Source organism: Helianthus annuus, chromosome 17, assembly GCF_002127325.2.
Source record: "Helianthus annuus cultivar XRQ/B chromosome 17, HanXRQr2.0-SUNRISE, whole genome shotgun sequence".
Taxonomy (NCBI): Eukaryota; Viridiplantae; Streptophyta; class Magnoliopsida; order Asterales; family Asteraceae; genus Helianthus; species Helianthus annuus.
In genome coordinates, this window is record NC_035449.2 from 118,333,770 (window position 1) to 118,405,858 (window position 72,089).

Sequence of the window (72,089 nt, forward strand, 5' to 3'; positions counted from 1 at the left end):
CAGGTTCTTATGTGTTGGACAAAAGTTTTGCGTGTTGGTGATGAAATTGAAAAGGCTTAATCTGTGATACAGTTTAACTAATCTCTTGAAAAATAATAATTTATTTACAAATTCTTATGGTTTCTCGAGATGTTTGTTTTATAGTATACAGATTGAAGCAATTTGTTGCTGAGAAGTTGCTGTAACGTGTGAAGATGAGAGTTTGATTGGATGCATGGTAGAACCTCCTTTCTATATTGCAGACAAGATTGAAGAGTGTGAAGATTGCTGTGCAAATGCTAAACTGGAGTTTACTCAAACGCTAACGTGTTGAAGATTTGGTGATTGGATGCATCAACTTAGGGGGAGTCTGTTGCTGACAGAAGCTGTTGAAGCTGAAGCTATCCAAAGACCAAAGACAGAGCAATATTGCTTGAAGATTGCAAGAAGACCGAAGACAAAGTTTTGACTCAAGACAAAGTTTTTATGAAGCTATTGTCAAGGGGGAGTTTGTTGGTGCATGTTTATGACAACAGCTTGGATTTGGTCTTTGGATATCTTGTAATTAGTTAAACGATAAACGGTTAGCGGGTTTAGCTTTGTAATAGTTAGTTGTAATGTTTGGGCTAACTAAACCCAAAGAATTGGGTGATGGGGGGCGAATTGGGCCTGTCCAATTCGCAGCCCATGATGTTTGACCTAGCTCAGTTGTGAACCTTGTGTTATATAAACAAGGTTAGACATTAGGGTTTAGGTTAATCAGCCAAAACAATATTTGAGAAAGTAATTTCGTGAGAGCTAGCACTTGGACGAAATTAGGGTTGGTTAGGGTTTGATTGATTGTAATTCTCGTAATCGATAATCAATAGAAACCCAGTTTGAAAGTGAATTGCTGTTTCTGTTTCTACACGTTTTCTGCTAATTATGATCAAGAGGATTCTGCACTCTTGATTGGAAAGACGATTCTGTGAAGATCCATATACATCAAGGGGACCTACAGAAAAATATAAGTTTTTGAGAAACTTATTCCCTAAAAATGTATCTAAAAATATTTACCAAGGTTTCCCTAAATTTTGTGTTAAGAAATGATGATTTCTTCAAGATTAAAATTGATATTACGTATGTATATTTTTGAAGAAAATGTATACATTTATTGATCACCAAATTTTGTGCTAAGTGTATGTAGTATGTATTATACGTGATAGTGTATTAGGACGTGAAAATACACTAAGTACTCCCAAGGAGTAGAAATACAAAAATACGCATACAACATGCTTAGAAAAATACAAGAAAATATATTTATGAAAATATATTACTTGATCGAATAAATAACTTGGACAAGTTATGAGCATGAAATGAAGTTTTGACAAAACACATAATTCGGGTGAAAAATACAAGATACTTATATTTATTGTTGAGATAATAATATAAGTAAGACACATAGTTAAAAATATAAATTATTTTTAACACATGAACAAATACATAAAAGGTGGTGACTTGTACTTGTGCGATACAAGTCTAGTGACTAACGTTAATAAAAACACGTTTAGGTCACGACGCTAGATAAGCAAAAACCGATGAAGTTTACGGCGCAAGGAACGCAAAGTTGTGAGTTCATGCTCCCCCTTTTCTTTTAACTGTTTCAGTTTTATAACTTCGGGGGTGAAATACATGTTACAAATGTCACAATATTTATAAATGGTATGATGGATACAAGAATTGAGGAATGATACGAGAAATGATACAGGAACGATACGAGAAATCATGTCACGAATAGGGTACCATAAGCACCACTAATCGTGTACATACTAAGACCGCAGAACAAAAGGTTAGATCTAATGGGTTTTCGGGCAGCCACACTCTTAGTGAAAACTTGTACCGAGTAGTGCTTTTGTGTCTCAGTCGTGAATCGACAACTAGAAAAATGCCTATGGTTTGGATGCTTCCTATGTCGTGTCACATGTTAATGGCCTTGCAACCCATTAACAACTTGATACATACAGAAATACTTGATTTATACAAGATACATACCATGTTTTTCATACAAAGTATACAAACATTCAATACAAGAACTGCATGAATTCACACCAACATTATGTTGACGTTTTTCCAAAACTCACATGTATTTCAGGTAACTAAAGTGGATGGGCGCGCGGTCTTACTCACGCTCCTGGATGTTGTTTATGTTTATCCTTAAATAAAGTTGTAAACTTTCAGACAATATTGTGACAACCCTCACCAAATCAGGTATCCGTGCAAATTAATTACTATTTAATTACTGTGCTTGCTTACATTATGAATAAACTGCTACTTGAATACTGGTACATACACATACTCTTGCATCACATCTTATACTGTCACTCTATTATTTACAAACAAACCTTAGTGACAACCTTGATGCACAAAAGCACAGTAGCACAATGAACGAATAACCTATTAAACATGCTGATATAACCAGCATCAGACAGTTACTGTCTTTGAGGCCAGTATGAGCCGGGAATAGTTTACTACACTAGTAGTGGGTGTAGGGAGGTGAGGATTGTAGAACTGCGTCACTAGTTGATAATTATAGTGACCGGATGTGCCTAAAACGTACCTTGTGTACAAAATTCTGCACTTTAAATAAAAATTCAACATTTATTTAACTAATGAAGTGCCAAAACATGAGAAAAATATTACTAGACACTTTCCAAAGTGTCGGGAATTTATAGTGTCACTAAAAATAATATTAACGGCACTTTATATACTTATTTAGCGCTTTAACAGAGTAATATCCAACCATACAACCGGACTTTACCCGGGACCTAAAAATATTGTCTATGACACTATTTTTCTTTTTCTGAGCTAGTTAGGGTACCCGAATACCTTAACACCCGTTACAAGACACTACACACTACTACCACACTACTACTCTAATTTAATCTCCTAACTAACTTAACTAGATCACTTAATTAGTTGAAATCCAACTAAACCTTTCCCCTACATGAAATCGGCTCCTACATGCCCCCTCTTCTCACACTCGATTCCCCCATGTGCCACCAAATCTCCCAAGTTCCCATGCAAGTTGACTTTTGAATTGTGAGAAAGATGAGTGAACTAATATTACTTACAATCAACACCCCTAAAGAACTTACTTATTTACCAAAATACTTTCACATAACCCCCCTCATTTCATGTAATCGGCTCCTATGTGGCCCCCACTATACGATTTTCTTATCCACCATCATAAGATTCCTTAAACCTTTACCTTCCCCATGCAATTTTGTTAAGATATGTATGGATTTGTGCTTGTACTTATCCCAACATTATAACCATTGGACAAGAGAATTTTGTTTATAAAATAACCACCACTCTCTCTAACCACAAACTCAAAACAATCCTTTTTCCACTAAGTAAAGCTTCTGCCGAACAACCTTTCGCACGCCATCACACATTCATTTTCCATACATTCCATCCAAGTATTTTGCAAGGTGCAAGGAGCCATTTTAGGAGGTGTGGAGCACCCGGATTGCCAAGGACCTCCCTCGTTTGCCTTTAACCACCCATTTTTTTGTCTAGTTTCTTCCCTAGCTTCAAAGCTAGTGGTAAGCTCCTTTGATCATCTTTTATTTTATATTTATGGTGGTTAAAAATTATGCTGTGATGTAAATAAAAGAACACTAGAAGATCATAAATGCAAACTTGAACATAAAGCTAGTATGAGGTTAAAATAAGATGGAATCTTGTTAAAATAAAACTGTTTTGATGTTGTTATTATTTATTTGTTGATGGTTAGTAAGATGATGTTTATCATCATAGTAAACTTGTTAAAATAAGATTAAAAACTTATGTTAACAAGTTAGGAGGTGATTAATGTTTTATATAAAAAGATCACCTCCATGTTTCAACATAAGCTTGGTAACGAAGTGATTTTTTTTTTTTGAAAAACAAGTAAACTAAGTGAGTAGATGGTCGTATGGACCCGAGAGTTTTACAAAAATAAACACACTTTGGAGGGTGACTAAACCCACTAAAAACACCACTAAATTTCTACGCGTTTTTATGAAACGCCAAGTTTATGTTGTCATGAAAAATGCATTGTTTTTGGCACTTGACTAGTGTAACATTGTTTAGTAAATTGTCGGTTGATTTGAATGATTTTATAAAAGAAAATGATACGCTAGTAAGCGTGGCCACCTCCAGTTACAGAGGAAACTCTGGCGAAATTTTTCCAGAAAATAACACTTAGAATATTTTATGACAAGTATTATGAATAATATTTTTGACTTGTTTTCCGAACAAACTTCGCGATGATTTTTTATTACAAAATAACCAAGTGTCGGAGTTGGATCTTCGTAATCAAAACTTACTAAATATATATTTGGAATATATATTTCATAGTAAAACACTTGTGTAATTTTTATGATTATTTTGTGAATTACATAAATATTATTTTTAGGGTAAAAATAATATTACTAGAATACACTGAATATTCACGGCTCCAAAATAATACGAACGCCTTCACAATAAATATTTAAGTTACACCGGTATTATTTATACCACCCGAACCTTACAACGTAACTTACGTATTTTCGGAAAAATACTACTGAACGCGTATTTTGACAAAGGTATTATTTTGGGAAAAATTATATGTAATAAAATATAATATTTTTGGGAAAAATATTTGTATTTTGGAGAAAGAATTGAAATATATTTTAAGTGAGACTTAATAATATATTACGAAAACTCACGAACGCACATGTATTAAAGCCCCCATCCTTGGGAAGGAAAATATTTACCAAATAATTACGAAGTATACATACGAAATAGTTCTCTAACTATTTCCCAAAGACATTAAACCTTAAGCTAAGGCACGGCCGTCCGTCTAATAGAACTTAGTACGTGTAGGTCGTCGCACCGCAGTTTGACCAGGAGATTTTCTTGTCAGAGACGCACCATGGTGAGTTCATGTCCCCCTTTTTCTCTTAACTGTTTTCAGTTTTCTAAACTGCGGGGGTGAAATACATGTTACTATGATTACGAGTACTTTTTTTACATGGTATGGTTAGCGTAAGGAGGGTTACTGCTTAGATCATGTGAGTGGGTAGGTGCAACTTGAGGCCATTAATCCTCATTGTAGGACCGAGGGACAGTAGCGTTAGATCTATCTGGGTGTAGCGAGCCCAGCCCTAGGCCCAGCAGAACGGACCTTGGGGTGACTTTGTGCCCAACGCAAAATCCGCTAGGTTTGAGTCTTCCTACTGCACATCACACATATCAATGGCCTTGCAAACCATTGGTGATCTCTTTATTTCCTTATTTGCTACATACCAGGGTTTTATACTTACAAAGGTTTTACTTACTCACTTTACACATGAACTCGCTCAACATTATTGTTGATTTTTCCAACTTACATGTATTTCAGGGAACTAAAGATCTGGCACGGTATGCAACGCTGCGTTAGAGTATGGGATCATCCACGTTTAGGGATTGCGACTTTTACCTGGACGAGTCGCAAGTCTTAAACGGCGTTTATTTTAAGTTTGTGGTTGTGTCTTTCAAACAATGTTTTATGTTGTTAGGTTGTAATTTCCGTTGCATGTGTCAACGCCTTAAGACAAAGTTATGTTACTTTTGTTTTAAAACTTAAATCAATGGATGATCTGCATGGTTTTACTTTCATATAGCTTTGTTATGATTAAGCTATGGTATTAAGAAGTCACACCAAAATAAACCACGCTTCCGCAAAGCTAGGGTGTGACAGCTTGGTATCAGAGCTCTGATCATAGCGAACTAGGATTCCTTCTCGAGTCTAGACTATGATCACTAGGGCTCTCACGAAGACATTTTTACACTGCATACCACTTAAGTCCAGATCCAAAATATTTTTACAAAAGTTGAGCACATTTTATTTATTAGTTATAGGCCCAGTCTGGGAGGCCGAGGTAGTTGTCTAGTGGGACTAGGGAGTCAGTCTGGGAGGCTGGGAGGCTAGTGGGACTAGGAAGAGCAGTCTGGGAGGCTGGGAGGCTAGTGGGACTAGGAAGATCAGTCTGGGAGGCTGGGAGGCTAGTGGGACTAGGAGAACTATTTGATTGCGTAATTGGTGACTAATATGTTTATCTGACTATATGATTGATTATTTGTGCATGTATGTGTTTGTGTTACAGACGACATGGCTTCCTCTTCAGATACTGGAGTGTCGGACACTTTGGATCCTTTAGCGATCGTGTCGGACGATGAGATTATGTCAGAGAGTGAGGTGTACACGTCAGACACCACCAGCACAGATGAGGACGATTTTCAGCCGTTTGCTCTTCCCGACTTTGGAGATGACGTTCCTATTGCTAATGGCCCTATCGGTGGGGACCTACCTTTTCCTCAGGTCCCTGCTCCTTTACCGTTTGCCGCAGTTCCTCTCGAGGATCTGCCTCACGATGAGCTTTCTGACGATGACATCGACTTGTTCCTAGAGGGTCCCCCGGAGGGAGACCAGGACAGTGTGGCCCTCATGGACGCCGATGTTCCTCTGGCTGGCGATCCCGTTGTTCCTTTGGCTGGAGTTCCTGCTGTTATGCCCATTGCTGATCCTGTCATTCCTGTCGAGGCTCCCATTAAGGAGGCTCCTTTTGATCTGTTTGGTGCTCACTCCTTCGAGTCAGTAGCGTCCGCTTCACTATACGCCCAGAGCGTACAACTCCATTCCTCTGATTCCGACTCAGACATGGCGATGTCTGTTGCACCTCACGACGATGACCCAGAGCCTGCTGTGGCCCTTGAGCTAGTTGACGCTCCTGACCCCGCATTGGAGCATGACCCTATTCATGCCGATGCACCTGCGATTGCCCCTTTGGCTGATTATATACCTGTCGATGATCACCCTATTGTTGCTCCACTATTGGAGGATGAGCATACCGTTGATGCTCAGGTTGATGCCCCTCACATGGCTGATATACCCGCTGAGCCTGTTGTTGTCGCTCCTCTTCCTGACCCTGTTCCTTTGGAGCCCGACCATGCACTCTTTGCGGCTCATGTTGACCCCCGTTATGCGCACACCCGGAATGGGTGGATTGATGATGATGATGAGTACCCGCCTTTTGTGGTACCAGTTACACCCGTTCCAGCCCCTGTGTCAGTTCCTCCTGAGGTTCCTATGCATCCCGTTCATACTACCAGTGTTCACCACACCGACTTACCTGTTATGTTCCGTCAGATTACTCCGCCATCGCGCCCGGGAGAGGGTTCCTCGACTCACCCCTTCGGTCATGTGCTGACATCTGTCTCGGTCATGCCACAGTTTTCTTCTGTTGTTCCCCCTGTTCCACCATTTACTGTGCCACCTTTTACTCCAGCTAGTGAGCCTTTTCTTTGGACGTCACCATGTTGGGATTGAACCCTAACAGAGGAACAGATAATGTAAAGCCAAAACCGGATCACATCAGTGGACTATCAATAAGCAGCAGTTTACTCTTTGCTTTCCCCTTGACAGTGGTATTCTAACAGATGATGAATCTTAAGTGCTGCTCACTACAACAACTGATGAACTAAACACTGATGATACTCTAAAAGACTACTGAAGACAAACACTGTTGCTTTATCTACTGCTGTTTTCTAAGTACTGCTGAAGACTCAAGCACTGCCCACTCATAGACTGATCACCTTTGAAGAAAGCACTGAAGTTCAACATCAGTGCTCAGGCTACAACAGTGGAACGTGAAGCAGTAGTTATCTCTACTTTGCATTATACTGATTATCAGATGTTGTATATCAGTAGTTTGTATAGAACAGTGTTTATTGGTTGTTAGGTCGTCAGATGTCACTTTCATGGTGACGTCAGCCAAGATGCTTTAGTGGTTTGGACTGCCTATAAATGTAACAGTACCCTGTACTGTTACATTTGATTGACTGAGTAGATTCTTCTTCTCCAGTCTAATCCTTTCATCTTGTGCAACCAACCTTGGGGTATCTAGCTGAGGGGGAGCTTAGTTTCTGTAAACATGCTGTAATCCTTTGCTTTGTATTTTCAATCATTCAACTCAATGAAAAGCACTTGTTTATCAAACTATTTTCTTCCTTGATTGTGTTTATACAGTTTGTATCCATTTCCGCTGCATTTTACATTGTTACATATTCATTGATCTGTCAAGTTCATACAAACAAACACAATCATGAGAGCCTCGGATCCTAACAATTGGTATCAGAGCTAGGACAGTTAAATTCGATCTAACAATCAATTTGACATAACAGTTCAGCTCAAAATTCATTGATACTGTGGTTGGTTGTATTCAGTTGAAAAACATAGTAACAAGTGAATCATGATCAAAATGATTATCCAGAAACTCTGTAAAACAACCAAGATGTCATATGACACACAAACTTCACGCAACAAGTGATATCATGCACAAGTCACTCATAGTTTTCAGATCTGAAAAATATCTGTTAAATTATGGGATCGTTTGATATTTTCAAAATTGATTTCAACTGTTGTTACGAAATTTGTGATGTTTTTACATTTTACACTAAAGTATGCACCTCCGTTCAGCTAAACCTATGTTCATCTAAACACTAGTGTTCTGCTAACAAAGAAAGGGGGAATTAAAACTTTAGTCAAAATTCTTATGTGTTCAAAGGCAGGTTGAGAATCCTCAAAAGGACCAAAACAATTTTGTCAAAACACATTAAGAAAATAAGGTGTCAAAACTGTCCTAATCATAGGTGATGTGAGATCTGGTAATAAAACATGGACAAATATGGCCAGATTTTTCAAAACATTACTTCAAAATGATTCTGGATTAAGTTTCCTCTCAGTGAGTATTTCTATACTTGTGAATGGGAAGGGCAAAAAGGGAAATGAACAAACCTCAAAGTGTGGCTATCTCAAAACCTTTGAATCCAAAAGAAAAAGAGAATAAGCATAAAACACTTATGAGGTCAAAGATAGGTAAACAGTGGTAAATCATGCAACTGTGTGTGTGCATTCATCTTACAGGAATCGTTCAGGTATCTATGGCATCTCCAGTGATTGTCCTTAAAAGAAGATTTTACAATCAGTTGTCAAAGAAAATGATCTCAAACAATGGTCAAAATAACTTGAGAATGATATGATCATGAACTTATTTACGAAGCTGTCAGATCCTTTTGATATTTTTCAAAACTTCCTTTAATTTTTCTAAGGTGTTTTTCTTCTTAATAAAACCAGATATATATTACTTTTGATAAAATATATTTTGTACTTTTACTCTTTTTTGATAGTAAAAGTTCATCTCTGGTCAGGATGTAATTTCCTTATTTTCGTGTGTAATTACTATCGTTAAATTTGATCAAAAGGAAATGGCACACATATCAAGGTCATGTTAAGCTCAAGTTTGGTTTTCACAGATCAAAATTGATTGCAAATTTATTTTTAAAACTACTGAGATACTCATGTTCTAGTTCAAGTAATTAGACACAAAATGAGTAGCTTTAGTAGAAATATCTTCATCATCTGGGATGCTAAACCACTGTCTGGAATAATGGACATTTGGCAAAACCTTGAACAAAATTTCTGTAGATAACTGCTGGCAATTTAATCTTGATAATATACATCTTAAATGTATTTTGTTAAGAATAGCATCTCTGGTGCTCAACAGATGATAGATCAGATGTTGTGCTTTCATAAGTCCAAATCAATTTCTACATCTGAACAAGCAGATGCTAACATTATTTGTCAAAAGGTTTAAACACTGCTGCACTATCAGTTATTGCAGTAAAAGTCTTCATTTGATTTTCTACCACTGTTGTGCCTTATACGCTGTTGTGCCTCAACATCTGCTCTCTAAAGTCTGTCCACTGCTGATAGTCAACCACTGTTCTTCAAAAAAACACTGATGTTTAAAATCATTGTTTCATCCACTAATACATCCACTGTTTCATTTCATTACCGTTGTAACTACTGATGATTGTTCCATCAGTAGTTGTCAAAACAACTGTCCTCCATTAGTTACCATAACATCAGGGGTTGGCACATGGTCAGTCTTTAGCCGTCAGATCATTATAACCGCTCCCACATCAGCATTCACCTTTTTCCTAAATAAAACCCTGCCCTAACACCAAAACAGGGTTTTACTGTCGAATTGAATTCCAAAGTTCTCTTCTCATAGCAGTTTCCCTCTCATAACTCCAAAAACCTTCTTCGATCTTCTTCATCAAAAATGACGAAACCAAAATCGAAAACAAAATCAAAACCATCATCTTCCTCCACAACAGCAGATGCCACTCAAATGGCCGCTGAAACCACGGAGATTCTCTACAAAGCTCCATACAACTATGTGGGTATACTCACAAAACCTACCGATAACCACACTTTCGACTCCATCATTGACATCTTATCTGCGTCAAAGTACAAAACTTTGATAACAGCAGACGCTCCCATTTACCTTGATACCCAGAGAGAGTTCTGGAAAAATGCCACCCTTGAAAAACAAGGAGACATCATCACTGCCATCAACTCCTCGATACAGGGTAAGAAGGTTCAAATCTCTCCAAAATCCATTTCTGAAATCTTAAAACTCGATGATTTGAAAGGAAAAACCTCATTTACTAAAGAAGAGTTGAAAAGGGATTTCATGAATAGGGGCTATGCGGAACAACCGAATAGGGATACTCTACAAAAGGGTTATTTCCCTTCTGCACCCAAATTTTTATTTCACACACTACTAATGTGTGTTTCTAATAAAACAACGTCTTTTAATGAAATACCAACTAATATTCAATGCCTGGGATATGCAATTTTGAACAATGAAAACTTTAATTACTCCCAGGAAATTTTTGGTGATTTGGTAAAGAACGTTGATAATAAGGCATTTCTGCTCTTTCCAAGATTTCTAAGCTACTATTTTGAACAAAAATTTGTAGAGAAAGATGCAGATTTGCCCAAACAAGGTGTCTCTTTCAAAATAAACTGTTTAACAATTGAAACATTTTCAAGAATGATGGCACCAATAAAGTTAAAAGCAAAGGTGCCTGAGCAGGTTTTAAAAACTGCCACTGATCCTCAGGCAACCTCTGCTGAGCCCACTGCTCCAGGTGATCAAAGCAGCACACCCACTGTTTTGAAACCCACACCTGCCACCATTAAAAAGACCAAAAAGAAAATATCCAGAAAACCCTCCAAACCCACACCAAAGGCAACTCTGGAAGATGAGATCCCAGAGTCATTGTCAGTGACAACACAAAAGTCACAAGTAACCACTGCTGCTACTTCCTCACAGCAGTTGGTAGAAATATCTCAACCCCAGCTTAAAACTCCTCCTGCATCCTCACAAAAGAATCAGGTTGTAAGCACAGGGACCCCACAATATGAAGCTCTGGACCCACTCGGATCCATCTTCCACAGTCCTGATCCCAAGGACATGTCTCTTTCAACACCCATACCCTCACCAATCATAATGCCACAATCAATAATACCCCTGTTGCATGCAGTTGATATTGCACAGACACAAACCAGTTCCTCTCTATCACCCATTACCGAGAGTATACCTCCACAAATGACAGGGTCTGATGCTTATACCTCTGCTATCCCAGCAACAGCTGAGGAGGTTACACCCCCTGAGTTACAAATAACTCTCGGTGGTAGTTCAAGTGGAGCAGCAACTACAACTGATGGATCAACAGATCTTCAGTTGGACAGTTATTACATTAATAAGACTCCCTTGAAGGCAATTTCTTCCATGGCAACATCGGTAACCACCAGTGAGTTGATTCTAACTACTGGTACCATCAAAGGTTTATCGAGTGCTGAAGAAAGAAGTCCCTAGTAGCAAGAACAAGGGGCATCAATGGATGATTTTTGGGACTCTGTTCCAAAGTCACACATTGGTACAACCACCACTGGTGGGGATTCAGATGATCCTACAAATGTAGGTGATGATTCAAAATATCAGGAATTGACGAAAAGAGTTGACAAACTTGAAGATTCGGTTGCTTAGATTAAAGATATAGTGCAAGAGATTTTAAAAGCTCAGAAATCACAAGCTACTGCTGTTCCTGCTCAAGCACCTGCACAACATGCATTTGCTGCAAATGAGCTTTGGAATAATTTCCAACCAATGCTTGAAAAACAGCAACACATGGCTGATCAAAAGCATGCTATTCAAGTACAAATGCTGACTAACATGGTGGAATCAAGGTTTAAAGACACTCAAGCAGATATCAAGGCTCTAAAGGCCAGTATACAAAAGACTGCCCACGGTGAAAAAGTTCCATCTACCATCTTCTTCATGGATACACCCCTTGCAGATAATGCCAAAAAGGGGGAGAAAATCAAGTTGAGAAAGAAAGGAATTGAAGATGGGCTGTATATTGAACCAGAAGATACATCAGTAGTTACAAAAACAACTGATACAAAATCTTCAAATCAAACAACTGATACATCAGTAGTTACAAAAACTGCTGTCAGTAGCCAAACAGCTGCCATCTCATCAACACATACACCTCCAACACACACTGCTTCACCACACACCACCACAACTACAGCACAAAAACCATCATTACCACCACAAACAGCCAAACCATTATCACCCCTGCCAAAAAGCAGAAGACAACAGATGTTATAACATCTGTTGTAATGGCAACAGTGGTTAAAACACCAGTTGTTTCAACAACTGTTAGCCAACCACTGATCAACACTCAAACTACTGCCACAATAACCCCTGCTCAAAAGCAGAAGACATCTGCTGATACATCAGTAGGTGTGATGACAACAGCAGTTGAGACACTAGTTGTTTCAACAGTTGTTAGTCAACCATCCACCACTGCTCTATCCTTTCCTATATCACAACTGTGACAACTCGAAACTTAGAACCTTTCATTGTATCTCGATGTAACATGCTTGAACATTATGTGACTAGTTAACTTGCCAATTTAGTAAATGATATAAGTGAAATTATGTGATTATGTGTTATGCTTGTATGTATGAGTGTGATTATGTGAACCGAGACACAAGGACACGACTCGAGACCATGCGACCTCGAGTGAACAGTAACAGATGGGCCGGTTGGGCCATTTAATCACACCCGAAACCCATTAGGGTGCACCATGTAGAACTAGTATATATATTACACTCACAACCATGTTCACCATTTCTTTGGACAACACACACACTCTCCCTTTCTCTCACAAAAACCCTAAGTCTCAACATCCTTCTTCTCTCATTCTCTCGGATTCAAACCGGCAACACTAGGACCTTCGGTTCAAGCTTGGAATCGGTATTCGGAGTTCACCCTTCCTATCCTCTAGCCGGTTAGTGTCTCATTTAGTGGTATAATGACAAATACATGAGAAATGATTGTTTATCTATGATATAGATGTTTGCTTGATAGGAAGTAGTTATTTGTTGTCAAGTGATGATATTATGTGATGTTAGAAATCGGCTTAATATGGATTTAAATCCGAATGGCTTGGTCATGTTTAGGAGGTTTGTGTTCATGAAATCGGATTAGCATATGTTGATGATAAATCTTATTTAGGCATGTTGTTACATTGTTTGAATGTGATAGATGTAAGAACCGATGATGTTATCAACTTGAGTTCATGCTAGTATAAACTTTATTGATGAAGCATGTTGTAAAACAAAAACCCTAAAATGAAGAACTAGTTGAATGAATGAAGAACAACATGAACATGACTTGAATATATGAAGAACTTGTTGAATGTGCTATGAATGAGTTATGAGTATTTGAAATCTGATTGTTTGATCCATTTTAGTAAATTATTAGACAAGAAAACATGTTTAAATGGATAGTACATAATGTTGCATGAAATCAAATTTCCATTGGATACTACAACTGTGCAGAATCAGCAGTTGCTGGGGGGTCGAGACCTCTGATTCCGACTCGAGACCATGAACATGATAACTCGAGAACATAGATTGCGACACAGGTTGCGAGTCGAGAACCCCTAGTCTCGACTCGAGACCACACATGATCATCACACAAACATCATGACCCGAGACCATGCTTGCGAGTCCGGTTGCGACTCGAGACCAATACATGCATGACCCGAAACCACCTCGGTTGCGACTCGAGATCTTGTAAGCTACACTCGAGACCGCACAGTCTCGACTAGAGACCGCACAGTCTCGACTCGAGACCATATGCATGTACACACTATTTGGACTTCCACACTGCTACGGGTTTGGGTAATTGGGCCGGACTTATGGACTTCTTGTGTTACTGTTGAATGCGTGTTTTGGGCTTGCGTTCTATTATGAGTCCAACTGTTTGGGCCACACTTAGACTTTGGCTATTACATGAACGTTACCATGGAACCTGTTACGAACTGTTGTTGAACTGCCATGCTTGATATGTATGCCATGATTGTTACTTGCTAGTATACGTGTAGAACATACGTGCACTACTTGGATACGAACCTGACTTGAATGGTATCTATGTTAGGACGTAGTTGACCACTTACAACTTGATTGACTTTTCTGTGTATCTGCCGAGCAAACCAAGGTGAGTTCACACCCTCTACAAAGCATGGGATTCCCTGGGTTGGGAATGGGGTTAAGGAACGTAGATTCCTCATCCTCCTTGGGTAGGACAGCAATGGTTCAGGAATGTAATTCCTCGTCCACACGGACAGATAACTCGTACTAGACCAAAACTCTATCACGAAGTCCCTCCATTTTATATCGACTTAATCGCCGGGCCAATGGCGAGCGGGTCATTAGTTAGATAGCGCTATTTAGGTCTGACAAACCTCACACCGTGCCGCAGAGGACGGGCGTGAACTAATGGATCTGGGGCACGTCAATGATGATAGACATTGACAGTTTCAGGGCACATAAACACGACTACAGTCAGCAGTCGATATGGTAACGAGTCTAGTGTATACATGGGGTAGCCCCCACGGCCGAAATGCCAGACAACTAACACGGGGTAGCCCCCACGGCTGGAATGCCAGAGTAACTGGGAATAAACAAGTCACGTTTTCAACTATGGGGTAACCCCCACGGCAGGATGCCAGATAAAGGAAACTGTTTTCAAAACAAACTAAAACGAACACCCAACTGTGAACTCACTCAACTTGTTGTTGACTCGTTACTACATGCTTTGCAGGACCATAGGTACTTAGCTGGAGCTTGCACGGAGGAGAGTCGTTGTGGGACATGGACAGCTGCGTGCCATGTTAAACTTGGAAACAATTGAACTTATGTTTTGGTTTTAAATCTTATGCTTCCGCTTGCAACTTAAACTATGTTTTGTTTGAACACCAATTGTATTGGTTAGACTTTATAACTACTTATATGCCTGTTCAATATGATTGGTGGCTGGATCCTGGTCAGTCACGCCTCCAAGCGGTAGTACTCCGCAGGTGGATTTTGGGGGTGTGACAGATTGGTATCAGAGCCATTGGTTATAGTGAACTTGGTTTTAATAAAGGAGAAACGTTTTTGTTAAAACCAGACTATAACCTGTACAGTGCTCAACGGTCCACAACGACGCTTCACTCCACATGCAAGGCTCGACATTCTAGGTGATATGATCTATGTGTATTGCCTACTTGATAGTTACATAGTACATTGCTCATGATATGCTTGATTAGTATAACTACTGTTGCTTGAACACGTGTGTGCTTACTCCCTTCTGCCATCGCACTTTCGTGAACCACTCTCACTCATGTTTCCCTCTTGTATGAAGATCATGAGTGGATGCGTTAACATGACTCAAGCCCAGTTGACGGCTCTGATTAACGAACGAGTTGCCGCAGCACTTGCAGCTGTATACGCAGGAGGTATATCCTGCAGTCCGAACTCATTCTAGGATCTTTAGGATCCTACTCTCGTGAACCAACCTTTGTGTTAAACCCTGTCTTTCTTTCACCTACCTTAGGTCAACATGCTCAGCCACCGGTGTGCACCTTTAAGACCTTTATGGACTGCCGACCCACTACTTTTAGCGGAACTGAAGGAGCAGTAGGTCCCTCCACTGGTTTGAGAAACTAGAATCTGTCTTCGAAATGTGTGAATGCCCTGAGGCGCGCAGGGTGAAGTATGCTACCGGTACTCTCGAGGGTTTAGCCCTCACGTGGTGGAACGCTCAAGTTCCAATACTGGGGTTGGTTGCTGCCAACGCCACCCCATGGGAAACTTTCAAGGAAATGATTAGGGAGGAATATTGCAGTCGTGATGACATCCATAAGCTGGAAGACGAGTTCTACAACCTCAAGATGACGGGGTCAGAAATTGAGGCGTATACTAAGAGATCGCATGAGCTTGCCTTATTGTGTCCTACTATGGTGGACCCTCCATTTAAGCGAATTGAACTCTTTCTCAAGGGCTTGGTGCCAGAAATCCAAAGTCATGTGACTTCAGCAAACCTGGCCACTATCCAGCAGGTTGTTCAGTTGGCTCACCGTCTTACTGATCAGGCGGTGGAGCAGAACAAGTTACCAAAGCGCATAGGTGCTGCAACTACTTCTGGTACCTCTAATGACAACAAACGGAAATGGGATGGAACTTCAAGCAAGGGTTCAACTTCTGTGCAATCTCAGTCTCAGCAGAGAAAGACTGATGACTACAAGAGCCCCAGTCAGCAATCATCTGGTGGTCAAAGTCATGGTGGGTACAAGGGGAATCACCCCAAATGCAATCGCTGCAACCTACACCACAGTGGGCCATGCACCAGGGGCAATTGTCATCGGTGCAACAAGCCTGGTCACACTGCAAAGGATTGCAGGAGCTTATACCCCGCCAATCAGAATCGTCAGCAAGCTCAACAGAATCAGCGGCAACAACAGGGTAACAACAAAGGGTGCTTTCAGTGTGGAGCTGAAGGCCACTTCAAGAAAGATTGTCCCCAACTGAACCAGAACAACAACAACAACAACAATCAGGGGAATGGTAACAATGGGAACCACAACAACAACAATGGTGCCAGGGGGCGGGTGTTCGTGATTGGCCAAGGTGAAGCAAGGAATGACCCCAACGTGGTGACGGGTAAGTTCCTTCTCGACGACTTTTATGTTACAGTTTTATTTGATTCGGGTGCCGATACTAGCTATGTGTCACTAGAAGTTAGTCAAATGCTTAAGCGTGTTCCAACACCCTTGAGCAACAAGCATACTGTAGAGCTAGCTAATGGTAAGAATTTGGAGGCCTCACACGTAGTCAAAGGTTGCAAACTTGTCCTCGCTAACCAGACCTTCTCTATTGACCTTATTCCTATCGTCTTGGGTAGTTTCGACGTTGTCATTGGGATGGATTGGTTATCCCAACACCGAGCAGAGATTCTTTGCAACGAGAAGATCGTTCGTATTCCTTGTTCCGGTAGTGAACCTCTCATGATTCGTGGCGACAAGAGGAGTGCTGTTGAAAACGTCATCTCTTTCCTTAAGGCCCAGAAGTGCTTACGAAAGGGCCACACTGCCGTTTTGGCTCTTGTTACTGACACTTCGGAAAAAGAGAAGAAGCTAGAAGATTTTCCAGTTGTACGTGACTATCCTGAGGTATTCCCTGAGGAATTACCTGGACTTCCACCCCATCGCCAAGTCGAGTTTCAGATTGAACTAGCTCCTGGAGCTGCGCCTATAGCTCGTGCACCTTATCGTTTAGCTCCATCAGAGTTGGAAGAACTCTCTACGCAACTACAAGAACTCTTGGATAAGGGTTTTATTCGTCCTAGTTCATCGCCCTGGGGAGCCCCAGTGTTATTTGTGAAGAAGAAGGATGGTACCTTCAGAATGTGCATCGACTATCGTGAACTCAACAAGGTGACGGTGAAGAATCGTTATCCTCTACCACGTATTGACGACTTGTTCGACCAGTTGCAGGGGTCGAGCTACTATTCAAAGATCGATCTGAGATCGGGATATCACCAGCTGAGAGTTCGAGAAGAGGATGTCTCTAAGACAGCCTTTAGAACTCGTTATGGGCATTATGAGTTTTTGGTCATGCCGTTTGGGCTGACAAACGCACCTGCGGTTTTCATGGACTTGATGAACCGAGTGTGTAAGCCATACCTGGACAAATTCGTTATAGTCTTCATCGACGACATCCTGATCTATTCTAAGAGTCAGGAGGAACACGAACAGCATCTACGACTTATTCTGGAACTCCTTCGAACAGAACAGCTTTACGCAAAGTTCTCGAAATGCGACTTCTGGCTTCGTGAGGTCCATTTCCTAGGCCACGTGGTAAACAAGGATTGGATTCACGTTGATCCATCCAAGGTAGGCTCTATTAAGAACTGGCCTGCACCTCGTACACCAAAGGAAATTCGCCAATTCCTGGGATTGGCAGGTTACTACAGGAGATTCATTGAGGATTTTTCTAAGATCGCACAGCCTCTCACCTCGCTAACACAGAAAGGCATTGTTTATCGCTGGGGAAATGCACAGGAGTTAGCCTTTCAGCACCTAAAGGATAGACTTTGTAGTGCACCTATCCTTTCACTGCAAGAGGGCACAGACGATTTTGTGGTTTACTGCGATGCATCAATTCAAGGTCTTGGTTGTGTATTGATGCAACGAGATAAAGTCATAGCCTACGCCTCACGCCAACTCAAAGTTCACGAGAAGAACTACACTACACACGATTTAGAGCTGGGAGCTGTTGTTTTCGCACTTAAGTTATGGCGAAATTACCTGTACGGTACCAAGTGCGCCATCTACACCGACCACAGGAGCCTAGAGCACATATTCAAGCAGAAGGAACTAAATATGCGACAACGACGATGGGTCGAGCTACTGAATGACTACGAGTGCTCCATCAGGTATCATCCGGGTAAGGCCAACGTTGTGGCTGACGCCCTCAGTCGAAAGGACACTGCGCCTAAGCGTGTGCGAGCTTTACAACTCACGATCCATTCTAGTCTACCTTCCCAAATACGAGCTGCTCAGATGGAAGCACTGAGACCAGAAAACGTCAGGGCTGAAGCCCTACGCGGGTCAAGACAACGTTTAGAACAAAAGGAAGACGGTGCTTACTACGTAACAGGACGCATTTGGGTCCCACTCTATGGCAACTTGCGAGAGCTTGTGATGGATGAGGCACACAAGTCCCGCTACTCGGTACACCCTGGTTCGGATAAGATGTACCATGATGTCAAAACTACGTATTGGTGGCCTAGCATGAAGGCCCACATAGCAACTTACGTCAGCAAGTGTTTGACTTGTGCGCGAGTCAAGACAGAATACAAGAAACCCTCAGGTCTACTTCAACAACCAGAGATACCCCAGTGGAAATGGGAGCAAATTTCCATGGATTTTGTTACTGGCTTGCCTAGATCCCAGCGCGGAAACGATACTATTTGGGTGATGGTGGATCGACTCACAAAATCCGCACACTTCTTGGCGATCAAGGAAACGGATAAATTCTCTACTCTAGCGGAAATATACCTCAAGGAAGTTGTTTCGAGGCACGGGGTGCCCGCCTCTATCATCTCCGATCGAGATGCACGTTTTACTTCAGAGCTGTGGCAAGCAATGCACAAGTCCTTTGGCTCACGTTTAGATATGAGCACAGCGTATCACCCTCAGACGGACGGGCAGTCCGAGCGCACTATTCAGACATTAGAAGACATGCTTCGTGCATGTGTAATCGACTTTGGCAATAGCTGGGAAAAGCATCTGCCACTTGTGGAATTTTCGTACAATAATAGTTACCACACCAGCATTAAAGCTGCTCTGTTTGAGGCATTGTACGGGCGTAAATGCCGGTCACCTCTTTGTTGGGCAGAGGTGGGGGATAGTCAAATCACTGGTCCGGAACATGTGGTGGACACTACTGAACGGATTGCTCAAATACGACAACGCATGGCGGCAGCTCGAGACCGTCAGAAAGCCTACGCCGATAAGGGCAGGAAACCACTTGAGCTCCAGGTTGGGGAGCGGGTACTACTCAAAGTTTCACCCTGGAAGGGTGTGGTTCGTTTTGGTAATCGAGGCAAACTTAACCCACGATACGTCGGACCATTTGAAATCATCGAGAAAATAGGCAAGGTGGCCTACAGACTAATGTAGGTGATGATTCAAAATATCAGGAATTGACGAAAAGAGTCGACAAACTTGAAGATTCAGTTGCTGAGATTAAAGATATGGTGCAAGAGATTTTAAAAGCTCAGAAAGCACAAGCTACTGCTGTTCCTGCTCAAGCACCTGCACAACATGCATTTGCTGCAAATGAGCTTTGGAATAATTTCCAACCAATGCTTGAAAAACAGCAACACATGGCTGATCAAAAGCATGCTATTCAAGTACAAATGCTGACTAACATGGTGGAATCAAGGTTTAAAGACACTCAAGCAGATATCAAGGCTCTAAAGGCCAGTGTACAAAAGACTGCCCATGGTGAAAAAGTTCCATCTACCATCTTCTTCATGGATACACCCCTTGCAGATAATGCCAAAAAGGGGGAGAAAATCAAGTTGAGAAAGAAAGGAATTGAAGATGGGCTGTATATTGAACCAAAAGATACATCAGTAGTTACAAAAACAACTGATACAAAATCTTCAAATCAAACAACTGATACATCAGTAGTTACAAAAACTGCTGTCAGTAGCCAAACAGCTGCCATCTCATCAACACATACACCTCCAACACACACTGCTTCACCACACACCACCACAACTACAGCACAAAAACCATCATTACCACCACAAACAGCCAAACCATTATCACCCCTGCCAAAAAGCAGAAGACAACAGATGTTATAACATCTGTTGTAATGGCAACAGTGGTTAAAACACCAGTTGTTTCAACAACTGTTAGCCAACCACTGATCAACACTCAAACTATTGCCACAATAACCCCTGCTCAAAAGCAGAAGACATCTGCTGATACATCAGTAGGTGTGATGACAACAGCAGTTGAGACACCAGTTGTTTCAACAGTTGTTAGTCAACCATCCACCACTGCTCTATCCTTTCCTATATCACAACTGTGACAACTCGAAACTTAGAACCTTTCATTGTATCTCGATGTAACATGCTTGAACATTATGTGACTAGTTAACTTGCCAATTAAGTAAATGATATAAGTGAAATTATGTGATTATGTGTTATGCTTGTATGTATGAGTGTGATTATGTGAACCGAGACACAAGGACACGACTCGAGACCATGCGGCCTCGAGTGAACAGTAACAGATGGGCCGGTTGGGCCATTTAATCACACCCGAAACCCATTAGGGTGCACCATGTAGAACTAGTATATATATTACACTCACAACCATGTTCACCATTTCTTTGGACAACACACACACTCTCCCTTTCTCTCACAAAAACCCTAAGTCTCAACATCCTTCTTCACTCATTCTCTCGGATTCAAACCGGCAACACTAGGACCTTCGGTTCAAGCTTGGAATCGGTATTCGGAGTTCACTCTTCCTATCCTCTAGCCGGTTAGTGTCTCATTTAGTGGTATAATGACAAATACATGAGAAATGATTGTTTATCTATGATATAGATGTTTGCTTGATAGGAAGTAGTTATTTGTTGTCAAGTGATGATATTATGTGATGTTAGAAATCGGCTTAATATGGATTTAAATCCGAATGGCTTGGTCATGTTTAGGAGGTTTGTGTTCATGAAATCGGATTAGCATATGTTGATGATAAATCTTATTTAGGCATGTTGTTACATTGTTTGAATGTGATAGATGTAAGAACCGATGATGTTATCAACTTGAGTTCATGCTAGTATAAACTTTATTGATGAAGCATGTTGTAAAACAAAAACCCTAAAATGAAGAACTAGTTGAATGAATGAAGAACAACATGAACATGACTTGAATATATGAAGAACTTGTTGAATGTGCTATGAATGTGTTATGAATATTTGAAATCTGATTGTTTGATCCATTTTAGTAAATTATTAGACAAGAAAACATGTTTAAATGGATAGTACATAATGTTGCATGAAATCAAATTTCCATTGGATAGTACAACTATGCAGAATCAGCAGTTGCTGGGGGGTCGAGACCTCTGATTCCGACTCGAGACCATGAACATGATAACTCGAGAACATAGATTGCGACACAGGTTGCGAGTCGAGAACCCCTAGTCTCGACTCGAGACCACACATGATCATCACACAAACATCATGACCTGAGACCATGCTTGCGAGTCCGGTTGCGACTCGAGACCAATACATGCATGACCCGAAACCACCTCGGTTGCGACTCGAGATCTTGTAAGCTACACTCGAGACCGCACAGTCTCGACTAGAGACCGCACAGTCTCGACTCGAGACCATATGCATGTACACACTATTTGGACTTCCACACTGCTACGGGTTTGGGTAATTGGGCCGGACTTATGGACTTCTTGACTGTTGAATGCGTGTTTTGGGCTTGCGTTCTATTACGAGTCCAACTGTTTGGGCCACACTTAGACTTTGGCTGTTACATGAACGTTACCATGGAACCTGTTACGAACTGTTGTTGAACTGCCATGCTTGATATATATGCCATGATTGTTACTCGCTAGTATACGTGTAGAACATACGTGCACTACTTGGATATGAACCTGACTTGAATGGTATCTATGTTAGGACGTAGTTGACCACTTACAACTTGATTGACTTTTCTGTGTATCTGCCGAGCAAACCAAGGTGAGTTCACACTCTCTACAAAGCATGAGATTCCCTGGGTTGGGAATGGGGTTAAGGAACGTAGATTCCTCGTCCTCCTTGGGTAGGACAGCAATGGTTCAGGAATGTAATTCCTCGTCTACACGGACAGATAACTCGTACTAGACCAAAACTCTATCACGAAGTCCCTCCTTTTTATATCGACTTAATCGTCGGGCCAATGGCGAGCGGGTCATTAGTTAGATAGCGCTATTTAGGTCTGACAAACCTCACACCGTGCCGCAGAGGACGGGCGTGAACTAATGGATCTGGGGCACGTCAATGATGATAGACATTGACAGTTTCAGGGCACATAAACACGACTACAGTCAGCAGTCGATATGGTAACGAGTCTAGTGTATACATGGGGTAGCCCCCACGGCCGAAATGCCAGACAACTAACACGGGGTAGCCCCCACGGCTGGAATGCCAGAGTAACTGGGAATAAACAAGTCACGTTTTCAACTATGGGGTAACCCCCACGGCAGGATGCCAGATAAAGGAAACTGTTTTCAAAACAAACTAAAACAAACACCCAACTGTGAACTCACTCAACTTGTTGTTGACTCGTTACTACATGCTTTGCAGGACCATAGGTACTTAGCTGGAGCTTGCACGGAGGAGAGTCATTGTGGGACATGGACAGCTGCGTGCCATGTTAAACTTGGAAACAATGGAACTTATGTTTTGGTTTTAAATCTTATGCTTCCACTTGCAACTTAAACTATGTTTTGTTTGAACACCAATTGTATTGGTTAGACTTTATAACTACTTATATGCTTTTTTAATATGATTGGTGGCTGGATCCTGGTCAGTCACGCCTCCAAGCGGTAGTACTCCGCAGGTGGATTTTGGGGGTGTGACAACAACCACAGCTCTTTAGAAGAAAAAGAAAGCCAATCACTGCCAATGAAGGATACATGATCCAAATGCTGCAAAGTATCCACTGGAAATTGAAGCTCTCAAAAATGAGATGAGGCAATTCTATACAGAAGAAGATCCTTCAAAAAGAAGATTCTCCTCACTCATAGGCTACATGCCACCAGAGGATATGGATGATTACCTCAAGATCAAGGGAAGGCAAGCTAAAGTTAAAGCTAAGGTTGACAGTGAAAATGAAAGTCTAAGCGAAGAAGACATTGCTAAAAGACTGGAGTTCTATCTTTCAAAGGTAAAGCAGATAGAAGAATTTGCACAAGAGTTAAACAAAGAAAAGGCTGATCAAAAGAAGAAGTTAAGAGAACAACTTCTAGCCTTCATCATGAATGAGAAATTCTATCCTGCTAAAGAACAACAGTTTAAAGAATGGCCATTAGTAGCTTTAAAGCATGAGGTAGAAAGGATTCAAAAATTAAAGAATGATCCTTCAAAAAGAAAGAATGCTCCAAACTGGAGCAAATACAAAAAGCTCATTGCTGACCTCACTGCTGAATACAAAGGAAAGAAAAAGGAGCTGGTGGATGCTAAGATGGACACTGCTGAAGCCATATCAAAATGGTCTAGGCAGCAGACTGATGAAGCCTATAAAAGGCTGAAGAAAAGAAAGATAACTGCTACACGTGCCTCAAAGAAACAATAACATATGATGAAACTTGAACAGCAGATTGAAAACCTCAGAACCATGTTCAAATCAGCATACAACCCTACTTTTGTGTCAAATCAAAAAGAAGGTAAACAGCTGACTGAGGCAGAGGTTAAAGAAAAAGAAGCAGGGTACTTAAAAGATGCCATCATGAAAATGGGTCTGAAAGAAGATAACTTAACAAAGCTTCAGAACCTTTTTGAGAAGGTGTTAAACAAACCTGCATCACCAGACACTGCAACAGACATGTCAGAAATGGAAAGGGAAGAGCTCATTGAACAAGAAACTGCAGAAGACATAGCTGCAGCAAACAAAGTCATTGAAGAAGCCTTCAAGAGAATGTCTGAGAGCTTGCAAGTGTTTACAAGGCCATCATCTCCCAACTCATCAAAGAATAAATCTCTCCCAAGAAACCCACTAGGATTTAAAATACTAAAGTGGATGTCTGATCAAAAGACCCACGTATTCACTTTGGTCAGATCCAGTGGCGAAGTGAAGTACATATCAAGGAAAGAAGCACTAGGCCTAAGTGTTGAAGATTTGCAGGATCTCCTTGAACTTTCACTATGTAGGGATGAGGATGACCAGAGTGCAAAGGATTTTGAAGCTGAATTTAAGAATCATGCAAAGGCACTCTTGATGAGTAATAAAGGTCCTGAATAATGAAGGGTTTTGGCATTATCTGTTCCAGGGGGAGATTGTTGGGATTGAACCCTAACAGAGGAACAGATAATGTGAAGCCAAAACCGGATCACATCAGTGGACTATCAATAAGCAGCAGTTTACTCTTTGCTTTCCCCTTGACAGTGGTATTCTAACAGCTGATGAATCTTTAGTGCTGCTCACTACAACAACTGATGAACTAAACACTGATGATACTCTAAAAGACTGCTGAAGACAAACACTGTTGCTCTATCTACTGCTGTTTTCTAAGTACTGCTGAAGACTCAAGCACTGCCCACTCAAAGACTGATCACCTTTTGTTGGAATTGAACCCCATCAGACTGATTGTGACGCCATTCTTGTTGATATACAAATCTCTCCCCTTGAAAGTGATTACAACTACTGATGACCTCCTATCTGCTGATCTTGCTAAACTGCTGACCCATAACTGCTGCTCAACTAAAGATCTGATGGAAGACTAAAGTCCTGCTGATTCAATCTACTGCCTTGAGTCAAGCACTGCTGATCCGGACAAGTGTTGCTGGGTTCACAACAGTAGAAGGTTGCAGCAGCTGTTCTAAAGTCTGTTTTGTAATAGAATGTATTAGCAGTAGTTAACACAAGCAGTGTCTGTATAGATCAGAGGTTAGAGTTTGTTAGGAGGTTAGATGTCACTTTCATGGTGACGTCAGCAAAGATGCTCAGTAGTTTGCAAGTGCCTATAAATAGTTCAGTACTTTGTACTGTTCTATTAGCTCTTTGCATCATTCGTCTTCTTTGCACGAACAAACTACTGAGCTCTGGCTGAGGGGGAGTTTGCATTCTTACATCAATCATTGTAATCGTAGTTGAAATAAATTCAATCTTTCAGTTCTCTGTGTAAAGATGTTTGATAAAAGTATTACTCTCGTTTGATTGTATGCAAAGTTTGTTTTCATTATAATTTCCGCTGCACACTCATCCATTTTTCATCTTATTTTCAAACATAAAATACAATCAAAATCAAACTCAGATCCAACAATTGATATCAGAGCCTGGACAGTCAAATTTGATTTAACAATCATTTTGACGTAAATAGTTCAGCTCAAAACAGTTGATACTGATCGTTTGTTGGTCGTTGAAAAACAGAGTAAGGATTAATCACCATTAAAGTTGATTTCTCAGTACCTGTAAAACAACAAGAATGGCGTCACAATCTCATGACGATAAAAACAACATTGGTTCTCTTTTTAAACCACCTATGCTAAAAAGAAATGAGTACAACATCTGGCAGAGGAGGATGGGTCACATCCTCGCTCAACAAAGCACAGGCTGTTGGAAGTCTGTCATCTTTGGTGCTCATGTTCCTACAGTGCCAAGCGCTGAAGATGCTAAAAAACAAGTTCCAAAACCTGTTGAAAATTATACTGAAACGGATTATCAAAAATTTGAACTAGATGCTAAAGCATTTAGTATCATAGCATCAGCGCTGCCCAACGAAATATATGCTGGTTTGTTACATTGTGACAATGCCAAAGAGTTGTGGGACGCGCTTAAGGAACAGTTTGGAGGTACCGAAGAAGTCATAGAAAACAATAGGGAATCCTGAATCAACAGTATGAAACATTTTGTCATGTTAAAGGTGAATCACTGACGCAACAATTTGAGCTTTTCAGTTGTCTCATCAGTGAACTGAGGCTTGTTAAAACCACTTTTACAAACTCAACTCAAAACAGCAGGTTCCTCAGGTCACTTCCAGAAAAATGGGACACAATAGCTTTTGTCACCCGAAATTCACCTGAGTTCAAGGATCTGACCTTGACCCAACTCCATGGTCGACTCCTGACCTACGAAAGGGAGTTGAACCAGAAAAGGAAGTTACAAGAGTCAGGGAAAACCGTTGATGATTATTCATTCGGTAACACTGCTCTTCTGGGTCAAGAAGAATCTGGTGGTAGTGGTAAGGATCAGGGTTATGATCACTTCATTGACATAACTGCTGGTGCAAATTTTAACAACCCTGATCCTCACTCTACAGGTTATGCATTCACTGCAAATGAAAACCAGATGTCAGACAATTTAAGCTTTGAACTCAATGATCTACAGCATTTCGACCCCACTGATCTAGAGGAAATGGACATCCTGCACCAACTGGCCTTGCTAAGTGTTAGAACTAGCAAGTTTTATAAAAGAACAGGGCAAAAATTCCTAGGGTTGCATGGGAATCTAAGGGTTGGGTTGGATAAATCAAAAATCAAGTGTTATAAGTGTAACAGGTTAGGACATTTTGCTAGAGAGTGTAGGAGTCAAACAAATGATCCCATAATCACTCACCCTAGTTCAAATCCTAGACCTCAAAATCAAAACACTGTGCACTATGCCCAATATGCCCCAGCAGCACATGTGAACACTGCTCACTATGCTGTTGCTCCTGTGCCAGTGCATTATGTCCAAACAGCTGCTCCACAGATCCAATATGTTCAAACACCTGCTCCCCAGGCACAAGTGCAACCTGCACCACAAACCACTGCTCTAGTAGCAAAACAACCAGATCAACAAAGTTTCTTTACTCAAGAATTTGTTGACTGGTGCAGTATGCCTGAAGACCTCAGTGATGAAAATTTTGCACTCTATGCTTCTAATGTTTCTTCTCATGATGAATTTTGTTTGATGGCATTAGAGTCAATACAGGAGGGGGTTGAATCTGAAGAAGAACAGCTGGCCTCTGAAACAGTGGATGAGGTGATTGAAGAAATGGTTACTGCTGTGGCAAATGAAGTACTGTTGGAAGAAAGTTCAGGCACCCTGATTGAACCACTGACAGATCCATGGTCCGAAGAAGAAAAGACAGGTGAGATAGAAGAGATAGCTGAAGATGAGGAAAATCCTAAATGTGATTGTGCAATGATGGCTGCTGCAAAGGTATCACCTCAAGTTCTTGAAAAACTGTGTTCTGACAATTGCATTATTGCTTTTGCTAACATCAAAGAGGTGAATGAAAACCTTCGTGATAAAATCTTATCTGATGAAGTCATATTTGAAAGGTCTCTAAAAGAACTTAAAAACAAATTGGCTGAAAAAGAGAAAGAGATTTGCAGCATGAAAAAAGAGCAAAGCATAACCAAAACTCAACTCCAAACCTTGATAGAAAAATACCAAGGTTGCAAAAAGGAGTTAGAGTCCACCCATATCACATGTGAGAGATGGGTGGAATCATGCAAAGGGTATGAAGTTATGCTTGAGAAACAGATAAAAAGCAATGTGAAATTTGGGGTTGGTTATAGAAAACATGATGATGAAAACACTGCTTTTGAAAAATTTGTTTCAAATACTGATGTAACTACTGAGTTCATCCCCACAAACAAGAATGGCCATGAAGTGAAAATCACTGACAAACTTGGTAACAAAATCACACTTGACAGACCAATGGGTCCCTCTGCTTTTGAGGAGATTGAAAATCATCAATTTAAACCAAAATGGTCTGATGAGTGTGATATTCTTGAAAATTTCAAGCCAATGGACTTTACATCAACTGATGGTGTTAAAGCTCCAAAAGCTAAAGTCATTCCTCTTAAGGACATCCCAGCAGTGGTTAAAACCTCCACTGCAAAGGAGTCTGAAAAGAGGAAGAAGAAAGAAAAAATTGACAACTTGTTTTGTGAATTCTGTGAGAAAAGGAACCATCTAACAAAAGATTGTTTTCACTTAAAAGCTTAAGATATAAACAAAACAAGTGTCATAGTTTTAGCTGATAGCTGCATTGTTTGTGGTAAAACAAACCATAAAACTCAAGCATGTGTGTATCTCAAAAACTTTGATATCAAAAAGAATGAGTACCTTGCTAAAACATCCTTGAGTCCATCAGCATCACCATCGGTCAAATTCACAAAGAAACAACCACTGTTTGTGCCAGTTCAAACAGCTGTCACAAAACAGCTGAACCAAACATCTGTCAAAAGAGATGTTCAGGTTACTGATGCACCTCCTGCCAATTAGTTCAGAAAAGGCAAGGAAAAACAGTCATACCAAAGGATTCCACATGTTTATGAGGTCTACAAAAAGCCCTCTAAACCCAGAGTGAATAGGCATCCTTTTGGGTATCAGCAGGTGATTGGGCAAGACCCTCAACAGTGGTTAGCAAGAAACAGTACTAAAACTGTCCAAACCCCTGACTTAACCACTGCTCATCACACTGCATCCATACCAGACACTGCTGAATCTCCATCCAAAGCCCTGTTGGCTTTGGAGTCCTTAATGAACTAATCCTTTTACTTCATGTGCAGGGAGCTTCTGCATGCTTTGATAGTCTGTGGTATGTAGATAGTGGAGGCTCCAGGCACATGACAGGATGTAAAGCCCTCCTCAAAGACTTTAAAATCCATGGAGGGGGTGATATATCCTTTGGAAATAATAGTAAAGGGAAAGTTCTGGGGTCTGGAACATTTAAAAATGTCAATCTAATAGACAATATGAAATTCAACCTTCTGAGTGTATCTCAATTGTTGGACCAGAAATGGTAAAAAAGATTGAAGCAATAATAAAAAATGGTCAAACTAAACTTGTTGCTCAAAGAAGTGGCAATGTTTATGTTGTTGACATGTCTAAAGAATGTCCCAGAGCTGATGCCTGTCTGTTCCCAGCTGCCTCTAACAAAGAGACAGAACTGTGGCACAGAAGACTGGGGTACACAAATCTTAAGACAATAACATAAATTTCAAAAAATGGTTTGGTAAGAGGCCTACCACAAAAATTGTTTTCATGTCCTGAACATTGCATTTCCTGTTTAAAAGGAAAACAGCATAAAAGTTCTTACAAGTCCATTGAAGAGTCCAAAACAACCCAGTGTTTGCAAATGCTACACATGGATTTGTTTGGCCCAGTTCAAGTCATGAGCCTCAAAAAGAAAAGATATTGTTTGGTTATAGTTGATGACTTTTCTAGGTTTACATGGACTTTCTTTTTGCACTCTAAAGATGAAACTGCAGGCATTTTGCAAGACTTTGTGACACAGGTTGAAAAGCAATTTGACATTCCAGTGAAAAGCTTTAGGAGTGACAATGGCACAGAATTTAAAAATAAGGAGTTGGATGCCTTCTGTGTTAAGAAAGGGATTGTAAGGCAGTACAGCATCCCTAGAACACCAGAGCAAAATGGGGTGGTTGAAAGAAAGAACAGAACCTTGATTGAGGCTGCTGGAACTATGCTTGCAGATTCAGGTTTGCCATTAACTTTCTGGGCAGAGGCAGTAAACACTGCTTGCTATGTCCAGAACAGAGTTTTAATAAACCCCAGGCACAAAAAGACTGCCTATGAAATTCTGTATAAAATCAAACCACTGATCTCATACTTCAAGGTGTTTGGCTGCCCATGCTTTATTTTGAACTTAAAAGATTCCATTTCAAAATTTGCAGCCAAAATTGATTGTGGTTATTTTCTGGGATACTCAACCACTGACAAGGCCTACAAAGTGTTCAATGCACGGACCAAGGTAGTGGAGGAGACTTTGGATGTAAAGTTCAATGAACTTTCATCAATGAAAATCCCAGCAAATCCTGCTGATCTGTTTGATCTTGAAAAATTCACTTTTGAAAATACTGCTATCAAGACTAACAGTGCAGATCCATCAGAGGATACAACACCAGACTATGGGTATGAAATCATCATCCCTCAAAGGTCTACCACAAAGGGAAAAGCACCAGTTGTTCAAAACAACTGCCAAAGCTCAACCACTGCTACCTCAACAGTTGTTGACCAAAGTAGCCCATCTACCACTGCTTCCACATCCTCAAACACTGCTGACAAAAGTCCTCAAACAGTGGACAAAAGTCAGCAGTGGTCCACTTCATTACCACCTATTCCACCACCTTTTGAAGCCACTGTTGGGTCATCAAAGTCACCAGCAGTGGTTAGCTCAGATGATACACATTTGCAGCCTTCACCAACAAATGCCATCATACCATACCAAGGAGATTTAATCTTCTTGAGATCTCATCCACCTGATCAAATCATTGGCAACATCAATGAAGGGGTGCTCACAAGAAGCCAAACCCAAAATATTTCTCTTTTTGCTGGTTTTCTATCACTCCATCAGCCAGTCAAGTACCAAGAGGCACTAAAAGACAACAGCTGGGTAGAAGCCATGCAAGAGGAGCTCCAACAGTTCAAAAGACAACAAGTATGGGAGCTTGTACCACTGCCAAAAGAGGTTAGTCCCATTGGCACAAAGTGGGTCTTCAAGAACAAAACAGATGAAAGGGGCATTGTTATCAAGAACAAAGCCAGGCTTGTGGTTCAAGGTTACAGACAGGAAGAGGGGATTGATTATGATGAAACATTCACCCCTGTTGCAAGATTGGAAGCTATCAGACTGTTCCTGGCTGAATACATTGCTGCTGCAAGCTGTACAGCCCAACTCCTGTGGCTTCAAAATCAGCTGCTGGATTTTGGTATCACTGCCTTAAAGACACCACTCATGTTGGACAGCCAGGCAGCAGAAAATATCATAAAAAATCCAGTTTCCCACTCTACCACAAAGCACATCGACATCAGACATCACTTTGTGAGGGATTGCTATGAAAAAGGTTTGATTTCTCTGCATCATGTCCCAACTAAAGACCAGCTGGCAGATGTGCTCACAAAAGCACTTGATACAGCCACTTTTGAAAGTCTGGTCTCTAGGATTGGGATGCAAAACATGGAATAACAAGCAACATCTTGTTTTTCTATGAATAAAAGCAACAAAATGTTTTCAGAAAATCAAAAATCCATCCTTAAAAATAGCTAAAAATGAAAATTTCATTAAAATCCTTAAAAGTCTGCCATAACCACTGATTGTTCAAAAGTCTGCTCTACTTCAAAAAGTCTGCCCACTGCTGAAAGGCAACCTCTGTTCTCTCATTTCTTGATAACCTCTGTTGTTCAAAAGCAGTGTCTTATCCACTGATATGCTATCCACTGATAGTAAAAATCATCCACTGCCCCCTTTCCACTGCTTTCATTAGTTGCTTTCATCAAAAGTATTGTCCTTCATTTTCACCAGTGGTTGTCACGTGGGCAGTACATAGCAGTCAGACCTTTTGTAACGGCTGCCACGTCAGCATTCATTCTCTTTCCTATAAAATTCCCCACTCACCACCAAAACAGGGTTTTACTGTCGAATTGAATTCTTAAAAATTCTCTTCTCAAAGCAGTTTTTCTTCTCATCTCTCACAAATTTCTTCGATCATTCGTTTCAAAAATGACAAAATCGAAGTCATCTGCAAAACCCACATCAAAATCATCGAAAACAGCCTCTCAAAAGGCAACTTCCACTGAAATTCCATACAAAAAGTCTCACAATCTCCTAGGTCTACTCACAAAACCAGGAACCACAGATGTTTTCGACTCCATCATTAACACCATGGTAAAATCAAAGTACAAAACTTTGCTCACCGCCGATGCACCAATCTATTTGGCTACCCAAAGGGAGTTTTGGAAGAATGCAACCCTTGAAAAACAAGGAGACATTGCAACCACCATACACTCTTCTATAAAGGGTAAAAAGGTCCAAATCACGCCACAATCCATCTCCAAGGTCTTCCAACTCGATGATCAGGCAGGTAAAACTTCCTTCACTAAAAACGAGTTGCACACTGACTTCATTGAAAGAGGGTATGAAGCCACAATGATGAAGAAACTAACCTTAGAAAAAGGTTATTTTCCTTCCGCACCCAGATTTCTATTTCATACCCTCCTACTGTGTGTTTCAAACAAAACCACTTCTTTTAATGAGATCCCTATAAAGATTCAAAATCTGGGATATGCAATTCTTCAAGAAGAAAATTATAACTATTCTCGGGAAATCTTTAAAGATTTGGTTAATAATGTTGAAACCAAATCATTCTTACTGTTTCCAAGGTTTTTAAGTTACTATTTTGAAAAGAAATTCAGTAAGGATGATTTAGCTTTAATAAACCAAGGTGAAATAACTGTAATAAACTGCCTAACATCTGAAACTTTTTCACGAATGTTAGCACCTTGCAAAACACAAGCAGGGGTACCTGAGCAGAAGTTAGCAGCTACCACTGCTCCTCAGGTATCTGCTGCTGAGCCTACTGCTCTAGGTGATCAAAGCAGCAGACCAACTGTTTTGAAACCCACACCTACAAAACCCAAAAAGCTTTACAAAAAGAAAAATCAAAAACCCCCCAAACCAATCAAAACGGCAACTCTGGAGGATGAGATACCAGAGTTAATGCCTGTGACAACACAAATGTCACAAGAAACCACTGCTGCTTCTTCCTCACAGCAGTTGGTACAAATATCTCAACCCATAACCATACCTCCTCTGCTTCTTCACAAAAAGAACAGGTTGTACACAAAGGGCCACCACATTATGATGCTCTGGATACACTCGTTTCCATCATCCACAGCTCAATGCCCGGAGCAAATCCTCTTTCTACACCCACCATCACATCCTCAATTCCACCAAAAACACAACTGCTGTTGGATGCAATTGATTTGAACCAGGCATTACTCAGTCCTTCTCAATCACCTGTCAATGAGAATATACCTCAACAAATGACTGAGCCTGCTGTATCATTCATTGCTAACCCACCAACACAACCTGAGGAGGTTACACCCATTGATTTACAAGTAACTCTTTGTGGTAATCCAAGTGAAGCAGCCACTACAACTGTTGAACCCACTGGTTTACAGTTGGACAGTGGTTACATCAATAAGACTTCCTTGGAGGCAATTCCTTTTATAGCACCTCTGCCAACCACTAGTTGATTTATTTATCCTACTGGCAACATCAAAAGGTTGTCAAGTGTTGAAGGAAGAAGACCCCAGTACCAAGAAAAAGGGGCATCAGTGGTTAATGTTTGGAGTAAACTCCCTACTTCAACCACTAATAAAACCACTGTTAGTGGGAAATCAGATGATCCCATTAAATTGGGTGATGATTTAAAGTACCAAAAATTGACGGCTCGTGTTGAAAAACTTGATAACTCTGTTGCAGAGCTCAAAGATATGCTCCAACAGTTGTTACAGGTACAAAAGGTACAATCCACTGCTGTTCCACCTCAAGCACCTACTCTCCAACAGGCACCTGCTACAAATGAGCTCTGGAATCTATTTCAACCTTTCTCCATCATCAAGCATAAATAGCAGATCAGCAACATGAAAAACATGTTCAAGAGCTGAGAAATGCTATGGAGTCTAGGTTCAAAGACACTCAGGCTGATCTAAAGGCTCTCAAAACTCAGATCCTGCACAAATCTGGCACTGCTCCTCCACCTGTGTTCTTCATTGATCACCTCCCTGAAGATAATGCCAAAAAGGGGGAGAAAATTAAGGAGTGGAGAAGGAAAGGAATAACAGATGGTCTCTACGTTGCACCCGAAAATTCAAATATGACCAAACAGATTCCTTTGCCAGATGGAAGTAGGAAAATTGATGTGACCACAAATGCACTTGCAGAAGCACTTGCATGTGTGAAAAGGGATAGAGAGGCCAAAAAGAAAGCCAGGGTGGATTATCCGGATCAGGGTACTTTAGGGTCAAGAGATGATGAAAATCTTATTGATGGAAAGAAGAAGAAGCCTACAAGAAGAGTAAGGCTACCCAAATCCATTCCAGTCAGACGTTCAAAGTCTGCTCAAAAACCACCATCTAAAACAGCTGTTGTAACTTCTGTTGTATCAACTGTTGTTGGTACTTCAGTAGTTTCAACATCTGCTCCCACTTCAACACACACCATCTCAACACACACTACATCCACTGCTTTACCACCATCACCACCAAAAACAAAATCACCTCCTGCCAAAAGGCAGAAGACAACAGCTGTTATAACATCTGCTGTAAAGACAACAGTGGTTGGAACACCAGTTGTTTCAACAACTGTTAGTCTATCACAAGCCACTACCACTACAACCACCTTTCCATCCAAAACATCATCAGTCCCTCCTCAAATAAAGAGGAGAAGGCTAATTCCTAAAGATGCTATCACTGCACCATCCCATACATCTTCAAAACCTTTAACTCTTGTCAATTTACCAAAACCAGTTCCACTCTCTTTTGTTCCAATGCACAAGCCCTTACCTCCTGCAGGTGTTCAATTTCCTCTTGAACTTGAAGCTGTTAGAGAAGAAATAAAATCTTTTTATACAGAGGATGACCCTGCCAAAAGGAGTTTGCCTTCAATCAAAGGATATCCCTGGCCCAAAAATATTGATGAATATTTGAAGATAAAGGCCAAGCAAGCAGAGGATATCTCGAGAAGAAACACACAAGGGAAATCTGACAAAGAAGTATCAAGATACTACCAATATCTGCTCACACAAGTCAGTTCCCTAGAACGTTTTGCAAAGAATGTCAGTCAACAAATTTCAGAAAGAGCAGCTGAAACTTTGAAAAAAGACTACATTGAAAGCATTATGTTTCACAAGAGATACAAAGGAGAGAGACACATGTACAAAGAGTGGACTGTTCCTGAGCTTGAAGTTCAAGCAGCAAGAATTCAAGACATGATAAAAAGGAAAGTCACTCACACTCCTCCTGATTGGGCAAAGTTCAAAAAGAATGTACCTGACAAACAGTTGGAACTGAAAAGAATGAAAGAAGAACTGGTTGCTGCTGATTTTGGTACAAAAAGACAAATTGCTAGATGGAAAGAAGATGTGGTCAGGTCAACCTACAAAAGGTTGGAGGAATTAAGAAAGAAAGTGTAGGATCAGTTTTGATCTCTCGAGTGAGTCAATCAGAGCTAGTGCTTACTGAAAATGTGGCGGAAACACATTTCCAGCATGATACAAAGAAAAACGTAACAGAATGGAGTAGAAACAGAGAATTCACACTTATAATACTTTTACTTCACTTTATAACGCTTGTCGTACGGTCAGCAGTTCGACGTTGAGTTCCAGAAGACGTTGCAAGTGAAGACTACTACAGGGGTATATATAGAGTTCTTGGTCCGCTCATGTGACATGTCCACAAGAGCGGTCCAGACAATAAAGCTGGTTCACTTTTGTGGACACATGCCACAAAAGCGGACCTACAACATTACAAACATAAAATTACACTTTTACCCCCTGTACTAACACAAAATGACCTATCTGGACCCTATACATTAAACTAACATTACAAAGACGCAGGCTTTAGACATTGTGCATCAACAAACTCCCCCTTGGATGAAGCCGCAGTCTTTGTCTTGAATGTAGGTCTTCAGATAGCTTTGAATTTCTCTTCCTTTGGTTTTGGCTTTCTACTCAGAGCAACCCTGATCTTCTCATTCTGTATCTTTCTCGCCTTTTCTTCCTTTTCTTGTTGCTTCATAAATTTTCCTCTATTTTCTTCCATCTTTTGATTTTCACGTTCACGCTCACGCTTTGCTTTCTTTTTCATCTTCTCTTCTAACGACCACCACGAAGATTTCCACTTGTTTTCAGAGTTGATTCCTTTCTGAATACACAGTGATACAACACGTTGGAACTGAAGAGCTTGCTCTTTATCTGCTGGAGAGTAGCGAATCTTGTGAATGAAAAGACATTCGATGTCTTTTGCTGAACAATTAGCTAACCACATAGGGTCATAAACATGAATATCCCTCAGCTCTCCACCAGCTCTGTATGTGATTATTGCTTCAGTCGTTCTGCAACTGTACACCCAATCAATAAAGCCTTTATAAAAATCCTGTTCCATTTCTGGCATCGGAATTGTCTTCATTGTTCGTGGAGGTTTCACATTCAGAATAACTTCTACAGCTCCAGTTTCTGGATCAATTCTCTGAACACGTTTTGAACGATGAGGCTTCCACTTTCGAAATGGCTTCAATTGTTCATACTTGATGTAGCCCCACATCGCGATATCATTCTGTCTCACCTTGTACTCCAAGACCCTCACCTTTGCTAATTCATCAACGTCCCACCATGGTAATGACATTATGTCATATAAACGTGCAAAGTACTGGACGCCATATTCTCTTCGAATAGTGTAAGCGTTAACTTGCGGAAGAAAACCCCAACTAATAATATCACCAAGCGAAACATTTCGATCTCGTTGGAAGAACTTTAGCGGCCTCTTGAATTTTCTTTCATGAGAAACTTTAAACCATTTAGAACGATCAATTTCTTCAGCATTCGATTGACCTTCTTTATCAACATTAGATTGGCCTTCCTGCTCAGCTTCTTTCCTCAAACATTCAAACACATTATCATTCACCGCTTCAGTCACTTTCTGACGTAATTCATCTCTATTCTCAGCAGCAAAGAACTCCATTAATGTTGGAAGTTTCGAAGTATCCTCAGGAACCTCTTCATTATCTGAACATTCTTCAACCTCAACTCTATCGTAGATATCAGCATCTTCAACATAATCATACTTATAATCTTGGTGTTTATTGATATCAAACGATTCTAAGCCCTCTTCGAAGTCGAAGGGAATTTCAGGGTTTACATCTTTAAGCATCTCTTTATACGCATCTAGACTCATAAACAAAGGCTCATGATGCTCTACAATCTGTGTCTTACTCGACTCCCCCTTTCTCTCAGCTTCACTACTTTCTTCATTGATTGTCGTTTAACAGATTTTCAACGACTTTTTCTTTTAAGGCATCAGTCACTCTAACACCTGAACCTCCTGCAGCATCATCATCATCATCACCTTTAGAACTATGACTGCTCGCAGAATAAACAAACTCATCCTCATCATCATCTTCATCATCCTCTTCATCTTCGCCACCAATTAATTTAGGCGATGGAATTTCTTCTTCGACTATGCCAGGAACCGCAGATATAGGCTCAGGATTATCTATCACCATCGAAGGTACAATAGACATTTCAGAACTTCCTTCTATCCCTGTACCCTTATCTTTCATTTGCCTTTCTAATTCTGCTTTACGTTCTGCACGAAGGTCTTCTAACTTCAACTCTTCATATTTCTGTTCCACTAATGTATCTAACATACTTTCCACAACTCTATTCAGCATGTAGAACTTATGTTCACGTAGCGCTTTAGCAGCCATAAGTTCTTTATTCTTCAACTTATAGTATTCATTTTCACTCTCTCGACGATTCTTCTCTTCTTCTAATTCAGACACTCTAACTTTCAAAACGTCGATTTCCGTCTGACCAACTTCAATTTTCAGTGTCAACACTTTGTTTTCACCTTCCAACCTCTACACCTTACCAGCAAGAGTCTTTTCTCTATCATCAATCTTTTTGCATTCAGCCGCCAACTTTTTATTTTCTGCTATCACATCATCAATTCTCTTTTCCAATTTCAACACTTGCGAATTGTTTGCAAAGTTGAAATCAACGTCTAGCAGATTATCTTGCGGTATCGGAAGACCTCTACTTGAAGAACCAGGTTGTGCTTGGGTGAATGGAGGTGTGCCAAAGAGATCTTGCGAAGAATAATATGGTTGATGTGGAGGTGGTGTTGATTGAAAAAGAGGAGATGGTTGTCGTTGTGGAGTAGGTTGTCTGGGTGGTGTTGAATGTGATGGAGGAGTAAGTTGTCTTGGTGATTGTTGTGGTGTTGGTTGTTTGGGAGGAGATTGATGTATTGGAGATTGTGGATGTATTGGTTGACGTGGAGGTGTTGGTTGACTTTGAATGATTTTCTGAGGGCGCTTTGACACTTTAATCTTTGGCGTAGCTTTCTTTCGTTCAACAGCTTTCTTTTTACCTCTCGGAGTAGATTGTAACACTGAAACATGCTCCGGAGAAGGTACATAAGGTGCATCTTCTTTTTCTTCCCTCTTCCTCTTTCTAATCAATTTCTCCTGTTCTACCTCTTCTCTCATTCGTCTTTCACGTTCTTTTGCATCAATCACTTCATAATCAGACGAACTAGAAGAACTAGTAGTGTCTTTATCAACGTCGTCACCTTCAACATCATCTAACTCCTTCTCTTTTTCTTTTTGAACATCAGAAGTACCCGTTTCCACAACATTATCAACAAAATACGCTTCTGTTGTAAACAAATCTGTCTCAATTACAATGTTTTCAGCACTAGGCGTCTCTTGTTCATTTTCAACATTCATCTCAGGATTTTCTTCATCAGATTCATCAATTAACATTGTTTGCTTTTTCTTCTTTTGTATCTTCTTAGGTTTTAACGAAGAACCTTCACCTTCAGCTACAGGAGTTGCAAATCTACGTCTACGCCCCGACTCCTTTACATACCACTCGTTCTTGGTTGGTTTGAAACTCTGAAGTATTCTCAACTCTACAGCATACAACGTCTCTTTCATTTCCTCTTGATTTCTCCAATAATGATGATTTTCCGGATCAGGATCCACATAGTTCGCATCTCTAAGTAATCCAAAATTTTCAATCACTAGATCAGGCTCTGGATGATTAGGATGATACTTGACCAGGTTCTTCAAAGTGTTGTTAGACATGTGAGCTTGAACAAGAAGATCACCCTTAATGTTTCTATCAATTCCAGGGTATGCTCGATCAATCATCATTTGTACAAAACGCGGATACCTCCAGGTTCAAACATCCGACGTGAGATTCTCCACCATATAATGAAAAACTATGTGCGAAAAGTTGTATTTCTTATTCAACACCAACGCTGTCAACATGTTCATTTGGTAATCTCTCATCTGATCGAAACTACCCTTTGTGTGGCTCAATGAAATCAGAATACAATGAATCAAGAACTTGAAAGATTTTTGAAATTTTGACTTCAAATAGTTTCCGGTGTTCAAAGCACCTCTGTATCCCATTCTCAGCATGCAACCCTTCACTAAGCGTTCCGGAAATCTTGTGGGGTAATTGGCCTCATCAGGAAAGTTCATAACTTCTCGAACTAATGCTTCAGTCACCAGAATAGTCTCCAACTTTCCATCCACTTCCACCACTGATGATATCACCTTGCTTTCCTCATCATACTTTGCGTTTATCCAAAATCGACTAATATGTGATCTATACAACGGTCTTTGGTCAATCATTGCTTTCTTCACTGGAATACGATTCATATAATCCAAAATGCTGCTGAATTCTGACAATAAAGGACACTTCTCCACATCTAAATCAATACAACTTTTGTGTACTGGATCAAATAACACGTTTGGCAATGCCTGCACAACAACAACAGAAATCAAGACTTAGAAAAATTTCACATTTTTAACACTGACTAAAAAGCGAACCTGCATAGTACATTAAAAGTGAACCAAACACTTCACAACCCTATAGGCGAACCACTGTAGTGACTAAAAAGCGAACCTACTTAGAAAATGCACAAAAAGCGAACCATCCCTAGCCACATAAGCGAATCAACAGATTACTGCCTTAAAAGCGGACCTGATATGGTACACATGAGCGGTCCTGAAAGATCTCATAAGAGCGGACCTAATGGTTCTTATAAGCGGTCTTACAGATGACTTATGAGCGGTCATGAGCTATCTGTTCGTAAACGCGGTCCTACAAGGTGTATATAAGAGCGGTCCTAATGGTGAATGTCTGCAAAAGCGGTCCTACTACAACACTTGTAAAAACTGCTAAAAACCTAAAATTGATTACAGAAACACAATCTACACAGAATTCCGAGACTAAGGGTGTCTTTGATTTCTACAAAACATGCCTAAATCACCCTAGATCTGAAACTGAAACTATGCATTGTCGACAACACTCATCAATCGCTCAAATCTTAGCAATTAAAACATAACACTATACTCGGAATCATCAGACGACACAACTACACTATTCTATTCAACCAAATATGACAGTTAAAAGTATAAAACACGATCCGTTCATTCAAACATACCAACAGACATGTTTTTAACACGAAAGAACTAAGATTGAGAGAGGACTTACCTTGCCCATGATGTAATGAACTAGAATCTATCAAGAATCGAAGGAAAACAAGCTCGATCAGCAAGAAATCACGATGAATAAGTAGAATCGCTCGTAATCGCCTCAGAGACAACGACAGATAAGCGAACCGGGTTATGACAGAAAAAGCGGACCCCTGTTCTATTTATATGAGGTCTGGTTCGCTTATATGACATGTTCTCATGAGCGGACCAACATGTTACTTTTGACAAAAAGGCGAACTGATGGTGACATAAGAGCGAACCTGTCTCTAATATTTCAAAAATTCATTTTTAATCATTTTTCAACTTTTTCGATTTCACACGCTGACACCCAGTTGACCAAGTCCAATTTAATGACCCTGGACAGCTGTTTGACCTACCAAGTCCAAGTTAATGGCCCTGGTTGATCAGTTTTATGAAGTACTCTGTCGTTTTGTTTTAAAAACAGTTCAAATTGATGAACTTTTCAACGTTTCAAACATTTGCACATTTTATCTTTCAAACATCATACCAGATCTTTGTTTGCAATCACAGCTTACCCAACCCTCACCAGTCACTGACATGATCTGCACACGGGCTTTGATCTTCCAATCTCCAGTAACAGTTGTCGGAAAAAAAATGAGAAAAGAAAAACTTTTTGGGTTTTAAGCTGTACAAACTGAAATATATACACACAATATTTTTGTGAGCGTGTTAAGGGATCATATTAGCTGTCCACAGAACACAAGCACCGTTAAGCTTATTTCATTTTAAGCATTAAACAATTCGCATTGATTGTCGGTATATTGATCCACTTTAAATTCTCGCAAAATTTTCAACCTGTTCGAGATACATTATTGGTGTTTTAGAGACTTAAACGTTAACGTGTGTTCCTACCTCAGTATATACTCCCGTATCCGGATCCCAATATTCAGTCTTACAGGTGAATATACCACAGCTGATATCTGTTGGGGGTAAATGCGAAACCGTGAGAGCTCAGGTCAGAACTTCCGTTCAGCAGAGAGATGACGGCTCGACTTTTCGGTGGGTCCCCTTTAGAGGATCTTTTGCATTTCAACAGCAGCGACTATCAATTTTATTGTTTCATCAGCATGCTGAGGGTGAAGCTTACGTTTCAAAGCTTTTTGCGTAAAGTATTATCCGGGGACTAGGTCAGTATTTCCATACAGCAGAAGTCCCGGGATAATACCCCAGATATCACCGAGCATAAAGACCTAGTATCTCAGAATACGGGAACTTTCAAACAGGATTTCAGGGGTTACCTATATATCCTGGAGGTGTTCCCCACGAAAACGCAAGTTAAATTTAGTTTATATCCCAAACTGATCTACTAATTCTGTAAGAACCTACCAGCACATCTTTAGCGAGACTGCTTAATTGCATTTAATACATTACATATCTTTAGCGTACTGTGCCCGTCTAGCTGATGTACTATCATTTCCCCTATACTACACAACTCTTTTTGCATTTTTAATGTTTTTGGATTTTTATGATTTTATCATGTTTTTGTATTTTTCTGCGAATATCTCCCCCTAAAACTAAAACATATTTTTGTGTTTTTGTTTTTAAACGAAAAGCAGAAAAAAAATACAACTGTACAAACGAAAATTGATAACCCGATACGGTTCAAGTCAGATCGCCGCCCAGTTCGGCTTCACACTCGATTACCCTCCCAGATTGCAGATTTTTCATCCCATTTAACCTTAAAAGATAATAAAATCTCTTTTTATCAAACGGTTTTGTGTAAAAATCAGCTTTCTGATCATCGGTGCCCACGTGTTCAATCCGTATTAATTTCTTTTCGTGACAATCTCGAATAAAATGGTGACGGATTTCAATGTGTTTTGTTTTCGAATTGTGAACCGGATTTTTAGTAACATTTATGGCCGCTTCATTGTCCACAAATATCGGCGTATCCAAGAATTGCAGACCGAAGTCGCGCATCTGCTGTTGGATCCAGAGGATCTGCGAGCAACAGCTAGAGGCTGAGACGTACTCAGCCTCACACGTGGAGAGCGCGACTGCAGTTTGCTTCTTGCACTGCCAGGTAACGAGCCGAGTTCCAAAGAACTGGCACCCAGCAGTGGTGGACTTTGCGTTCTGTTTACAACTACCAAAATCTGAATCAGCGAAACCGGATAAGGTAAAATCACCCGAACGAGGATACCACAAGCCGATGCTTGGGCAACCCTTTAAATACCGTAAGATGCGTTTGACGATCGTCAGGTGTGATTGTTTCGAATTCGACTGATATCGTGCACACAGACATGTCGGGTACATGATGTCGGGACGGGAAGCTGTGAGATACATTAGAGACCCAATGATCGATCGGTATAACGTTTCATCCATCTTCACTCCCTGTTCATCCGGACAAATACCATGGTTCTGTGCGAGGGGGGTTGATGCAGGACTGCAATCTGTCATATCAAACTTGTCTAGCACATCCTTTACATACTTTGACTGGTGAATGAAGATTCCGTCGGGCATTTGTTCTACCTACAGCCCGAGGAAGAACTTCATCTCCCCCATTGAACTCATTTCGAATTTCTTCTTCATTACTCTCTCAAACTCTTTACACAAATCGTCGTTGGTGGAACCAAAAATGATATCATCAACGTAGATCTGCACGATCAGCAAGTGGCCTGCTTCTTCTTTTGTGAACAAGGTGCTATCTACTGTTCCTCTTGTGAACCCGTTGTCCAGCAAGTAGGTTGAGAGAGTCTCGTACCAGGCTCTCGGGGCCTGGTGTAGACCGTATAATGCTTTATCCAGTAAGTACACCTTGTCTTTGTTCAGTGGATCTGCAAACCCCGGTGGTTGCCCCACGTAAACTTCTTCTCGAATCTTGCCATACAGGAATGCTGATTTAACATCGAGTTGATAGACTTTGAAATCTTTCCAAGATGCAAATGCTAAAAAGATGCGAATTGCTTCAAGCCTTGCAACCGGCGCGTAAACCTCATCATAGTCTATACCCTCCTGCTGGCTGAAGCCTTGAACCACTAAACGTGCTTTGTTCCTCACCACGACTCCTCTATCATCTCTTTTACATTTAAACACCCATTTCGTCTTTATCAATTTCTGATTCTTGGGCAGATCAACAAGTCTCCAGACGCCCAATTTCTCAAACTGTTGCAGTTCCTCCTGCATAGCATTCACCCAACTATCCTCGGTCAATGCTTCTTTGTAAGTCCTGGGCTCTATCTGCGAAATAAAACATTTGAGTGAGACTTCTTTTTGCATATCAGCAATAGATGAATAAAAACATGTAAAAGCTTGGTCTATCTGATGTCTCGTTTTAACACCACTCTGTAAATCGCCGATAATTTGTTCTGAAGGTTGGTAAGACAGTGTCCGTGGCATCACAGTATCAGGCACCATAACTTCCGATTCCAGATTTGAAATGTCGAGATCAACAATTTGATCAACAGCCTCCTCTGATGTCTCATTTGGTTCCTCGTCAAAGGTAGGAGCGGGTTCCTCCTCTGAGTCGTCAGAAACGTCAAACGACGGAGCTGGTTCCTCTGGTACCTCTGGCGGTATATGAACTGTTCCACTTGGTCCAGCTTCATCATCGTGATTGCCCACGGTGGGCGTAGGAACATCTAGCGGTCTAGATTCCGACTCTTGCAACTGACTTTGCTGATACAAGTACATGAGAGCAAGTTCCTCCTCACTCGGCTCGGACGGCAGATGAAACGATTCCCAGAGTTTGTCGTAGTCGAAAAGGAATCTTTGTCCGGGAAGTTGTTGCGATGGTGTGTGCTTCTGACAATCCACATGATGGACCTGAATCACTTTCCCCAGACACGGTACAAACACCCTTTTTAGCGGGCTGGCGTAACCTACGAAAAACCTTCATTCGCTTTTGCTCCGAATTTACCATCAGCATCTATGAAAGTACACGGAGAGCCAAAAGGTTCTAAGAACTCAAGATTTGGCTTATTGCGATGTAACAGCTCGAAACAAGTCTTTTTATACTTCTTCACTGTCAGAACTCTATTCAGTGTATAGCAAGCTGCTGACACTGCTTCACTCCAGAAGAAAATTGGAAGCTTGGAATCAGCCAACATAGTACGTGCAGTCTCTATCAGGGTTCTATTCTTTCGTTCAGCCACACCATTCTGTTGTGGTGTGTATGGCGCACTGAATTCATGTAGTATCCCCTTCTCGTTGCAGAACTCGTACATTTTGTTATTCTTGAACTCTGTTCCATTATCACTCCGAATTCTTCTGATCGGCAGCTTGTACACCGTTTCCATCTTTTTGAATAAAACCATCAAAGCATCGAATGTTTCGTCCTTCTTCTCCAAACAAACAACCCATGAAAACCTTGTATAATCATCCGTAACCACCAAACAGTAAGAATCTCCACTGATGCTTTTGACGTTGACCGGCCCGAAGAGATCCATATGCAATCTCTCAAGAGGTAACCGGATGGTGTTGAGCATCTTTAGCGGATGAGACTTCCGTACCTGTTTACCTTTCTTACAAGCAACACAATCGTCAGGTAAATGAAAATTCTTAACATTCACACCTTCTACCAAATCGTTGTGCACAAGAAAATTCATTTTACGAACGTGTATATGACCCATTTTTCTGTGCCACATAATTGACTCTTTCTCAGTTGCTTTAGATTTTGTCACAAAACATTGTTTTTGAGAAGTTGTTGGTGTTGCAGTGCTCATGTCTAAAATGTAAAGATCATTAAACCTAGGGGCACGCAACAGCACCAACTCATCAGGGACTTTAAACCCTGGCTTTAAAACCAAACACTCTGTTTTTGTAAAATGTACGCTAAAGTCTTTGTCGCAAATTTGTGAAATACTTAACAAATTATTCGTCAATTCAACAATATAATTCACTTTGTCAAAAGATATGATGCCGTTTGTGAGCTTTCCCTGACCAACAATCCTGCCACCTTGGTTACCAGCAAATCCAACGTAGCTTCCATTAATTGATTTAACATCATATAATAGTGCTAAGGATCCCGTCATATGTCGCGACGCTCCGCTGTCCATTATCCACCTGGATAGCACAGACTTGGGCAGCTCCTGCAATCAGCACACAAACACATCAGTTAAACAATGATGCCCACGACTTTTTAACTTCTGACACAGACCCAAAAACTACATTGCATTTCTCATTTGTTTTAGGAAAGTTAAATGTGACATTTGACTCAATTTCCTTTTTATCTTGTTTCACTTTGTTATGGAGTTTGGGAAATTCTGACAAAAACTGATCAATTTCATACTCAAACACAGCAACATCATCTTTCACTAACTGTGACTCATTTTTCAACACACTTTCCATCTTTTTGATCTCACCAGATGGTTTAGATTTCGCGACCCATGACTGATTTTCAAAAGTTTTTGCTTTAAGATAAAATTTCGAAGTCCTGGGAGATTTAGAAGACTCGCCAATCTCGAAAGTCGATTTTGGCTTATCCTCCGACTTCAATTTTTCACCCCGTTTAAGAATTCGGATCGGCGAGACCAACACTTGTTTATCTTTTGCAACGACCGGTGATTTTGGTCGAGGTTTTTGAATGATTTGTTTTGAAACATTTTTGTTTTCAACCTTAGGTTTTTCGACCTTCGGTTTTTCGACCATTTGTTTATTAACAGCTTTTACCACAACCGGTTTTTCAATCACTTTCTTACACTGCTTCGCCATGTGGCCGACTTCATTGCATCGATAACACACACGCTTATCATATTCTACAAAAGTGGTTGTGACAGTTTCCACTTTTAGCTTTTGCGCTGCATTGAAGTCGTCCACGGCCTTTTGACTAAAGATATAATCTTTTTCAATTTCAGTGCTAGGACCAGCGACAAACACATCATTAATCCTATCTTTCGGCTTGACTACCTACTTAGTCATTTTCTTCTCAAAACCAATACCTTTATTCTTTAACTGATTTTTCTTGTTTTGGCTTTTACCCACCCCATCTATCTTTTCTGAACTAGTGGGACGTGAAGAACCAACTGATTTTTTCAGTTTCGAAAAGAAATCATTTTTCTTGATTTCGTTAACACACAGTTCAATCAACTTAAAAACTTTCTCCACATTCTCGAATTTGACGTTCTGAAGCGGAAACTCGGTGTTGGAGTAAAGTTTGTCAGACCCAACCATGGTGTAAGCCACCATAATCAAATCATCATCCGCACTTTTATCCGTTTTTGACAAATAACGATCTAAAAAGTTTCCGTCCTCCTCAGAATCACTACCGGACTCCACCGATTTTGCTTTCTCAGATTTCTCACTCTCATCGTCCAACACCTGATCAATAACATTTTTGATAGCCTGGGATTCGTTATCAGTGTCAGACGCAGTGAAAGTGATATCAATGTTATCAGGTAAATCATTCTCAAATGTTTTCAGTTTGATGTTTAACGCAGCTTCCACCCCATCTGGATATTTCTGTGTGTAATGATTCCACATTGGGGGTGGAACACTGTTGAAGGCAGGTGAAGCATGTGGCTGTTGTGGCACTATTTGCTCCAACACATATGATGACGCCACATAACTCATCAATTTCTGATCAATTTTATCATTTTCAATTTTAGTCAACTCAAGTTCTTTTCTTAAAGATGCGATCGTGTCAAGATGAAAATTAACTTCTCTTTGTTTATCATACAATGTGGATTGAGCCAACTTAGTTGCTTTATCATTTTCAAGACTTTCTTTTTGGATCATTTTTATTGACCTAGACAATGTGTCATATGCCTCTTTTACTTGTTCTAAGTCAAACTTCACCAAATCTGCATGTTGTTTTAATTCCTGATACTTGGTGTCTTTTTCAAGACACCCCGTGCATGGTTGTGAACAACTTAGACACGGTGTATCGGGAATTGAAACTTTTTCAACTTTAATCTCATCCTCACAAACAATTTTACCAACAAGATCTGACTCCAAATCAGACGACTTGACCACGTTGACCTCTATGACTCCAGTTTCCTTTCCTAGACCTGACATCTTATCAACTGACTCCTGGAAATCTGTGTCTACCTCTTTCAACTTGCTCATTAATGCTTTATCTACAATCTCCTTTAGAGCTTCTTCATTCATTTCCTTCGAAACATCGATCACCTCCTCAACTGCTTCTTTCTCTGCTTCAAATCTCGGACACGTTCCAGTTCTTGGCTCTTCAAAATAATCTGCAAAAGAATCTTCAGAATTAATTACTATTTAATTACTGCTTAATTACTGTGCTTGCTTACATTATGAATAAACTGCTACTTGAATACTGGTACATACACATACTCTTGCATCACATCTCATACTGTCACTCTATTATTTACAAACAAACCTTAGTGACAACCTTGATGCACAAAAGCACAGTAGCACAATGAACGGATAACCCATTAAACATGCTGATATAACCAGCATCAGACAGTTACTGTCTCTGAGGCCAGTATGAGCCGGGAATAGTTTACTACACTAGTAGTGGGTGTAGGGAGGTGAGGATTGTAGAACTGCGTCACTAGGTGATAATTATAGTGACCGGATGTGCCTAAAACGTACCTTGTGTACAAATTCTGCACTTTAAATAAAAATTCAACATTTAACTAATGAAGTGCCAAAACATGAGAAAAATATTACTAGACACTTTCCAAAGTGTCGGGAATTTATTGTGTCACTAAAAATAATATTAACGGCACTTTATATACTTATTTAGCGCTTTAACGGAGTAATATCCAACCGTACAACCGGACTTTACCCGGGACCTAAAAATATTGTCTATGACACTATTTTTCTTTTTCTGAGCTAGTTAGGGTACCCGAATACCCTAACACCCGTTACAAGACACTACACACTACTACCACACTACTACTCTAATTTAATCTCCTAACTAACTTAACTAGATCACTTAATTAGTTGAAATCCAACTAAACCTTTCCCCTACATGAAATCGGCTCCTACATGGCCCCCTCTTCTCACACTCGATTTCCCCCATATGCCACCAAATCTCCCAAGTTCCCATGCAAGTTGACTTTTGAAATGTGAGAAACATGAGTGAACTAATATTACTTACACTCAACACCCCTAAAGAACTTACTTATTTACCAAAATACTTTCACATAACCCCCCTCATTTCATGTAATCGGCTCCTATGTGGCCCCCACTATACGATTTTCTTATCCACCATCATAAGATTCCTTAAACCTTTACCTTCCCCATGCAATTTTGTTAAGATATGTATGGATTTGTGCTTGTACTTATCCCAACATTATAACCATTGGACAAGAGAATTTAGCTTATAAAATAACGATCACTCTCTCTAACCACAAACTCAAAACAATCCTTTTCCCACCAAGTAAAGCTTCTGCCGAACAAATTTCCACACGCCATCACACATTCATTTTCCATACATTGCATCCAAGTATTTTTGCAAGGTGCAAGGAGCCATTTTAGAAGGTGTGGAGCACCCGGATTGCCAAGGACCTCCCTCGTTTGCCTTTAACCACCCATTTTTTTTTGTCTAGTTTCTTCCTTAGCTTCAAAGCTAGTGGTAAGCTCCTTTGATCATCTTTTATTTTATATTTATGGTGGTTAAAAATTATGTTGTGATGTAAATAAAAGAACACTAGAAGATCATAAATGCAAACTGGAACATAAAGCTAGTATGAGGTTAAAATAAGATGGAATCTTGTTAAAATAAAATTGTTTTGATGTTGTTATTATTTATTTGTTGATGGTTAGTAAGATGATGTTTATCATCATAGTAAACTTGTTAAAATAAGATTAAAAACTTATGTTAACAAGTTAGGAGGTGATTAATGTTTTATATAAAAAGATCACCTCCATGTTTCAACATAAACTTGATAACGTAGTGATTTTTTTTTTTGAAAAACAAGTAAACTAAGTGAGTAGATGGTCGTATGGACCCGAGAGTTTTAGAAAAATAAACACACTTTGGAGGGTGACTAAACCCACTAAAAACACCACTAAATTACTACGCGTTTTTATGAAACGCCAAGTTTATGTTGTCATGAAAAATGCATTGTTTTTGGCACTTGACTAGTGTAACATTGTTTAGTAAATTGTTGGTTGATTTAAATGATTTTATAAAAGAAAATGATACGCTAGTAAGCGTGGCCACCTCCAGTTACAGAGGAAACTCTGGCGAAATTTTTCCAGAAAATAACACTTAGAATATTTTATGACAAGTGTAATGAATAATATTTTTGACTTGTTTTCCGAACAAACTTCGCGATGATTTTTGATTACAAAATAACCAAGTGTCGGAGGTGGATCTTTGTAATCAAAACTTACTAAATATATATTTGGAATATATATTTCATAGTAAAACACTTGTGTAATTTTTATGATTATTTTGTGAATTACATAAATATTATTTTTAGGGTAAAAATAATATTACTAGAATACACTGAATATTCACGGCTCCAAAATAATACGAACGCCTTCACAATAAATATTTAAGTTACACCGGTATTATTTATACCACCCGAACCTTACAACGTAACTTACGTATTTTCGGAAAAATACTAGTGAACGCGTATTTTGACAAAGGTATTATTTTGGGAAAAATTATATGTAATAAAATATAATATTTTTGGGAAAATATTTATAGTTTGGAGAAAGAATTGAAATATATTTTAAGTGAAACTTAATAATATATTACGAAAATTCACGAACACACATGTATTAAAGCCCCCATCCTTGGGAAGGAAAATATTTACCAAATAATTACGAAGTGTACATACGAAATAGTTGTCTAACTATTTCCCAAAGACATTAAACCTTAAGCTAAGGCACGGCCGTCCGTCTAATAGAAGTTAGTACGTGTAGGTCGTCGCACCGCAGTTTGACCAGGAGATTTTCTTGTCAGAGACGCACCACGGTGAGTTCATGTCCCCCTTTTTCTCTTAACTGTTTTCAGTTTTCTAAACCGCGGGGGTGAAATACATGTTACTATGATTACGAGTACTTTTTTTACATGGTAGGGTTAGCGTAAGGAGGGTTACTGCTTAGATCATGTGAGTGGGTAGGCGCAACTTGAGGCCATTAATCCTCATTGTAGGACCGAGGGACAGTAGCGGTAGATCTATCTGGGTGTAGCGAGCCCAGCCCCAGGCCCAGCAGAACGGACCTCGGGGTGACTTTGTGCCCAACGCAAAATCCGCTAGGTTTGAGTTTTCCTACTGCACATCACACATATCAATGGCCTTGCAAACCATTGGTGATCTCTTTATTTCCTTATTTGCTACATACCAGGGTTTTATACTTATAAAGGTTTTACTTACTCACTTTACACATGAACTCGCTCAACATTATTGTTGATTTTTCCAACTTACATGTATTTCAGGAAACTAAAGATCTGGCACGGTATGCCACGCTGCGTTAGAGTATGGGATCATCCATGTTTAGGGATTGCGACTTTTACCTGGACGAGTCGCAAGTCTTAAACGGCGTTTATTTTAAGTTTGTGGTTGTGTCTTTCAAACAATGTTTTATGTTGTTAGGTTGTAATTTCCGTTGCATGTGTCAACGCCTCAAGACAAAGTTATGTTACTTTTGTTTTAAAACTTAAATCAATGGATGATCTGCATGGTTTTACTTTCATATAGCTTTGTTATGATTAAGCTATGGTACTAAGAAGTCACACCAAAATAAACCACGCTTCCGCACAGCCAGGGTGTGACAAATATGCTGTCTCGCAATGTAAACATTTAATCTATGTTTTCAATAATGTAATGTTATGGGTATTTAAAGTTATTTTTACGAGCATGTAGTATGTTTACCTTTCATGTAGTATGTTTACCTTTCGTATGCAATGAAAACCTTTTATGATCACACCTCGTGCTTCCGCCTTAGAAAGGGGTGTGACAGATTGGTATCAGAGCTGCGATTGTAGTGAACCAGGATTCCTTCTCGAGTCTAGTCTAAGATCTTTAGGATCCTTTTACGAAAATAATTTTTCAAAAAGTTTTCATTGCATAAAACTTTCCGCGACATCTACTACCTGTAACTGTTTACAAAAGAGTCAAGAAAAGACACTACGAGACTTAGGGTGCACTGGAGTAACACTTGTCGTTGACTAGAAATTACTTGCAATTATGTGTGATAATTGATATATACATATACTAGAAGTAGAATGTCACAGGTATACGTGACTTCGTCTGAAAACAATGGCCTATCTCAAGGAAGAAATACAAGGACGAAACGAACTGTGCGGACTGTGTAAGGAGTTACGTAATTATGATTGCATACATAATTATTGAATTCAGTGCACAGAAACCACAACAAGTCTTGTCACGTATAGATTCCCCCAGTACAAGAAAAGGTCAAACGTGAACACCCCTCCCCCAAACTATTAAATACTCTTTTGGAGTAATGATTAAGGGTATAAAGACAAGAATCGCCAATGTGAAGTAAGGTGTTTATCTAGTTATACATGCTTGTTGCTGTGTGAATTGATTTATACAATTGGCGGATTGTTTGATGTCTCTTAAGTGGTATATGCCTGTATGTATGTACTGCTACTAACTCGTACGGCGATATCAAACAAATGTCTAACCCTAATGTGTTGTGTTCTGTCAGAGCATGGCACCCAGAAGAACTGTGAACGCTCATGATCAACCTCCTCCTCCCCCACTTCCAAAGACTGCTGAAGAGCTGAATGCCCTACTGGAAGAAAGGATCACCGCAGTTATCGCCCAGTATGAGGCAAACCGTACTGAAGACAGTGGAGGACCAAGCAATGCGAGATGTAATGGGAATGGAGATTCATCTGGAGGAAACGCAGCTCAGGGCTGTACTTTCAAGCAGTTCCTCGACTGCAAACCACTGAACTACGACGACACTGGAGGTGCAGTCGCGTTTGTACGCTGGACGGAGAAGACTGACGCTACTATCCGCATGAGCAAGTGTACCACGGATCAGCAAGTCACTTTTGCTACTGGGTTGTTTGTTGATGAAGCTTTGACTTGGTGGAATTTGTAAGTCCAAACTCTAGGTGATGATGTCGCGTATGGCATGTCTTGGGATGAGCTGAAGGAGAAAATGAGAGAGAAGTATTGCTCACGTGCTGAACTCCAAAGGCTAGAGACGGAGTTCTGGCACTTGACCATGGAAGGTGCTGACATTACTAGTTATACTCGAAGGTTCCACGATCTGTCAAGAGTGATCCCTTATATGGTGACTCACGAATTTAAGCGCGTCGAACGCTACATTTGGGGATTGCCTCAGAATTTCGCAGCATGGTAACTTCGGCCAAACCCACAAGAATCACTGAGGCTGTAACTCTGGCTGTCAGCCTTATTGAAGATGTTGTCCGAATGAAGAAGTTATCACTGAACCCTACTGAGAAGACCGAGACGCATGTTGAATCGTCTGGTGACAAGAAAAGGAAGCATTCGAATCTGAACCAAGCAACCCGCAACAAAAACAAGGGTTTCAATAACAAGAAGCGTGACACTAACCCGCCTCAGGAGGTGAAAACTCTTGCAACCATGAATGACGCTCCTGCCAAAAGATACCTGGCACTCTGCCCATTTGCAACAATTGCAAGCGTCATCACGAAGGGGTTTCTCGCATTCCAAAGTGCAACAAGTGTGGAAAACTGGGTCACCACACTGAGGATTGTTGGGGAAAAGGAAGGAACGGAAATGGAAACCGCAACAGCGCTGGTAATAGAAACAATGGTGGAAATGGAAATGGAAATGGAAATGGTGCTGGTTATAGGAATGGTAACGGAAACAGGCAGAACCAAGGATGCTTCAGTTATGGGAGCAAGGATCTTTTCATGAAAGACTGCCCAAAGGGGAACAACGCTTAGGCTCGAGCATTTGTGATTGGAGCAAGGAACGCACGCGAGGACCCTAATGTGGTCACCGGTACGTTTCTCGTTAACAATCACTTTGCATCCATATTATTTGACACTGGTGCCGATTATAGCTTCATGTCTGTGGAATTTAAACGTATGCTTGGGATAGAATCTAGTAGATTAGATATTCCTTATTCCATAGAACTAGCCAATGGTAAACTTGTTGAATCAGGCGAAGCAGTTAGAGGTTGCACATTAGAACTTGGTGAATGAAGATTTAGCATCGATCTCTTACCTATTCAATTGGGTAGCTTCGATGTAGTGGTCGGAATGGACTGGTTGTCCAAGAACAAAGCTGAAGTTATTTGTCATGAGAAAATCATTCGCATCCCTTTGGCGAATGATGAAACTCTCATCGTACATGGAGAAAAACGAGACGCACCTCTACGAATCATCACTTGTTTGAAGGCACAGAAGTGCTTAAGGAAAGGATGTGTTGCTTTCCTAGCGCACGTTGTAGATAAGAAAGCTGAGGAGTCGAAACTCAAAGACATTCCTGTGGTGAAGGAATTCCCTGATGTTTTTCCCGAAGATCTTCCAGGACTACCTCTGCAACGACAAGTCGAATTTCGTATAGACTTGGTTCCAGGAGCCGCTCCTATAGCCAAGGCACCCTATCGGCTTGCACCATCCGAAATGCAAGAATTATCTACACAACTCCAGGAGTTGTTGCATAAAGGATTCATAAGGCCAAGCTTCTCGCCTTGGGGAGCTCCAGTATTGTTCGTGAAGAAAAAGGATGGAACTCTGCGGATGTGTATCGATTACAGAGAACTGAACAAGCTCACTATTAAGAATCGGTACCCGCTACCGAGGATCGATGACTTATTTGATCAATTGCAAGGATCGAGCTACTATTCCAAGATCGACCTTCGATCTGGATACCATCAATTGAGAATCCAAGAGGAAAGCGTACCAAAGACTGCATTCAGAACGCGCTATGGGCATTACGAGTTTCTTGTGATGCCATTCGGACTGACGAACGCGCCAACGGTATTTATGGATCTAATGAACCACGTATGTAAACCATATCTTGATAAATTCGTGATTATATTTATCGGTGATATCCTGATTTACTCGCGAACGAAAGAAGAGCACGAGCAACACCTCAGAACCATTCTGGAACTACTGAAAAAAAGAGAAACTTTATGCAAAGTTCTCAAAATGCGAATTTTGGATTCACGAAGTACAATTTCTTGGTCACGTTGTGAATGAGAAGGGCATTCATGTGGACCCATCCAAGATTGCAGCCATAAAGAATTGGGAAGCCCCCAAAACCCCAACTGAAGTTCGACAATTTTTGGGCTTAGCAGGCTATTATCGACGATTCATTGAGAATTTCTCCAAGATAGCCTAACCGCTGACTACCCTTACGCAGAAAGACAAGAAGTACGACTGGGGTGACAAGCAGGAAGAAGCCTTCCAACTACTCAAAAATAAGCTACGCGATGCACCAATACTATCCTTACCCGAAGGCACAGAAGACTTCGTGGTATACTGCGACGCTTCGCGCCAAGGTTTGGGTTGTGTGTTCATGCAACGCCAAAAAGTCATCACTTACGCTTCAAGACAATTGAAGGTACATGAAAGGAATTATACCACTCACGACCTGGAGCTAGGCACAGTGGTATTCACCTTGAAGATCTGGCGACATTATTTATATGGTACTCGATGTACAATCTTCACAGTTCACAAAAGCCTACAACACATACTTGATCAGAAGGAATTAAACATGCGACAGCGACGATGGGTCGAGCTGCTGAACGATTATGACTGTGAGATTAAGTACCATCCTGGAAAGGCAAATGTTGTAGCAGACGCGCTAAGTCGAAAAGAAAGGGTTAAGACCCTAAGGGTTCGAGCATTGGAAATGACTATTCAAACGAACATCACTGCACGTATTTGTGACGCACAACAAGAAGCCCTCAAGATGGAAAACCGTAAAGCTGAATACCTCCGGGGTATGTTGAAATATATGGTGCCAAATGAAGAGGGAACCTTATACTTTAAGAAGCGTATTTGGGTTCCGCTCTATGGCAATATTCGAGAAGTCATCCTTGATGAAGCGCATAAATCGAGGTACTCGATCCATCCAGGATCGGACAAAATGTATCAAGACTTAAAGGAATATTATTGGTGGCCGAGACTTAAAAGCGATGTTGTTGTTTATGTTGGAAAGTGCCTAACATGTGCTAAGGTTAAGGCTGAATATCAGAAACCGTCCGGTCTACTACAACAACCAGAGATACCCATGTGGAAGTGGGAGCAAATCTCGATGGACTTCATAACAAAATTACCAAGGACCCCGAGAGGGCACGATATGATATGGGTGATAGTTGAACGATTAATGAAATCTGCACATTTCCTACCAATACGAGAAAAGGATAGCACGGGAAAGCTTGCTGAAATATACTTAAAAGAAATTGTGGCACGTCATGGAGTGCCTATCTCGATTATATCAGACAGAGATGGAAGATTTGTCTCAAGAATCTGGCAATCCTTTCAGGAAGCCTTTGGATCTCAGCTAGACCTAAGCACGACCTTCCATCCGCAAACAGACGGTCAGAGCGAACGGACCATACAAACATTAGAAGATATGCTTCGCGCATGTGTTATGGACTTAGGCGGCAGCTGGGATACTCATCTACCATTAGTTGAGTTTTCCTACAATAACAGTTATCATACAAGCTTAAAAGCCGCACCGTTCGAAACTCTGTATGGCCGCAAGTGCCGCTCGCCTTTATGTTAGGCAGACGTTGGAGACAAACGAATGGTTGGTCCTGAACTTGTACAGGAGACAACCGACAAGATTATGCAGATCCGAGAGCGCATTAAGGCGGCTCGAGATCGACAAAAATCTGCGCATAAATCGAGATACTCGATCCATCAAGGTTGGAGACAAAGTTTTGTTGAAGGTCTCACCTTGGAAGGGCGTAGTAAGATTTGGAACACGTGGAAAGTTGAATCCACGATACATCGGACCATTCAAGATCCTAGAAAGAATTGGTGCCGTGACATACAAGTTGGAATTACCGGAAGAACTTAACGGAGTACATGATACGTTTCATGTATCCAACCTCAAGAAGAGTCCAACACAAGAAAACGTGATCATCCCCGCGGATGAAGTACATATTGATGACACCCTCTGATTTACAGAACGACCCGTTGAGGTTACAGACTAGAAAGTCAACAAGACCAGGAGGAGCACTGTCAAACTTGTCAAAGTACGTTGGAACTCTAAGCACGAACCCGAGTACACGTGGGAACGTGAAGACTAGTTTAAAGAGAAGTACCCCCACCTGTTCTAGAGGACTCCTGCGAGAGTTAGTACAACCTGAATTTCGGGACGAAATTCTTTTTAACAGGGGGAGACTGTGACAATTGGCACCAAACCGGTAATTACCGTACACTTTAATTATTATTTAATGACTGCAATTATGTGCTTAAATGTCAACATTGTCTAATTACATACTAAACAAGTGAATTCATGCCCGTTTTATACTACAAGATATTGCTTTATGCATTAATAAACAGCGTTGCGTCAGAAATACTAGTAAACTCACCGATAAGACACCTTGTGTCAACAATTCTGCAAAAAGCAGTCAGACAAAAGAATTGGGGCCTAGGTGTAGGTCCAACGACAAGAATACATTAAAACCCAAGAGAACATACAAGGGTTAACATATAGACTTTCCGGAAGCTAACTTACGCACCAAAAAGCACCCGAAATACACTTTAAATGCTGAATATTATATATTTCAGCAAAATTCAGCATTGTAACAAGATTGTACCATGTAAAAATATGACAAATTGATCCAGAATATTTTCCTAAGTGTCAGGAATTGAAAGTATCACAACAGGGGACATAAAGGACACTAAACGGTGCAATTTAGCACTTTAACGAACCGGTATTTAACCGAACAACCGGACATTACCCGGAACACCAAAATATTGCTAGAAGTATTGTTTATTTATTTCTGAGCTAGTTATGGTTCCCGAACACCATAACATCTCTTATAACATAATAACACACTAAATCCCTAAACTTTATACTTGAAAGCTTGCTTATTTATGTATTTAGAAAATGAAATTTACACTCTACCCCCCCCCCCCCCCCCCCAATGTAAAGTGGACGGTCATGGGGACCCCACTTGTGATCTCCACAAGATCTTGCTTGATCATATTAGATATTACTAGATTTGAGAAGATTTGTTAAAGATATGCCATGTACTTAGGAAGCATGTGATCCATTGGACAAAGGATTAATATGTTTATAAGAAGGTCCATGTTCTCACCATCTCACACACACCACTCAACACCACACTCACCTCTTCCTCCCTCCCTTATCTCGGCCAAAAACCACCAAGGCACCACCACCATTTTCATCCATTGTCAATCCATTCCAAGCATATCCTAAGGTGCAAGAAGGTGTCTAATGAAGTGTGGAGCTTGTGGATCTTGAAGGACCACCTCCATTTGCTATTATCCTTCATTTTTGTCATCTTCAAGTCCTAGTATTCTTCCCTAGCCTTGTTGCTAGTGGTGAGCCCTCATGATCTCTTATTTCTTCATATTTTGATGATAAAAGATGATGAATATTGTTAAACACAAGAACACTAAAGAATATGAACATGAATCTTTAACATAAGCTTAAATACATAAGAATATATGTTGATTGTGTTGATTTGCTTCTTGTTGATTGATTACTAGTGTTTGTGATGTTAGACATCATATGGAAACTACTAGATTGTGATTAAACACATGATCTAGTAAGTAAGGTGGTGATCTTGTGAAAAGCCAAGATCATCATACTTTATGTCTTCATGAACTTGAATGAAGAAAGTAATTTTCATATGTAAGAATGATTTAAACAAAATACAAATCTTGTAGATAGATGATTTCCAAAATGATTTTCTCAAGAAACCAAGTTATTTATAAGATTTACAAAGTCATGGTTTCTAAATAAACTAACCATATTTTAGGGTTGAAACAAGACTAGAAACATGTGTGTGAATAAAGTAACCATATTTACAAAGTCATGGTTTCTAAATAAACTAACCACATTTACAAAGTCATGGTTTCTAAATACACTGTTTGACTTTCTTGCTTGAATACATAACCAAGCATGAAAGATCACTTACAAAGGGTCCAAGCTTGGAAAAAGATCAAAGAAAACTGAAGTATGAAGCCTTCAACCAAGTGGGATAGCTTCAATCAGATCCAAGGTGAAAGAAATGAGGAATGAGCACGTTGGAATGAGAAACTTCTTGGGTATTTATAGGAAATCAAGCTCCATTTGATCATTTCCAAGTGTTTGTGAATTAATCAAAGCATGATCCTAGCCCTACACATGTTACACACTGATTTGGGGGCTTGGGGAACACTTAAACCAGCTCAAGGTATTGAAAAACTAGGATTAAAACCAAGGGAAACAGGCTGTTTTGAAGATTCAAAGAATCTGCCCAGCTCCAGCTGTCACGGGCTGTGAAGGATACAACATCAGTCTTCGCGCCCAGCGAGGACTTGCTGTCCAGAAGTTTTAAAGTTTGGCAGAACAGGCCCCTACATGCTATATAGATGATTTTCGATACGTTTAATCCCCGTTAACCCATTTTCAAGGCTCTACAATGATGTTAAAGAATAGGGGACTTAAAATATGCTTGAAAATATCCCGGGTATCAGTTCGTTTGATCGTACGGTCATGTTATTCGGTTAATTACGATGAACTTTCGAACGGACGCGAAAACGACCCAAATTACGTGACGAATGGTATTTTTGCATTCCAATCACTAAAGTAAAATATTTTAATGATTACAAAAATTTTGGTTGTCCGGATATGTTCAAAAGGTAAGATATGCGCGTAAATGCAAATTTATGCACTTTTTGACGCTTTTAGTCCCTATTGAACAAATAAGCGCATTTTCACATACCGAACCCCTCGAAGCTTATTTCTAAGATATGTAAATGATATTTAGGGTATGTTTAGCTTATGATATTGTTCCGGAATGTTCGTTGCTATACAAATCGGAAGACTTTCGCAGTTTGTCGCAAATAGTCCCTGTGTTCGAATAAACTTGTTTTTGGCACACCAAACCTTTCAAAACTTATTTCTAACTTATGTAAAGGTTATTTAAGGTATGTTAAGCTTATGTAACTGTTCCAGATTGTTTGTCGCACTAAACTGATTACGTTTACGTAACAGTTTGCGTATAACTTTCCAGAAAGCGATTAGAAGCTTGAAATCGAACTAGAATCAAAACGTGAAACTGTCAAACACAAATACACAAATATTGAGACTAAAACACATCGTTTCATTGATAATTGATATTGTTCTACATCGTACAGTGTTTACAGAGCACAAATGTTACACAATAACTTTAGGATTGCTTGTGTTTGGCTGGGTTAGTTTTTCAGGAAGAAGATGGACTTAAGCAGTATTAAAATAATTTAGAACTTAAACAATTTCATAAACACATGTTGTGGAGGCAGTTTTGGTCCGATTTTTGTTTATTTTTCTTTTGGTTTCTTTTCTTTTAAAAACCCTTAACTACAACTATACATTCTATAAATAAACTATTTCTTTTATTTCTTAAATCATTTTCCTTTATAAAACCTTTAAAATTTTAATGAAAACAAAACCTTTTAACCAATTTTTACTCTATAATAATTTCCAAATAACTAATAAATAATAGATTAATTACCAAAAAAACAGGGGCATTATTGTTTATTTAAATAATTTCCCTTCTTATAATAAAGAAATCAAACTTTCATTTCAAACTTCAAAAATTAATCCTTTTTAATTCATTATACTTTTAATAAAAAATTCCTCAATATTATTTACTCACATAACTAGCAATTTATCCTTTCATTTTCCTTATTCATTTCGTAACATTAACATTAATAACGAGTTATAATCGCCTCTCACGTGGTTTTTCATATCTAGGATAATCGCCCTTGTTCATTCTCTTGGAAATTGCCAATTGTTGGTGCACTGAATGTCTATTTACTACGTCTTAATCGAGACTTAGGTCTAGATAGGTTGATTAGGATTTGGAAACAAGAAAAGTGGTTTATTCATGTTATTCCGCTTGAAATGACATGCTTGTCATTTCAAGCGAAATCAGTCATTATTGTAATTCCGCTCGAGATCAACTTAGGTGATTTCGCTTGGGATTGTTTCAAGCAAAATCAGGTTTCTCTTGGACAGTTTCAAGCGGAATCACTAGGGCTATATACAGGTGATGTGTGATTTCAAATGGAAGAGTTGGAGCGGAATCAAGTCTTGTGTATAGAGTCGAGGTGCTGGCGGATTTTAGTCAGAAATCATTGTAAAGACTCAGAAATCAGTAATAGAAAAGAAATTGAAAGGATGCAAGCTGTTTTACATTGTTTACTTTGATTCCGCCTTAGTAAATGATGATGAACTACTCAACTTGACTGTTTAGGGTCACCGGAACGATCCAACAAGTGGTATCAGAGCTCAGGACGAGGAGTTCATACCATTACATCTTGATTTCACCGGATTTTCACTTTTCTACCCTTTCTTTTCTGATGTGAACATATTTCAGCGGTTGAAATGGCCTGAATTTGACATATATTAAGCAAAACACAGTGTTAACTAATCCCTGGGAGAATTGGACCTTAAATCGATCAAAATCAATCAAAACAATCTATTTCCTCTTGAAAAGTTGTTCGAAAATAGTGATGTCATCTGATTCCGCTTGAGAAATTTCAAGCGAAATCACTTAAAAAGCTTATTCCGCTCGAAAATTGGTTCTTATTTCGCTCGAAATTAGATAACCTTCATATTCCGCTTGAAAAACCTGTGTTATTCCGCTTGAATTCTTATTCCACTTGAAAGTTCAAGCGAAATAAGAGATTTCGCTTGAATTGTTTGATCTCGCTTGAAAAATTCTTGTGATTCTTCTTCAAACGGATTTCGCTTGAACTTGCTGTTTTTCAAAACTTAAAAAATTTTCTAAGTGTTTGCTGATTTTTCAGGTACGTGCAAGATGGATGATCTATTCATGAATCCATTTAGTGATATGTATGCCTTTGCTGGAAATTCTGGAGACGATACTTCTTCTAGCAACACCAATGAGAACACGCCGAATACGAAGAAAAGTTTATCGGATGCCTTGGGTGTGGAAAGTGCATATGGAACTTATAACAAACCCCTGAAGTTGATGGCTATCGAAGAGTACAGTCAGTGGGCCAAGAAGTTTGAAGAATGGTCGAAGGCCTTTACGTATCCTAGCTGGAAGAGTCTAAAGAATGGATACATTGATGGAGGCAAAAATGGTGAAAGCTTAACATCATCTGATGAAATAGAAGCGTTTGTTGCCGAGCAAAAATGCATTACGTTGCTGTTTCTGTCTGTTCGAGAAGATATAATATCCTTGATCGAGTATAAAAATTCTACAGATCTCTGGCAAAAGTTGAAAGTTAAATGTTTGGGAAGTGCAGAAATAGTGAAAAATAAAAAGAAACTACTAAGAAAAGAGTTTGATTTATTTGGGTGTTTAAAGAATGAATCAGTTTGTAAAATGATTGAGAGGTTTGGGCACCTGAAGCTGGAACTGGCAAGACATGAAATTTTCTATTCTCAAGAAGAGCTAATCGACAAATTGTTTGATTCATTGCCAGATGAGATGGATTGGCAATATTATGCTTTGATGTTGAAGAATACGATCAAGTCTGAGGAGCTTACAGTGGATTTGTTGATTGAAAGACTAGAGAGTCACGAGTTGGAGATAAAGATAACACACAAAGTCAATCACTCGTCATATCAACAGAACTTGGATTTGTATTATCCAAAAAGCATGATGCCAAAGAATACGTCTTCCAAGACAGCTTTTTCTGCTGAGAATTCCAACACTTCAAACAAAGAAAGTCAAAGCAGTGGATTTCATAGTGGTTCTTCGTCACATTCAAACCAATCAGATGCAAAGAACCTATTTCATTGCAATATCGCTGTAGACTTAAAAAATGCTCAAAACTTCAGCGACGAGTCGGCAAAGCAACAGATGGTTTTCCTAGCTTCTGTGCTAGAATCATATGAAAGCCTAGTGGCAGGGAAGATTAGCAACACCAACCTGACAAAAGAAGATTACGATCAGATAGATCCTGAGGAGATGGAATTGATCGACATAAGGTGGTGCATGGCCAGTGCAGTACGTCGGGTACAGCGTTTCATGGAGATAACTGGAAGAAAGTCTATTGGTGGACCATCTGCCAAGTTGGGCTTTGACAAGTCTAAAGTGACATGCTTCAAGTGTAAACAGAAAGGTCACTTTAAGCGTGAATGCCGAAATGCTTATGCTGATGAGTCTGAAAACCCGTTCAGAGAAGATTACTACAAGAAAGCGATTTATCATCAGAATAAATCAGAACCACCAAGAATGAAGCAGCTTGAGGATAACAAAGAGAAATCCAGAGCTCTTGCGGTGATTCATGATGATGAAGGTTTCGACTAGAGCGAGTTGTTACCTGAGGAGGATGCGGTTGGATATGCTTTCATGGCAAAATCTGTTGAACCTGTTCCTTTTAAAGACAACAGAAATCAAGAATAGAAGTATGGTCACAGAAAGATGTTAGCTGAATACAGAATGATCAGAATATCTGGTATCTTTCTTGAAGCAAAAAGAGCGAGGCGATGGGATCCAGACAGAGAATGTTATCTTGACCCAATGGGAAATATAGCTATTGACCATAATACTCTTGATCTTGAAACCATAATTCAAGAAATTGCTGATGAAGAAGAGTTTTGGCAAAGAAAATGGTGGGGAAGCGGAGAAGAGAAAGAAGAGAAAGAGAAAGAAGTGAAAGAGAAAGAGGAAAAGCCAAAGAAGGTTGATAATGGGATCATTGACACGACTCAAGAGTTGAATGCTAAAAACTTGGGAAAGATGGCTGACAAGGTGCTGGCTGCTAAGGCACTTGAGGTAGACTCTAAGTCTGTATCCGAGTCTAAAAGCCAGGTCAGTACAAATGCGTCAACGACTGAGTCAGGTAAGAAAGTCAATGGTGATGTTGACTGCAAAAATTGCATCAAAGAATGCAAAGTTTGTAGTACAATCACCTATCTCAATGGTAAGAAGGTTGATGATCTGACTGCTAGAGTCAGAAGTGTTGAGAGAAGGTTGATGATCTGACTGCTAGAGTCAGAAGTGTTGAGGATCAGATCCTTGACCGTGATAAAATGTTGAAAGCTTCAACTGACAGATTAAAAGAATTAACTAACAAAATTGAAAATGATAAAATTGACCAAGAAAAGGTTAGGAAAGAAAATGAGAAGTTAGTTCTTGAAAATCGTCAGCTTACTGAAAAATTTGAGAAGCTTAAAAGAACAGTTAAAGATGCCGATGACAGAAATGGTAAGACATATAAGGAAAATATTCATCTGTCGGGAGTTCTTCGGGTAAAGGAAGAATTAATCAACCAACAACTGGATGAAATCGCAAAATTGAAGCTTAAATTTCAAGAAGCTGAAATTGAAAATGAAAGAATCCAGTTGAAGCTAAAAAGTTACAACTCCGCAAGCTTTGTTTTGCAACACATTGTTCCAAAACCCATAGGCAAAAACAAAGCTGGCGAAGATGTCTTTTCGGATGGAACCGGGGTGGGTTATCATCAAGTTCCACCACCAGTTCTGGAAAATTATTCGAAAAAGCAATCTGGGTTGGTTAATCTTGAAGATGAGAATGAAGTGAAACTTCCGGACATGATTGATGTCACCTTCACATCTTCTGATGACGATAGTGTCCAAACTGAAGTGTTAAAAAATGTTGTTGAAAATGTTCTAAAATCGGACAGTGACACTACTGAGGAAGATGAATGTTTCTTGGACAAATACATTCCGAAACAAAAGTACAAGAACAACTTAAATGAAGAACCTAATCTTGTCATGTACAAGATGTCAGGATCGGATAAGTTGTATTCGGATTCTGAGTTTCCACTGGAGAATGTAAATGTTTCTAAGTTGACAAATGTCTTCAAAATGGTTGAAATCGATTTGTCTGAAGTGAAAAGTTTAAAGCAAACAAAAAGGCAAATGAATTTTGAAAAAGATAAAGCTTACTACAAGAAGCCTATTGTTCCACCACGGTTTTATAACAACAATCGAAACAATTGGTCGGGTGGTTATCAGGGTGGTAAGAGTTATCAAAAGAGAAATGTTCAGAACAAGAAGTTTGTTGAGAAGAAAGTGTTTGTGAACAGTTCAAGTTCACTTTCTGATGAAGAATCAAAGATTTTTTCGAAATCAAACAAAGAGTTCTTTGAGAAGAATGCTTCACAGCCTCAGTCTGAAGGCACAAGTCGAGTAGTTGACACTCGAACATGCTTCAAGTGTAATCAAGTTGGACATATTGCACGAAAGTGTACTAAATTGAAGCCTAAGACTGAAGTTGTGAAGATTCAAAAAGAGAAAGTTGTTGAGATTCAAAAGAAGAAAGATGATGCTAAGGGAAAAGCTCTATTGATTGTTGAGAAAAAGATTTTGAAAAATGAAAATATCAAAGTCAAAACTGAACCCGTAAAGAATATGGTAACAAAAAATGACAAGTTTTACAAACGGGTTGTATCGTCTCAACAAATTTGGAAGCCTAAAACAGAGAAATAAACTTCAACTCCACAAGTGAAAAAGGTGGTGAATTCAGTTCCAATTGTGGATGATGCAAACTTTCCACCACTTCAGGCTAAAAATTCTAAGAAACAAAATGGGAAAGCTGAAGATAACACGGTATCACCCAAGGCTGGTCAGGCTTGGGTGGATATTTTCTTCATTTGAAAAACCTGACTTGTCAGAGCTTCCTAGTTGGTAATCGTGAAGCATGAATCGGCATCTTTATTGAAATGTGTTTTTAAATCAATTTGTGATATGTGCAGGAACTTCCGAGAGCTGTTTCACGATGGATTATGGATAGTGGAGCGTCTCGACACATGACAGGGAAGACTGCATTGCTGTATGATGTTAGGAATTTCAATGGAGGTTACGTAGGATTCGCAGGTAACCAAGGTGGTAGAATTGTTGGTGAAGGAACGTTATCCAATGGGATTGTTACGTTTGAAAGAGTTAACTACATTGCTGAGCTGGAGAATAATCTGCTGAGTATCTCGCAGATCTGTGACAGGATGTATACCACTCACTTTACTGACAAAGAATGTTTCATATTGAAGCCAGGATTTGTTATCCCTGAAGAATGGATTATCATGAGGGCACCAAGAGTCAATGAGTTGTACGTGTTGGACATGAGCGTAGCTACTACAACCACGGGCCAGGCTCATTGTTTTGTGTTTAGAGCAACGGAGAAGGAATCAAGATTGTGGCACCGGAAGATGGGTCATATACATCTTTGAAAAATGAATCACTTGGTGCACAATGATTTGGTTACTGGAGTTCATGTAAGAGGTTTTCATCTGGAAGGGGAGTGCATTAGCTGCATCAAAGGCAAGCAGAAGAAAAAGTCACTGTGACAACCCTCAAAATTCCATGTATTCCGTACAATTTATTAATAATAATTAATGTGCTTGACGACTGTGTGGAACTACGTAACTGCTTTCTGATATCTGTGTTATATTTATATGCGCCTGTTAACACACTAGTAATGTACAGAAAAGTCATTAAATAGTCCGTTATGATTTCCTAAGTGTTAAAAATTAAAAACGTTGCAAAAATATATATGTAGGACGCTTTACGGATTAATTAAGCAGTCTAACGGAACAGTGTCGAACCGAACAACCGGACTTTACCCGGAACCTAAAAATATTGACATGACATTATTTTTCCTTTTCTGAACCAGTTAGGGTCCCCGAATACCCTAACACCCGTTATAAATTACAACACACTAATACACTAAATTAGTTACTAAACTAACTAACTACCACTTAACTTTACCATTGAAATTGAACCATAAATACCCACCCCCATAACTGATTATTCCCTCATGTGGCACACATACCACTCATTTTAGATTATTATAATCTTGCTTGCCTAATATCTACAATACACATTATCTATTGGTTAATATTGAAGAATGGATTATAAGAATGCACATGAGGTTCACCATTTCATTTATTCAAACACACAAACTTTGCTCATCTCTCTCTCCCTCTCCTTACCTTCGGCTGAAACCATAGCCAACACCCCACCATCATTCAAGTTTCAATCTTACGATTCCAAGTGCACTCAAGTGTGAAGGATCGCATACGAGAGAGCCCGGTGCTTACGGATTGCCAAGGACCTCACTATAACGCTTTTAACCACTCGTTTTTCGACTAGTTTCTTCCCTAGCCTTGAACTAGTTGTAAGTGCTTCTAATCAACTTCTTGTTCATGTTTGATGTGGTTAATAAGAGATTTATCGGTTAAAAATTATGAACATATAAGATCAAAGTCTAAAAGTCTACTAAAATGGTGATCAAGGAACTGTTTCAAGGAACTGATCAAGGAAGAATACTGTAGTCAGGATGACATCCACAAATTGCAGGTGGAATTTTTCAATCTGAAGATGACGGGGTCTGAGATTGAGGCGTATACCAAGAGGTCGAATGAACTGGCCATCTTGTGCCCTACTATGGTGGACCCTCCCATCAAACGTATTGAGCTTTACCTCAAGGGCCTTGTACCCGAGATTCAGAGTCACATAACTTCAGCCAACCTGGGTACCATTCAGCAAATTATCAAGTTGGCTCATCGTCTCACCGACCAGGCGGTGGAGCAAAACAGGCTATCAGTGCCACAGCTACTTCTGATGCACCTACCGACAACAAGCGAAAATGGGATGGGAATTCAGGCAAAGGTTCTACTTCAGCTCAGTCCCAGCAGCGAAAGACAGATGAGTACAGGAGCCCCAGTCAGCAGTCTTCTGGGAATCAAGGTCAGGGTGGATACAAGGGAAATCACCCCAAATGTAATCGCTGTAACTTGCACCACAGTGGGCCATGTGGTAAAGGGAACTGTCATCGATGCAACAAGCCTGGTCACATGGCAAGGGACTGCAGGAGTCAGCATCCAGCGAATCAGAACCGGCAGCAACAGTAAGCCCCACCCAATCAACGCCAGCAGCGGCAGCAACAGGGTAACAACAAAGGATGCTTTCAATGTGGCGCTGAAGGCCACTTTAAGAGGAATTGCCCCCAGCTGAACCAAAACCAGAACAATAACCAAAGAAACGGGAACCACAATGGAAACAACAACGGAGGCAACAATGGAGGTAACAATAATGGAAATGGCGCCCAAGGTCGTGTGTTCGTGATTGGTCAGGGAGAAGCAAGGAACGATCCCAACGTTGTGATGGGTAAGTTTCTTCTGGACGACTTCTTTGTTACTGTTTTGTTTGATTCGGGTGCCGATACTAGTTATGTGTCGTAAAAGTTAGCCAAATGCTTAAGCGCACTCCAACACTTCTGAACACCAAACACACGGTAGAACTAGCTAACGGTAAAAGTCTTGAAGCCACACACGTAGTTAAAGGTTGTAACCTCGTCTTAGCTGGTCAGACTTTCTCTATCGATCTTATTCCTATCACACTGGGTAGTTTCGACGTCGTTATTGGGATGGATTGGCTATCTCATCATCAAGCGGAGATTGTTTGTAAGGAGAAAATCGTCCGCATTCCTCGATCTGGTAAAGAACCTCTCATGATTCGTGGCGACAAGAGTGGTGCTGTCGAAGGCATCATCTCTTTCCTTAAGGCCCAGAAGTGTTTGCGAAAGGGCCACACTGCCATTCTAGCACTCGTTACTGACACATCAACGGAAGAGAAGAGAATTGAAGACATCCCTATTGTGCGCGATTTTCCCGAGGTATTTCCTGAGGAATTACCTGGTCTTTCGCCTCATCGCCAAGTTGAGTTTCAAATCGAGCTAGCTCCTGGAGCAGCGCCAGTAGCTCGAGCACCATATCGTCTAGCTCCATCAGAACTTGAAGAACTGTCCACACAACTACAAGAACTCTTGGAAAAGGATTTTATACGTCCTAGCTCTTCGCCCTGGGGAGCTCCAGTCTTGTTCGTAAAGAAGAAAGATGGTACTTTCAGAATGTGTATTGACTATCGCGAGCTTAACTAGGTGACTGTGAAGAATCGTTATCCTCTTCCACGTATTGACGACTTGTTCGACCAGTTGCAAGGGTCGAGCCATTACTCCAAGATTTACTTGAGATCGGGATACCATCAGCTGAGGGTTCGGGATGAGGACGTCTCCAAAACAGCATCCAGAACTCGTTACGGCCATTACGAGTTTCTGGTTATGCCATTCGAGCTGACGAATGCACCAGCGGTCTTCATGGATCTTATGAACCGAGTGTGCAAGCCTTACCTAGATAAGTTCGTTATTGTGTTCATCGATGATATCCTGATCTATTCTAAGAGTCAGGAGGAACACGAGCAGCATCTACGACTTATGCTGGAACTTCTTCGAAAAGAGCAGTTGTATGCCAAGTTTTCGAAATGTGACTTCTGGCTTCGCGAAGTCCACTTTCTAGGCCATGTGGTAAACAAGGATGGGATTCATGTGGATCCATCTAAGGTTGAATCGATCAAGAATTGGCCTGCACCCCGCACACCAACAGAAATCCGCCAATTCTTGGGTTTGGCCGGATATTACAGAAGGTTTATAAAAGATTTCTCCAAGATTGCGCAACCTCTCACTTCACTGACTCAGAAGGGTGTCACCTATCGTTGGGGTGATGCACAGGAGTCCGCATTTCAACACCTAAAGGATAGACTTTGTAGCGCGCCTATCCTCTCATTGCCTGAAGGTACAAATGATTTCGTGGTTTATTACGACGCTTCCATCCAAGGACTGGGTTGCGTATTGATGCAACATGACAAGGTCATTGCCTACGCATCACGCCAACTTAAAGTTCACGAAAGAAACTACACTACACATGACTTGGAGCTGGGAGCAGTTGTCTTCGCACTTAAGATATGGAGACATTACCTGTACGGTACCAAGTACACCATTTACACCGATCCCAGGAGTCTCGAGCATATCTTCAAGCAAAGGGAGTTAAACATGCGTCAACGCCGATGGGTTGAGCTCTTGAACGATTATGAATGCGCAATCAAATACCATCCGAGCAAGGCCAATGTTGTGGCCGACGCCCTCAGTCAAAAGGATACTTTACCCAAGCGTGTACGTGCGTTACAGCTTACCATCCAATCTAACCTTCCCGCTCAGATTCGTGATGCTCAAGTTGAAGCATTGAAAGCAGAGAACATAAGGGCTGAGTCCCTAAGAGGATCGAGGCAACGGCTAGAACAGAAGGAAAACGGCGCCTACTATGTTAACGGACGCATCTAGGTTCCACTGTATGGAGACTTACGCGAGCTCGTGATGGATGAAGCGCATAAGTCCCGTTATTCAGTACATCCTGGTTCGGATAAGATGTACCATGACTTAAAGACTACATACTGGTGGCCTGGTATGAAATCCAGCATAGCAACCTACGTCAGTAAATGCTTGACTTGTGCCAGGGTCAAGGTCGAATACTAGAAACCATCAGGCCCACTCCAACAACCAGAGATACCTAAATGGAAATGGGAGCAAATTGCCATGGATTTCGTTACTGGCCTGCCCAGATCTCGACGTGGAAATGATACCATTTGGGTGATCGTGGATCGACTGACCAAGTCTGCACATTTTCTGCCTATCAAAGAAACGGATAAGTTTTCTACTCTAGCAGACATCTACCTAAAAGAAGTGGTATCAAGGCACGGAGTGCCAACCTCCATCATTTCTGATCGTGACGCTCGTTTTACCTCTGAACTATGGCAAGCTATGCATAAGTCTTTTGGCTCTCGTTTAGATATGAGCACCGCTTATCATCCACAGACGGATGGGCAATCTGAACGCACCATCCAAACCCTCGAAGACATGCTTAGGGCATGCATAATCAACTTCGGTAACGGCTGGTAAAAGCATCTCCCGTTAGTGGAGTTTTCATATAACAACAGCTACCACACCAGCATCCAGGCCACTCCGTTCGAGGCATTATATGGACGCAAGTGCCGATCACCTCTCTGTTGGGCAGAAGTTGGTGACAGTCAAATCACTGGCCCAGAACTCGTAGTAGATACAACAGAAAAGATTGCTCAGATACGACAGCGAATGGCGGCAGCTCGTGACCGTCAGAAAAGCTATGCCGATAAGCGAAGAAAACCACTCGAGTTCCAGGTTGGGGATCGAGTGCTACTCAAAGTCTCACCTTGGAAAGGCGTAGTTCATTTTGGCAAACGAGGCAAACTCAATCCGCGTTACGTCGGGCCATTCGAGATCATTGAGAAAATTGGCAAAGTCGCTTACAGGCTGAACCTACCTGAAGAACTCAGTGGAGTTCACAAAGTATTACACGTGTCGAATCTGAAGAAGTGTCTGTCAGATGAGACCCTCATAGTTCCTCTCAAAGAGCTCACAATCGACGATAAGTTGCGATTCGTTGAGGAACCAGTAGAGATTACGGATCAAGACGTTAAGATTCTCAAGCACACCAGAATACCTCTGGTCCGAATTCGTTGGAATGCTCGTCGTGGCCCAGAGTATACCTGGGAACGAGAAGACAAAATGAAACTCAAGTATCCCCAACTGTTTAAGAAAAACGCAACCACTACTGAGGCCGAAGCTACTGCAGAATTTCGGGACGAAATTCCAAATTAACGGGGGGATGATGTAACACCCCAAGAAAATCAGGAAAACAACGCAACTTAACTAGCTTCCTCAGTAAGCACGCGCTAAATTCCGAGACGAAATTCTCTTAACAAGGGGAGAATGTGACAACCCTCAAAATTCCATGTATTCCGTACAATTTATTAATAATAATTAATGTGCTTGACGACTGTGTGGAACTACGTAACTGCTTTCTGATATATGTGTTATATTTATATGCGCCTGTTAACACACTAGTAATGTACAGAAAAGTCAATAAATAGTCCGTTATGATTTCCTAAGTGTTAAAAATTAAAAACGTTGCAAAAATATATATGTAGGACGCTTTACGGATTAATTAAGCAGTCTAACGGAACAGTGTCGAACCGAACAACCAGACTTTACCCGGAACCTAAAAATATTGACATGACATTATTTTTCCTTTTCTGAACCAGTTAGGGTCCCCGAATACCCTAACACCCGTTATAAATTACAACACACTAATACACTAAATTAGTTACTAAACTAACTAACTACCACTTAACTTTACCATTGAAATTGAACCATAAATACCCACCCCCATAACCGATTTTTCCCTCATGTGGCACACATACCACTCATTTTAGATTATTATAATCTTTCTTGCCTAATATCTACAATACACATCATCTATTGGTTAATGTTGAAGAATGGATTATAAGAATGCACACGAGGTTCACCATTTCATTTATTTAAACACACAAACTTTGCTCATCTCTCTCTCCCTCTCCTTGGGCTGAAACCATAGCCAACACCCCACCATCATTCAAGTTTCAATCTTACCATTCCAAGTGCACTCAAGTGTGAAGGATCGCATATGAGGGAGCCCGGTGCTTACGGATTGCCAAGGACCTCACCACAACGCTTTTAACCACTCGTTTTTCGTCTAGTTTCTTCCCTAGCCTTGAGCTAGTTGTAAGTGCTTCTAATCAACTTCTTGTTCATGTTTGATGTGG